The 72,089-nt window shown below is 32.6% G+C and overlaps 1 protein-coding gene and 1 pseudogene across 1 annotated transcript; both read right to left on the bottom strand.

The window, feature by feature from the left end:
- Positions 1-27,963: 27,963 nt before the first annotated feature.
- Positions 27,964-30,579, bottom strand: LOC127738459 (beta-1,3-galactosyltransferase 5-like; annotated as a pseudogene).
- Positions 30,580-44,611: 14,032 nt separating this feature from the next.
- LOC127738453 (E3 ubiquitin-protein ligase RNF13-like) lies at positions 44,612-62,717 on the bottom strand. Its single transcript, XM_052249712.1, has 10 exons — positions 62,591-62,717; positions 60,865-60,972; positions 59,975-60,055; positions 59,471-59,590; positions 57,754-57,847; positions 56,020-56,113; positions 52,407-52,533; positions 49,071-49,176; positions 48,371-48,451; positions 44,612-44,841 (listed from the first exon to the last, which is right to left on the bottom strand). The coding sequence occupies exons 2-10, from the start codon at positions 60,943-60,945 to the stop codon at positions 44,750-44,752; spliced, it is 876 nt and encodes a 291-aa protein (XP_052105672.1). The 5' UTR covers positions 60,946-60,972; positions 62,591-62,717; the 3' UTR covers positions 44,612-44,749.
- Positions 62,718-72,089: the final 9,372 nt, after the last annotated feature.

The raw sequence follows: 72,089 nt of genomic DNA, 5'->3' as shown, positions 1-72,089 counted from the left end.
TTGATATGCTCTGGTAACTCTAATCCTTACTTCGGGAAGATATAGAACTTGAAATATTGTATTCTATTAACATTGTATAGAGCTTTTGTTAGCTCCTGTTGAATTCACTCTGGAAATGAAGTAATTTAGAGTTTTTAACAGGTTAAGTAGACACATACATGTAATTTTAATCTCTTAATGTGAAAATCTAGGTGTCTTTTTTACTTTTTTCCTGTGTCAGTAACATATATCGAACGATTACGTAAACTGTTTATTCTTCAGTTAAATGATGTCATCTTGCAGTGAACTTGTAGTGAGGAAAAGCATTTGGATTTTTTCATACGTTTGACGGATTTCGTGTATTTTGTCTGAATCATGCTTATTCCACATTTGCTAGAGGTAAAGGGGGAGGGTTGAGATCTCACACAACTTGTTTAACCCCGACGCATTTTTGCGCCCGTCCCAAGTCAGGCCTTTTTTAGTCTTGTATTTTTTTTTTTTTATTTTTTTTCATTTATATGTTTCGGTGTTTAGTGTGACGTCTGTTTTCACTGAACTAGTATACATTATTGTTTAGTAGCCAGCTGAAGCCTGCCTATGGGTGCGGAATTTTCTCGCTGTGTTGAAGGCCCATTGGTGGCCTTGGCTTGTTTTTGCTCTTTGGTTGGGTTTTTTGTCTCTTTGAAGCGTTACCCGTTTCCATTCTCAATTTTATATTCTAAAGTAACAAGTCTTAACGAAACAGTTTCCATCGACATGTCACTATCTGTTGAAAAATTAGATGCTGATTATATGATATCACCAGCCTCAGCTTAACCTATCAAAACATCTTGCTTTTATCTTCACAAATAAAAAGATATTTAAATACAAAACATGTCTTCCCTGTAAAAGTAATCTATTAAAAACAAAGAACTTTTATTTTACTAAATGCGAGAGATGATCTGAAATTAAACAGTTCATGTATCCCTGTTTATGATAGTTTTCGATCTATATAACGTTGTCTTCAAAATATTGTATCTGGCAAAAAACATCATTTGTGTGTTTTTTTTTTAGTTTAGGCGACACAGTTTACAGATGTTCAAATCGCTTAAATAGATGGGGAAGTCAAGGTAAAACACACACACTATGAGAGTCGCATAAACTACAAAAGGAACGAGACCGGGTGCTTCGATTGGGCAAGCATCTGTCACCCTGGGTGCTTCCACCCCGCATGTCGCAAGTGAGATGAGACACCGACACATCTTATCGGTCAATCAATGCGTGATGGTGACTGTAAAACGTATGCAGTGTCGATTTCAGTCGTTCTTCCTCATAACTCTGTTGCAGCAGTTTTTGTGCAAGGAGCAGACCCCTGTTTATGAAATCTATGTAGTGTGTGCATGCACAAGCGTAAAAGTGATATGACTCATGAATTACCTTTAGAGACGATAGGAAGGATATGGAGTTTTAAATTTTATTTTAATAGCAGACATGAGCAGGTTTTGTACGGCATCTTGATATACAACTGCTACAAGAGGATGTTCCTATTATAAACTTACACAAATATAGTCAACGGACTAAAAATAACTCAATATCATCACATGTTTGTTGTCAAACTTTTCATATCAATAAATATTGTTTACGTCAGTAAAAGAAATTATTGCACTCACATCTAAAGTATTAAATTTGATAAAAAAAAAAGTATGATACCACAAGGTAATGGAGATTAGTACTACGAAACTATCGGTAAATAAGAAAACACAACTGTTTAACGTATGTCAAGCCTATTTACAAACTGATCAAACCGAAACAGATAAAATCTATGATTGAAAGAAAGTATTTAGCGATAAAGTCTATGATCGAAAGAAAGTATTTAGCGTATCTAGCGAAATATATTTTAGCGTATTCAGCAAAACTGAACGATTTTTTATTATAATTGTTGTCATAACAGAAATATTCCTAAATACACCATGACTCTATTGGAAGTACACATCTAATTCATGGCCTCATTGCTTTCTATGTTAAATTCCCTAATTGAAAGCAGCCAAAGCTCTTTTGTCTTAAGTTCAAATAAAGTGACAATCATTGCATGTCAAAGCAACACCTTATGTTGTTTAGTACTGTAAAAATCAAAATACCTTTAATTGCATATAGGAGTGAACTGGTTCCCGGAATTTCTGATGTACCAAAACAGGTATTTCAGATCTGACGAACAGGCAAAATATACCTTCCTTTAAAAATTTCATGTAATTTTTTTATTAATTAAAATTATAAGTAAAAAATGTTCTACAATGATCACCTTTCATTGAATACCAAAATAACAAAAATTTTTCGACATATTATGAAAGTTACACCCATGCGTAGGAAGTATTTTGTGTTAAATATGTACTACTTTCTGGTATAAAGTAAAATAACAAAAATACCGAACTCTAAGGAAAATTCAAATCGGAAAGTCCCTTATAAAATGGCAAAATCAAAAGCTCAAACACATCAAACGAATGGAAAACAACTGTCATATTCTTGACTTGGTACATGCATTTCCTTATGTAAAAATGGTGGATTAAACCGGGTATTATAGCTAGCTAAACGTCTCACTTGCATGATAGTCGCATATAATTCCATTATATTGACAACAATGTGTGAACAAAACAAACAAACATAATAGGTAAAAATATCAAAATAGGAGTCAACATTGTGTCATGATCTTCGTCACTAAAAAAACAAACAAATATGTCAACAAAGAAAACAAAATGGCGTAAAGACATAGCACATAAGCAAAAATGAAAGACAAGAATACAAAAAATGACCACAGCACAACAACACATTGACGGGATGCATAAGTACCAAGCGACGCAAAAATGATATTACCAAAAATGGACTAAAAGTAAAGGTAAATAATTTAAAAAGACACATAAAAGAACACTTTAAAACGTAATTAAGAAGATAAACAACGTCAGTACCTAGAATCTATACTTCAAGACCATCATGTATTATTTGTGAAGTTGATACAGAATATTTATCAACAACGTCTTGGTATCTTCCGATGAAATTTTTTAGAAAACGGACGAGGTATTCTTTGACATAAACCTGGTTCATCAACTTTCTGCTCAGACACTGGTGACGGTTTAGAAAGTCTGGGTAGCAGCTGAATAAGTTGGGAAATGTATATTTAATATGCAGGTGAAGTTGGTATATTGCTACTAAGGTGGGGGAAATTGACAATTTCAAATTCAAAATAGTCTTAAAGGCTTTTTGACCGGGCCCGAATTAGTTGTGTTACACCTATGTGATGTAATGGACATTTTGCATTTAGCATGCTTTATAATGAAATAAGGCTTTTTGAAATACTCCCTCCTTAATGTATTCAAAGCTTTCATTTTGCATCAATCATAATAATTTTCATGGTGTCATCAAATACACCAAATCGGGCTTACGCTCTATTGTATGTATCTAATATCAAAAGTAAATGTTATGAATCTGAACAAACTCGTTTGCTATGCCTGTGCCGGAAGTGATGTTTTGAATTTCAATGAACGTTATATATAATGCACAATAACATTTACGGTACCAATTTTACATATAAATGGTAAATTATTTAGTCACCGATTTAATTACCATAAATTACTTATTGTGACTTGACTGTAAGTGTTGCTCTCCATCAATTGCAGTTTATTCAAAATTCTGACCAAATTGAAATTTATTTTTTCAAACCAAGCTGTTCAATTGGTCAGATATTTTAACAATCTGCAGTAGAAAAACATAGCCAAGTGGTGAAAATACAAAGTGATAAAATAAAACATACTTACAATCCTATTAGACTTTAATTCCAGTATAGAAATTTTATTGTAATTGCCATGCTAAAGGTGATAGGTAGTCATTTTTGAATTGCTTAAAAATGTTCAAATTTAAGTTTTTTAATTATTTTTAATAAAATGGTGTTTTTCTATGCATACTTCAAAGCTTTCTTTGAAAAATCTCTAAAGATGAAATATACTTGAAGCTTAAATATATTATCTTGATGTTTTAAAGGGAGATAAAATCAACATTTCAAAAGATCAATTATTTCAGATTATCTTCCATGGAAACTTATTAACAACGTATTGTTATTTCACATATATTTTACTGAATATAAGATATTTTAATTCAAATGATGTCTGATTCTTATGAATATAAAAGACTTTTCGAAAGAAAAATTGTATTAAAGCTTAGTTTGGACATTTCTTTGGCTATTCAAAAATTACTACCTATCACCTTTAGTATGACAATTACAATAAAATTTGTATAGAAATTGTGAGATTGATATGTCATATTATCAATGAAGTGGAATTTAAGTCTAATTGGATTGTAAGTATGCTTTATTTTGTGACCTTGCACTTTTACCACTTTGACTGTGTTTTCTACAGCAGTTTGTTAAAATGTCTGACCAGTTAAACAGTTTGGTTTGATAAAATAAATTGCAAATTTGGTCAGAATTTTATATAAACTGCAATAGGCGGGGAGCTATATTTACAGTCAAGTTATAGTAAAAAAAATTCTAAATTCATAAGAATAAGGCATCAGTTTACATTAAATCATGTTATGTTTAATAAATAATATGTGAAATTACACACATTGTTAATACGTTTGCATGGGAGATAATCAAAATCATTGATCTTTTGAAATATTGCTCTTATCTCCCTTTAAAACTTCAAGAGAATTTTTTTAAGCTTAAGGTACATTTAACAAAGTATTTGAGAGAATAATTTAAAGAAAGCTTGATAGCATGCATAGAAAAACACCATTTTGGAAGAAATAATTCAAATACTTAAATTTTGACATTTTTTAACAGTTCAAAAATTACTACTTATCACCTTTCAGATGGCAATTACAATAAAAGAATGTATAGAAATTCTTACAAACATTTTCATAATATCAATAAAGTGGAATTAAAGTCAAATAGGATTGTAAGTATGCTTTATTTTATCACTTTGCACTCTCACGATTTGACTGTGGTTTTCTACAGCAGTTTGTTTAAATTTCTGACCAGTTGAACAGTTTGGTTTGATAAAATAAATTGAAATTTGGTCAGATTTTAAATAAACTGCAATAGGTGGAAAGCAACACTTTAAGCCAAGTCACAGTAAAACGTTTTCTAAATTCTTTCATAGATACAAAGATTCAGGTTTGAAGCTATGCTGTACATTAACAATTGTTATAACAAAACCTGATATCACATCCTTATTTTTACTTCTGTGTTGACTTGAGTTATCATTGATATTTTCATAATAGTAAATTAACTGTTAACAAAACTTTGAATTTTTGAAATACTAAGGCTTTTCTACTTCAGGAATAGATTACCTTAGCTGTATTTGGCAAAACTTTTAGGAATTTTTGTTTCTCAGTGCTCTTCAACTTCGTACTTTATTTGGCCTTTTAAATATTTTTTGATTCGAGCGTCACTAATGAGTCTTTTGTAGAAGAAACGCGCGTCTGGCGTAAGTGTAAAATTTTAGTCCTGGTATCTATGATGAGTTTATTTATAAAAGTACATATATTTAAAATACGATCGTCGTAAACTTAAAGATCCTTTAAATACATTTATTTGAAAAATATATCATTTTATCACCATATCAACATATTTGAATAAGGAATTTATTTGCTTCTAACATTGATTTTGTTTTTGTTAACCTAAATATAACTGAATATTTATTGCTTTACATTTATGAGAGCTTATGGTCGTGTTTATATAATGTACTCATATTTTTGGATCGCACAATGTCATGCTTTTCTGTTTCTTCTTGTGTTGTATTGTTACACCATTGTTCCATGTTAGGAGAGGGTTTAGCGGCTCACAAACATAATTAACATTCGCCACATTATATATTAACTCATTCAAGATACCAAGTCAGGAGTCTGTAATTCAGCGATTGTAGTTGATTGTTTTCTGTTTTATAAGTTTTTTGCGTTTATCGTTTTGTCATAAAACAGCCCGTTGGTATTTTCGTTTGAATTGTTTCACATTTTGTGAAGACGGAACATCTTACAGCTGAATATACGGTACGAGTTTGTTGAAGACCGAACGATGACCTATGACTGCTTAAATTTTAATACAGTAATAGAGTGCATTTAAATAATCTTTTTTGTACATCATTACACACAAATTTAATCATACACATTAATATAATGTATTCTTTGTCAACATTTAAATTTTCTAATTGTATGTTTTAAAAAATAATTTAGACAATCTAACACCTTGTTGAAAACGACGTTTGTTTCATTTTTTCTAGATCAAAACTTTTCTCCAAACTGTTAAAAAGCTTTAACCTAATCTCCGTTAATATAATAGACGAAATTAGTGAACCTTGAAATTCATTGAAAGTTAAATTACATGATGTTATTGCATATAATTGAACAGCTACAACAGATCAATGATAAATGGAAGGGACCATTCTAATATATTGTGAACAATTTCTATAGATGAAATTTCAAATTGAAAAATAGAATGTTTTAAATCATTCCATTTAAATTACTGTCATAGATCAGCAACAGAACAGCTAATCCAGTAACTCGACTCAGAATGTATATTGAGTGTCAATAGAAACTTAGAACATCATATTCCGAAAATGCAAAACACATTTTCATTAATGAAAAATACACGGTGATGTTGGTTTCTAAATGGTATATAGTTCGAAAGTTATACGGATGCCTGTATGACATAATCACAGCTCACCGTTACGAAATATAAATGCATAAAAGATTATGATGATGTAGTTGTTTATATGAAATGCATAGATTTTTTGTTGTTTTATGAAATCCTAAATGAAATTTCAGTAAGAATTGTACATTTCGAAAACGGTTCATATCATACGTTTTGTTAAACAGATTTTCAATTTAGGATTTTATCAATACAAAGTGACACCCTCAACCAAGGAAAATATGTTTATGAAATTACAGATTGTTTTTATTATTTTACAGGACAAAGTGTGCAATGCCTAATTGTATTCCATAAACACTATGCTTTTCATTCACTATGCCACATTAACACATTTGACAATTTTAGGTCACTTTGAATTTTTCAAATTTGTAATATTTTACAAATGAAATCATGTTTGAATGTTTAATGTACAAAAGTGAATATTCTTCAAACTTGTGAATTATTCTAATAGTTTTTTATAAGTATGCAATCTTATACTTGGTGGTTGGTGCACTTAGAAACTGATACTCAACCAGCAACAATACTGACCCAGAGGTATACAAGTTTGTTAGATAACAATTTACTTTCGCCCGACACTTATATTTGAAATAATCGTCATTAAATACAGTGGAGACCAAATAATTGGGAGGCAAATCATATATGAAAAAAAATATTGAGCATAGAAACAAAAAGCATTTAAAATAGTACAGTCCAAACCGTACTATAAGGTTCACTTTGGCGGACGGGGTGCCACCTTAGCTTTAGTTTTAACTGAAAATAGGAAGTCACCTATCCGATGATTCAGTTAAAACATGTACCGGTAACAAAAAAGTATGGCTAAATGGAGGATGCTACCCTTGGTAAATGATAGTCAACCAGCAACGGTTCCAACCCAGGAATAGTTGCTCTTATGATATTCGGTTATTCAAAATTGCTGTTATAAAGTTTTGGAAATTATCTCCCTTATGCCAAGCTCTGATTTCTTGATCTGCTTTGGCTTAACTTTTTGTCATTTTTGGTTTTTACCAGATCTTCAAGTTTTGGATTTTAATAAAATTGAGAATGGAAATGGGGTATATGTCAAAGAAACAAAAACCCGAAGAAAGAGCAGGCAACAGCAGAAGGCCACCAATGGGTCTTCAACGCAGCGAGAAAATCCCGCACCCGGAGGTGGTCCTCAGCTGGCCCCTAAATAAAATTGTTAACTAGTTCAGTGAAAATGGACGTCACACTAAACTCCAAAACATATAAATGAACTAAAACTAAAAAACATACAAGACTAACAAAGGCCAGAGGCTCCTGACTTGGGACAGGCGCAAAAATGCGGCGGGGTTAAACATTTTTTGTGAGATCTCAACCCTTCCCCTATACCTCTAGCCAATGTAGAATAAAGAAACACATAGCAATACGCACAGTAAAACTCAGTTTAAAAGAAGTCCGAGTCCGATGTCAGAATAGGTAACAATAGAAACTAGGCAAAATGACAATGATACATAAATGAACAAAGGACTACTAGCAGTTACTGACATGCTAGCTCCAGACCTCAATTATTTCACTATTTTGACCTCAATTAACACTGTAGAGACATTAATTGACAAAATGCGTATCCTGTGCATTAAAACTGGCACCGTTTTTGTTATTATCTTTAGTTTCATGCGCACATTACTCGAGTCTGGAATAGACTCAGGAACGGCAGGGACCAAAAGATTGAAAAGCCAAACAATTGGTTATAACAATAATAATTATATTAATTGTAGAAGTTTGAAAACATAAAAACCAATAAACCTAAGTATTACGCATAAACCTTCTGAAATTCAAAATCGTTTGACGAGCTGTTACCTAGTCGAAGATTGCTCTGACGTCTGACGGCCTTTGTGTGACTTATATTAACCGAGGGACGTGGGAGCGCAGTACATATTGAGAAATTCGAAATATCCAAACCATACTTGGGATTGCAGGTTTCTATTTCTCACACTATTTATTAGATGATTTGGGAACCGGCAAGAAGTATGTTTATTCTATGAAAGTGTGAAAATCAAAATGATCTGATAAGACTCTTGTAACTTTTTGACAAAAAATAAGATAAACATTACACATTTTCAGGGTTTTGAAACATTGTCTTAAATACACTGAAAAACAAATATTTAATATGTATTTCCCTTTAGGGAATTTACCACATTCATGTTTTCCGTGACAAAAACAGAACATCATCCGGTCTGATGGTATGATTTAGATAATTTTATTGTAATCTCATAACAAAACCATCCTATTAGGACAAATGATAATTTTACACATTGTAATACACAAGAGCTTTTAAATTCTTTCAAAATATGTTTGTTTCTACTATTATGTCTTTGAAACGTAAAACCTAGAATAGTGATGTGTGATTTTAATCTAGCATAACAGGTATTAGATTTGAAATAAAATACTCAAGTCTCGTGTTGTATAGTATAATGACTTAAAAGAATGTCGCCTTGAGTTGGATTTCAACTTCATTGTTTAAATTTCAAACAATAATAAAAATTATCATTGACTAAAGATGAAAAGGTAAATGTTCTAAAACTTCCAAATTAATTATAAAGAATATTTAACGTTTGACTTTTATAAGTTTAGAATAAACAAATGCGTTTAAATAACGAATTTAAGGATTTTCAGGTCCTGCAAACACTTGTATTTTCAACCGGCATGAGAAATTCTAAAGATAAAAAAAACATGTGAGTCATACGAGGTCTATTTCGTGCTAGTGTATTCTTCTGCAGTGTAGGTCAATATATAGTTTAAAGGTATTAAATGCATTAAGTTGTGTGCATACATCCTCTAACGTTGAAGTATGGATTCAAACATATTTGAACATAAAGCCAATGCGAAATCTAAGTGGATTAAATAAACAAATGGAAGTGTTTTTTCATTTTATCCTAATGTTAATATCATAAACGTTTATTTGTTAACTAATCTAAATACGTGGTTTCAGCGAAAATCTTCATATTATATTTCCGACAATGAATGTATGTTAGAAATTGAAGACAACACGTTTAATAATTTCATGCGTCCGAAGCGCTTTTCTGGATTTACATTCATCAGGAACGCTCAAAGCCGAACATTTGAAATCTGTGGGATGTATAAGTACCGAAACAGTTGAAGAGCTATATAACAAAAATACATAAAACAAATAGCCAAATTCATCTAAGGTCAACTATGCCTGAGGGAGTTGAAACCTTAGTTTCTTTATAATTTCAAAATTTATAAACGGACAATTTAAGAAAGGTTTGTTATAAATCATGTCATTACCTAAGTACTGACTACTCAGCTGATGATACCCTCGGGGACTGATAGTCCACCAGCCGAGGTATAGACCCAGTGATATAAGAAATTGAAAACAACACGTTTAATAATTGCATGCGTCCGAAGCGCTTTTCTGGATTTACCTTCACCAGGAACGCTCAAAGCCAAACATTTGAAATCCGAGGGATGTATAAGTACCGAAACAGTTGAAGAGCTATATGACAAAAATACATAAAACAAATAGCCAAATTCATCTAAGGTCAACTTTGCCTGAGGGAGTTGAAACCTTAGTTTCTTTATAATTTCAAAATTTATAAACGGACAATTTTAGAAAGGTTTGTTATAAATCATGTCAGTACCGAAGTACTGACTTCAGAGCTGATGATACCCTCGGGGACTGATAGTCCATTAGCAGAGGTATCGACCCAGTGATACAAGAAATTGAAAACAACACGTTTAATAATTTCATGCGTCCGAAGCGCTTTTCTGGATTTACTTAGAAACTATGAAGTTGATAAAAAAAATACTTGTGATATATGTGTTTACCATTTTATCATGGATCATAGTTACAAATTACTACAGCCAAAAATTTGTTTGTGTTTGTTCAACATCTAATCCAGCAGATTAGAAAACTATAAATGAAAAATATAAGATATTCAAATTGATGACGAAATTGTAATATTACCATCAACTGTTACTGTTCAACGGATTATACACAAGAAAAGGACTAAAACTGAAATATCATCGTCTAATATTACCCAGAAAGATAAACTAATTAGAGATAAAGTTATCGCAGATAATTTCAAAAGCTTTTATGTAAATGCTTCGGAGGATGAACTAAATGATCCCCCTCATTCATCAACATCGATATATACCGTTGCTCAACAATGTAATGAAATGTTATGGGAAAGATATATATCTTTCAGTATTTGTTCATATAGCAACTTCGAACTTTGTGGGACGTCATTTGATTCGTTCGACCTTTGGGTCCATTTCTTATTTTGACAGTAAACCTATTGAATATGTTTTTGTACTTGGACAGACGGATAATGAAACACTCCAACGGGATATTAAATGTGAAAACGAAAGATATAAAGATATTGTTCAAGGTAATTTTATAGATTCATACAGAAACCTAACATACAAACTTGTTTTTAGTTTGTTCTGGGTCAATTATTTCTGCAACAACGCAAAATTTATCGTAAAAATGGATGAAGATATTACAATTAATGTTCCCCGTTTAATTCCTTATTTCTCAAAAAAAATTGGCAACAACTATACATCTGATATTTTGGAATGTAAAATGATAACACGCAATAAGCCTCAACGACGTCGTCGACACAAATTGTATATATCATTTGAAGAATATCCATTTTCGAAGTTCCTTCCATACTGCGCCGGACACAGTTCAATTATGTCAATTGACACTGTAAGGAAAATGTACACCGCTTCAAAGAAAGTCCCGTTTCTATGGTTTGGGGATGTTTATGGCAGTGGATTTTTATCTTTGCTTTCAAAAATGAGAATTTCTATGCCAAAATGTTATACAAGTCCTGTGAATCGCAGTCTTAAAGCTATGCCATGTAGTTTATTCTATCTAAATAATTTAAAGAGCGTAAATAATTCAATAATCATGTGGGAAAAAATAAAAACTAATAACATATCTCTGTCTTGTAAATGTTAAAATAATGGCTGATCTATCTGCTCATTGTATTCTACTCATCAGTTTACTAAAGATGGATAAACCGACGAAGTAGTCAATTAAAGATTTATATGTTAACTGTCTTATCATGAAGTATTTTGTGGGTAGTTGTCTTGCTGAATATCATGTAAAGTCTCCATTTGTTATGTTTTTATATCATATGACAGCATAATAAGACGTCCTTCAATTAATGATCTTAATTGAAAAGAATATTGAAAGGACTTAGCATGCTGAGTGTAAATATTCCTGAGGATAGACAATTAAGAGACTCGAATACCTGCAGAACCGATAAACTTTTGTTATGTGCTGATTTCAAATTTGTATGGGCTTAAATATTCCTATCATCAAAAATATACCAAAAAATATAATGGCAAAAATTAGTGCTACGAATTCGCAGCATAAGAATGAAAGAAAATATTTAAATGAATATGAGACGTAAATGAAGAAACTGATATCGGGGATGGTAAAATATACCATGTGAAATACCAGTTTCGTAAACATTTGATAGTCATTAGTATACACATTACTTTTGATCATTCAAGCGTATTACAAAATCAAACAATCCAGGTTTTTATTCTTTTAAAGTTCCGCAGTTTTTCGATCGCCAAACGCTTGCGTATAATTGCCTTCTTTATTTGACTATACGAAAATCTAATTGACTTCTCTTTTTTTATCAGATTCAAATGCTTTTCTTGGTGCCCCGCCAGTATTAAAGCCTCAGTACGCAAACAGATAAACATTGGCTCACATGGCCTTTTAAAATTATAAAAATAGTTAATGTATAGCTTACATCCTTAACCCTCACATTTTGAAGTTTTAACATTCCTAATGATGATTTATCTAGAAAAACTCTTTTAACGCACAAACTATTTTTAAGGTTATTTTCATTTTTTCCGTAAAAATCTAAAATCGCTTTGTGAAGTAAATTGTCTGTATAAGAACATTTTGCGAGAAACAAAACGACACACTTTCTACTTTACTGCAATAAAGATACCGAGTTAGCATGGCATGTGCGTTAGTTCTGAATTCTCATCAGAAGGACGCTTCACTTAAACCTTCTCAAAATGTGTCTTACCATCTATAATGATCTGACTTACGCATAACTTCTAGAGGGCAGATACTATGTGGGCTTGTAAGAATCAAGGCTTGGTACATTCTTAGGAAGTAAAAAATTCATATTTTCCCATTATTTCGTTGATTTCATAAATTACTATACAAAAATAATGCATTCTAAACCAGATACTGATTTAACCTTTTATCATTATTTTTTGAGTTTTTGATGTCATAGTGTTGTTTTTCTTTGATAACGAAGCGCTCTTTCAGAAAATATGTTTTTGGTAGAATTTATACCTTGATAAGACACTTCTCGTTTCTAAACAAATATGGATGTATCAATATTTGCAAGAATTCGACTTTAAATTGGTTTGCTTGTTTTGTTTATTATACCAATTTTATTTGGTTTAAGACATCGGAACGTGTTTCTATTTGAAATTGAAATGTATTTTTTTATTTAAATAATATTCTAGTAAACTTCAGTATTGTTCAGTTATAAGAGATATTTCGAAATGATATAGCATGAACTAGCAAAATTTGTTTTCAGTTGAATGAAAAGGATCATAACTTAAATTTACTCATATAGTTCATCTAAATATCGCATATTTTTTTACAAATTTGATATTAAATATTAAATTTAACTATAAACTTTTAATATATTTCAACATGTATAGAACCTAAAAGAACTTAAAAAAATCTGCAAAAATTAAAAAATTTATAGAAATATAGATTAAATATTAAAAAATGATTTTCTAATATACGAAAATGATTTTCTAATATAAAAAAATGATTTTCTAATATAAGAAAATGATTTTCTAATATAAGAAAATAACTTTCTAATATTAAAAAATAGCTCTTTTTGTCCACTTTGGCTCGCCATAGATCCCGAAGCTTCGTAATACCGAGTTATAGTAGTGGAATCTGTTTCTCTAATGATTTTTAGACGATATCTAAACAAAGTTAATCCTTCATTTTCAAAGATTTGTAGAAAGTTGTGTTCTTTATATGTGACGTCATCAGGCATGGTCGGCTTTCTTTATGACATCACAATAGGAAATTCATCAGAAACCAAGAAAATTTGACGTCATAATCAAATTTCGACCAATTATTTGCCGAGAACAAAGTTTTCTCTAGAGATGAGAAATATTTTCTCAAACCGACCGAGAAATGTGAAAAAAACATGAAAATTGAAGAAACAAGAAATCTTAATGGGACTATCAAGCAAACTATTGGCAAAAGTTCTATTACTAACAGTAAGTTTTTTATATCGTCTATAAATAAAGGCAATAGTAGTATAACGGTGTTCAAAAGTCAAAAATCGATTGAGAGAAATCAAATCCGGGTTACAAACCACAACCTAGGGAAACACATCAACTATAAGAGGAAAACAAAGGAACAACAGGAACACCGAAGTGCAACAAAAACAAACGCCAACACACATAGAAACGAATTATTTGATAACAACTGCCATATTCCTGACTTGGTACAGGACATTTTAAGAACAAATGGTGGGTTGAACATGGCATGCCAAACCTCCCACTTTATGACAATGTTAAAAAAATATCGCTAAAACACTACGTGACAAAAATACAGCACAAACACACGCAAGAACATTCATAACAGAGAAACTCGCAAACAAAAAATATAATAGTCGACACAACATGCAAACTACAGTACAACAACGAATATATTTCATCGACGAAAAACACCACAGGATATCAAAAATAGTGACGTGCTTACGTAACTAACATGCAATCTCGAACTTTATACAATTATTTTTACAATATCCGTCCAACAACAATTTTCATGATAATGATGGTATGGAAAGGCAATTTTATAATTATTTGGACTACAAACGATAAGACATAACAGATTATCCAACCGAAACCATAACAGAAACATCAAAATAAATCCATTAATGTTGGATGTACAAAACACCGAGACACGCCGCACAGAATGCAAATTCACATTCAGTATAATAGTCATATTCGGGAATATGACAATCATGGTATTGAAAGGCAATTTTATAATTATTTGGACAACAAACGATACAACATAACACATTATTCAACTGAAACCATAACAAAATCATCAAAAATAAATACATGAATGTTGGATGTACAAAATACCGAGACACGTCGTATAGCAATGGAAATTCACTCTCAGTATAACAGTCATATTCGGGAATAGGTCTCGTTCGGTACTTAGCAGACAGACGACATAGATGTTAAACCACAATCTAAGACGTGGTAAAAATGTCATTAGTTAGTTTAGACACAGACACATCGTATAGAAGAACCAATTCGTGATGGTGTCCATAAAATTTACGGAGTGTCATTTTTAATCTTTCCTCTTCATAACTCTGTTGGAGCAGTTTCTGCGTAAGGAGCACACTCCTGTATATGAAGTCAGTATAGTGTGGACATGCACGAGCATGACGTATCAATTGAGATATGTACACACCATACGACGGAGCAGAGGGAATGTTACTGCAGAGAAATGGGAAATTGATAATTGGGAAGTTGAAATCATCCCGTTTGTCAAAGATTTTAGTGTGAAGTCGTCCATCTGTGTCAATATTGAGGAAAAGATCAAGGTATGAAGCAGTCATTCTTGTATCAGTAGTATCCTTAATTTCAAGTTTATTGGGATATATGAGATGCAAGTACTGACTGAAATATTGGTAATTCAGTGATAGGACATCATCAGTATAATCTGAAAGAAAAATTAAAGAACTTTGCAAGGTGCTTTTTCTTTTTGTCTTTTAGAAGGTTTTGAATGAATTCTGCTTCATACGAGTACAAAAACAAGTCGGCCAGAAGGGGTGCACAATTAGTACACATTGGAGTACCGACTGCCTGTTGAAATATCAGTCCTCCAAACTCAACAAATATATTGTCGATTAAAAAGTCCAGCATTTTGATAATATCATCTTCACTGTATTTTCTGATAGAATGAGTGTAGTTTTTCACAAAATAAGAATTATTATAACCCAAAACAAGAAATTTATATCAACGATTAGACAGGAATAATGTTGTCTTTAAAAGAAAATTTATTATTCGTTGTACAACACTATTAGTATCTGTTAAAAGTTATCCAAATTTTACTGATTGGTTGTGTCGCTTTAATTGTGAAGCGTTAAGTAAATCATATTGTAGCAAATCAGCATCCGTAAGAATGACATGTGTTAATAAAATTTTAACTTCAAAAATTAATTCCAAAGATCCCAAATTAGTCGTATTTATTGAGGTAAAGAACCACTAAATCGGCCAGGTCAGACGTACCTGTTTTTGTACTAACTAAACTTCCGGGAACCAGTGCGCTCCTAATGCAATTAAAGGTATGTTGAATTTATTAGCACAAGTCGGGATAAGGTATAGTTTTGACATGAAATGACCGTCGCAATATTTCAACTTAATACAAAATAGCAACGGATGCTTGAAAATGCAGAATTTAACATAGAGAGAAATTGGGCTTTGAAATAATGGTTTTTTCCTCAACCAGATGTGTTCCATCTCTAAGGTTCAAACAATTCATCTTTCTATGGAATTTATATTGAAGGGCAGAGATATTTAGTCTTGGGACAAACATATTTGTTTACCTATATAACAAACAAAAACCTATCGATTTAAATAACATACAGAAACAAATTATTCAATTTTGTTTTCAAAACATTTGTTTATGTCTTCTCTGCGAACGATTCTCATAGCATCACTAGCTGCTGCTAAAATTATGTATCTAAACATTTTGTATTTGAATAAACTTACGTTCAAGGTTATTTATTTAAGCATACATGACCAAAAGTATTCCAAAAACTCTATTATGAATCTCATGCGTTTTGAAACAGTGAACACTTTTTCGCATTACACAGTAGCAAGTGTCACTATCCTGTCAACACCAATGTTGTGAGTTCTAACCCTGCATGTTGCGAGTGCGTTTGACTCCAATCAAAATTGACTAGGATTGCCAGTTTTCCTGCCGAGGTCTGTAGTTCTGTTTCGGCACTCCAGCTTCATCCATCAATGAAAACTTACCTCGAAGATATAGGTTCTATTGCTGAAAGTGGCATTAAACACCAACAATCAATCAATCAATCACAGTAGCAAGTATGAGACCAAAGGGTATTGTAAAACTATGTAACTTTATGTATACCTGCAATCTCTGATATTGTTGATTACTAGTATCCGTGATGTTTTTATTAAGCTTCAAACAGTCGTGAATATTTAAATATCAACAAAAACAATGTTTATTCATTAACTTTCATTGATAAAATGGTTGCTAATCATTGCATTTTCTTCGAAAACACATACCCTTGACTAGTTTTATCTATTGTTTTCTGAATGTAAAATATCTCTATACTAATGGATAATCTTGGGTGTTTTTTGAAGGAGTTTAATGCATATTACAGATTAGTGAGTGGGCCTAAAATCGACAAAGATTTTACGACAAAAGTAGTTATTTGTTGATGTTCTTTGTATACCACTTCAATAAAAATGGAGGAGTCTCTTTACCTTGCGTTTTTACTAAAAAAAAAACGTAGTTTAAGTCGATTTATCCATATAAGCTAAGGACTCAATATAATAAAAAAAAAACACCAACAGCTATAATATTGTAAAATATAGAAGCTCTGAAACTTTATTCTTAATCAAATTGTTTTGCATCACCTTTTATCTGTATTTGTTTAATCTAACCAATGTTTTTTAATTACCTGTTTAAAAATTTTCTGGCTCTTGCGAAGAGAAGTATTTCCAATACACATGCGAAATTCCAAAGACAGGTCTATATTGTATGAAATAAATATACTTTTGTTAATGTGGTAGTCTCCGCTCAAGAATAATTATATATATCATATATAAAGACATCTAAATATATTTAAAAAAATATATTTAAGACTATTTTTCATAACATTGAACATGCATAATGAATCCTCAGGTCCTCAGACACCGTCACAATATATATGATCAATATAAGGAATACATTATTGCTTTTCGGTTCTCAAATTATCAAAGAAATAATGCAACAAACAATGTTCAGATTTTTAACACATTTGCGTGTCACTTTAATGGCGGGTATTTCACTGTTTAAATCATTTTACAAAAAAACTATATCAAGTTAGGCCTTAACAAGTTAATTTTACTTTTAAATATCTAAATGCACTATTTACACTTTCTGTAAGTGAGAACCAAAACATCGTGGTTCTGTTGCCGTTTGTGTTATATTGCAAAATTTAACTACCACGTGTTTGGTATATGCAGCAAATACATTGTATGTTTAATGCTTTAACTGATATATTTTGTCGGTCAATTTCAAATTTTAAGTTGTTAAAAACGAGTTACGAGGTATAACGCAATAAGTGATTGTTAATTGACTCTTATTTAATCTTTAAACCATCTGGCATATATAATTGTCTAACCCTGAAACTGAAAGTTGACTTGAGCATACATATTCTGTTGGTTTTCCTTCGTTCTTCCAGGCTTTCCCACTGACGTTGTTTTACCATGTTTGTTACACAGCTAGGTGTTCGGTCTGTGTAGCTGTTTTGGACAAATCTTGCAGCTCTTTTTTGTATTGGTTTGATGGGTCCCAAACTGTGCAGGCATATTCCACTGTATATCTTACTATGACTGTATATGCTGCTGCTTTTACTGGTTTAGTGAAGTCTTTTAGGTTTCGTCGGATAAATCCCAATGTTTTATTTTCTTGTTTTTATTTTCCTATGGGTCTATACCAGGATAAGTTGTTGCTGATGGTTGCGCCTAGGTATTTGCTGGTATCAACAGTTTTCTCATTTAAATTGTTTTACATTTGTCATTTCGGGGTCTTTTATAGCTGACTATGCGGTATGGGCTTTGCTCATAGTTGAAGGCCGTACGGTGACCTATAGTTGTTAATTTCTGTGTCATTTGGTCTCTTGTGGAGAGTTGTCTCATTGGCAATCATACCACATCTTCTTTTTTATATTGTCTAGTGTATGTAACCCTGATTAATATTCACTCTAGTACATGTAACAACAATCAAAGACAATTCAATGATATTGTAAATGTGAAATATGAAGGACAGATTTTAAATGTCGTCAAGTTGTAGAATAAGTTCATTATGTGTTTTGAATTGTTTTTATGAAATTTGCTTTCTCTTGTTCAGTCAATAGATACCGAGAAAGAATGTCTTGTACAATAAGTTGAAAGCATTGCAAAAGGATATTCAACCGGAGACGGATACCAATAATTTGCGAGATTTACGATCTGGTCTAACTTCTATAAGATAAAAACATTTTAAACCTGCGACTCGTTCTTGTTCAGTGTATTGCTAAGATAAGAATTCGAAATCGAATCTATTGTGATATCATTTTCAATTTGGATAACACGAATTACATCTTTCCAGAATAATTTTACCCAAAACAAACTCCATTCTCGTTTATTGATCAAATATGTGTAGCTGGTTTTTTTTTAATTTTCTTGTAAAATGTACCCGCATCCGGCACTTTCCTGGCCTTTTCCTATTGTTGTATCATCGACGTTTTCCCGAAGCACAAAGACATTTTCAATAAGTTTATTCTCATAATAGATCGAGATATTATTATAATCTTACTTCTGTCAAATTCAAATGTACCTGTGTAGCCAAAATCTGTCAGGAATATATCCATTCCTTTACACTTATGTGTAGCCAAAATCTATCAGGAATATATCCATTCCTTTACACTTCGTACAAGTATTACGTTGCATACGTATACGATGTTGATCTTTTAAATAAGAATATCCGTCAGTTTACTAGCTGATAAGTTCATATAACGATGACATATATTGTCAATTAAATATTATTTTATCAATGCATATTTCATGTATTGCCGTCTGAATTTTCAATATTTGAATACTGAAGTATATTTAAAGACATTATTGCAGTAATATAACTTTCTCAAATTTGATGACGTAAGTGATTGGAATCCTTCAAAAAACTGCAACATCGACATATTTTCAAACGTGTTTTCTTAATCTTATATTTTACAGAATAGTCTGATGTGCAACTATTCTGATTGTGTCCTACATGTATTCTCTATTATCATAATTTGACTAAGTATTGATTTGCAAGGCGTGTGATTAGTGTATAGCTTGAGATGATTCCCGTAATGCACGCCCGGTATCGCTCCGTTTGGAGTTCTTGATTGGTAAATTCTTAGTTGATAATGAGATATGAATATCAGTAAACTACTCTTGTTGTAATTTAGTACTTGGTTACACAGCTGTAGATGCCATAAGAAAAATTCACAGCAAGCGAAAGTAAAGAACAGTATATTCTCTATAAACTTAGTCAACAATATCACATCAAGATAAACTGATAGACATTTACTTGAGACAATTAATTTTTTTTTAACATTAACAAATTCTTTATTGCACTAGTGTCTAGTTGTTAACAACTGCCAAATATGACCTACATGTATATAATAAAATTATTCTATATAGGTTTATGCTTGTGTTTTATTCGTCAAATGCACCAGGGGATTGACTTGACGAAATTGTGTATTCTCCTTATTGGAATTATTTACATTGCTATGCTCCCACTGTAGCGGAGGGGGCATAAAGTTTTACCCTTGTCTGTCCGTCCGTCTGCACGTCCCATCTGTCCCGTCTGTTTTGTTTCTGTTCTCTAACTATAGTTTGCCTCAACCAAATGTTATAAAACTTATACACAATGCTTATAACACAAAACACATATCAAGTTCGAAAATGGGTGGCGTCATTTCTACCGTTCATGAGTTATGCCCTTTATAAACATAAAAATTGCTGCTTTTTTTGTTTCTGTTCTCTTAGTTTATTTTGCCTTTACCAAATGTAAAAATTCTTTATATACAATGCTTTTTACCACAAAACACAGATCAAGTTCGAAATTGAGTAGCGTCACTTTTGCAAGTCATGAGTTATGACCCTTTATAAACATAAAAATTGCTGAATTTTTCCTTTCCATTCTCTAACTTTATAAAAATAAGGAGATGTGGTATGAATGCCATTGAGACAAATATCCACCAAAGTTCAAATGAATTGGATGTAAGCAATTATAGGCAACCGTATGGCCTTCAACAACGAGAAAAATCCATACCATATGGTCGGCTATAAAAGGCCCCGACATGAAAAATATGAAATAATTCAATTGAGAAAACTAACGGCCTAATTTATAACAAAACAATTTACGAAAAACAAATATGACAGACATGAGCCAACGACAACCACTGAACTACAGGCTCCTGACTTGGGACAGGCACATAAAGAATACGGCGGGTTTAAACATGTTTGTGAGCGCTCCCCTCCCCTCCCCTAACCTGAGACAGTGGTGGAACAGTACAACATAAGAACAAACTATAAAAATCAGTTGAAAAAGGCTTAACTCATCAGATGGATACAAATAGAAATACATCTAACAGAAACACAGAGTGGACGTGGACGGGTACTTATACATCCCAAAAATAAAAAGACACGAAGTACAGATCTGAGAGTACTCGCAGTTACTGACAGCTAGTTCAAAGCCAAAAACAACAACTAATAAAAAAAAATAATGTATCTAAGACTAAATTTTAGTTTGTCTCAACTAAATGTTATAAAACTTATACACAATGCTTATTACCACAAAACACAGATCAAGTTCGAAATTGGGAGGCGTCACTTTTACCGTTCTTGAGTTATGCCCTTTATTAATGAAACAATTGATAAATCTGTCGTTTCCGTTCTCTAACTTTAGTTTGCCTCAACCAAATGTTATGAAACTTATGCTTATAATCACAAAACGGTCTTAACTACGTGAATCCTGCATCTGTATGTGGAAGTTGACTCATGCATATTTACAAACGGGGGCATCTGTGGCCCATAGGCACATTCCCCATTTATTTTTCATATATCTATTTTCTCCGTTTACAGTTTGTTATTTACAGATATTTATTTATAAACCCTACATGTCTTTTTTCCGTAGTTTGAAGACTGTCAATGTCAACAAAACTCAAGCGTTTAACTTAAAAGTATAACGCAAATATATATCTCATATAAAAGATATATAAAAGTGTAAGTTCAAACTTTAGCTTCAAAAATGACATGAGCGATTGTGTCTTGTTCCCTATTTGACTGAATTTTTGACTGAGTGTAAATTCTAATGACGAGTGATGCATGCACTGCAGGAGATCCTTACCCTATCAACGCAACCGGTCTCGTTCCTTTTTTAGTTCAGAAGATTCCAAGCATTTTCGTTTGTGACCTTGTTTTGTCTTCTTAATATATTGATCAGATTTCAACCTCAGTAGAATATTGTTACCTTAATTTACGTAGATATACATTGGTTAAATCTGTGAATAAATGCACTTCTGATAATCTACCTATTGTGAATATTTTATTCACTATTTCTTTGGCATTTTAATCCTTTCCGGACCCATTGTATTGAAATATCAATCAACATGTGGTTGGCGATGATCTCAGAAGATGATTGGATTATTAAAGGGTCATAACCTTTATCAGACCACTGGATGAATCGAAATGTGCTAACAGGTGTTAATGAAAGTGACAACTTTGTGGAATGTGGAAGGCACTCGAATGGGGTTTTCGTCTATCAAAAATGAAAAAAAATATTTGATAATCATTAGAGAAACAAATGTTGACATAGTTACTCGTGGATTATCGGATTTATTTAATCTCGATATTTAAATTATCAATTTTTAAAGTCCGCTCCAAGGCTCGGACTTTAAAATTCGATAATTTAACTATTTTGATTGGATAAATCCGATAATCCGCTGGTACCAATGTAAGAATCTATAAATACATTCGTCATTTTAACTAACATAACTTACGAAACTTTCATTTATAAAATTTTATTAAGTCACTACTCTGATCATTACCTCTGATCCGGCCAATAAAGGATTGCGGAATATCTGGATTTTAGATCGAAAGTCATGGTGAACACTAACCTAAGACAAACTGTCGTCTGGAAGACGTTGTTTTATTTACACACCAAAACATGCCGAAACATTCAGTGTGGCAAATATTTTATGCTGGAGACGGACAAAACGCCTTGTGTAAGCAGATAATTTAATTTTTCAAGGTTAGAGAAACGAGTTTTAAATTATCACATGGCTATCTCATGTCGACCTCGTAACTATTTAAACATTTAGACCAATAAATCAATTATCATAGTAAAAAAAAACATTTAAGGTTAAATGGGTGCAACTCGATTTACAGTTTACTTTCGCTTCTCGTACAGGTTCTTGTAAGGTAATTTTTTACCTGACCAGCCATAAGACTTGTCGAAGGCACCATGCCTGTAATTGTTCACGTCCTAGGTTATTTGGTCATTTGGTCTATGGATTTTTGTCTTTTTACCAATCATATTCAATTCCTAATTTATTTTTTGTTTTTTGTTTCAGCATCTCTAATGCAATTGCAAAACCTTTTAAATTACTATTGATGTATTGCGTCTTAATATGAATACTGACACTTTATAGTGAATGAAAAGGGCGATCAAATCCTCAGTTTTCAGAAATAGAAAATTTAGGAGAAGACCCCTCGAAACAGCTAAAATTAATATGACATAGTAGCTTATAAATGGAAACGCAAATTTGGAAGGTCTAAATACAAAATGTCAACTTATTGTGAAAAGAAATAAAACGCCAAAAAAAAACCCAACAGTAGTAAATTAATAAATATATCATCACGTGATTATTTTTGTATTGGCCTTGTTATTGTTTTGAGGCTTGCTGTATTGGTCTGCGCCGGACGTAATAATATTATAATAAAAAGGGGGATTTCTTTTGAAGTTTGAACGCCATGATTTTAATATATTGTAGTTAACAAAATATTTTCATCGTTAAAAAAATGATAATATACAACTTATTTTTGGCAATGCAGAAGAAATAGTATTCCTGTACTGGTCATTGTGTGTCTTTGTGAACCTCCACTGGTGTAAAGGAACTAAGATTAGTGTACAACCGCAAAGATTCATTGCAACAGGTAAAGTACTATGAGCTCGCTTTCAGTATCTGTGAACATTTTAGCAAACGGTTTGGGATATTGGTTATTACAAATAAATTGACATGAAATATCATTTCTACTGCTTTTTTCGATATAGTGACTGGTTAAAAGTTACAGAAAACAGTAATGTACCGATGTTAACAATTCGCATTTTCATTTTAACATGCCAATAACATAAAAATAGTGAATTGAATGAACTGCAAATAGAAAGAGAAGATGTGTGCATACTGTGTAAGCAGCTACTGCTATACATCCACAACCCGTCATGCGAATCCAAATTCAAATGTTACGATAGGAAATAGGACACACAAGTTGTAAGATTTCCATACAACTACTCTGATATTTTCAGACGTAAAACAAATCAAATCACTAAGATTTTTTTTATCTAGGAATAGATGGTATTTTCCCGAGTTGCCACTACTATTTGAAATATTCTGGTTTCAATGCTTTTGAAAGGATTTGGTTCACTAACTCATAATTTTGGTCCAAAAATCTGAAAAATGTTCACTATGATGATGTAGTGAACATTTGATTAATAAAGGCAACAGTAGTATACCGTTGTTCAATATTCATAATTCGATTAAGCAAAAGCACATCCGGGTAACAAACTAAGACCGTGGGAAACACATCAATTATAAGAGGAAAGCAACGGAACAACAGAAACACTGAACCACAACAAAGGCAAACGCCAACATACATACTGCTAACAACTGCCATATTCCTGACTTGGAACAGGGCATTTTAAGAACAAATGGTGGGTTCAACCTGGTGTTATGGCTAGCCAAACCTTCTGCTTATATGGCAATGTTAACAATACAGCTAAAATGACAACACTACGTGACAGGAATACAGTACAAACGGACGCAAAAACACTCAGAAATGAGAAATACATCAATAAATAATATAATATTACATTACAACATGTAAACTGCAGAATAACAACGGACACATATGTAAACAGGTTCAATTGTTTTAGTTAAAACATATTTCCACCAATTGCGTCATCAGTGACGTATTTGTGACGTCATAATGGAGGGAAATATCTATTCCTGTTTCAGGCTAATATATTTATGAATATGAAGCAGATATACATTGTTCATATTATACTTTCAAATGAGAGACGAAAGATACCAGAGGGACAGTCAAACTCATAGATCGAAAACAAACTGACAACGCCATGGCCAAAAATAAAAAGACAAACAGACAAATAATAGTACAGATGACACAACATAGAAAACTAAAAACTAAGCAACACGAACCCCACCAAAAATATTATACATTTTTCATATTATACTTTTAAATATTATACATTTTTCATATTATACTTTTAAATATTATACATTTTTCATATTATACTTTTAAATATTATACATTTTTCATATTATACTTTTAAATATCATACATTTAGCAAAACATACCCATTAGATTTACTTAAATAATTGAAGTTAAAAAAAAACACCTTTACAGGGCCGTTTATTGTGGTTCCTGGCTCTACTCCATTCTGAATGTCAAAAGTGCGCCAGTCTTATAGATTTATATATACTTATCCCTTTTTGAAAGTACTATAAGTGGTTCCAAATAATTAATCATATTTTCATTTAGCCTTCAAACTGTTTTGATACGACAGTTCCTAATGAGTCGTTCGTAGACGAACCATTCAAACAAACATACAAATAAATCGAACAATGACGCCAACAAAAAATGTGTAGCTAAAAAAAATGTCAACGATGCCAACATAACAGTTTTTGTAGTTATTAAAATTGAGAATGGAATTAGTATATTGATACAGACGCCGATTAAAAAAGTTCTTATTTGATAGTACAAACCATATTTAGTATTCACTAAAGATGCATAACTTCTACACATAATCTATAACGAAGACAATGTTGTACTATATGTGTAGAAGACACTGAATATTTATCTATTAGGTGTTGAAACTTTCCGATGAATTTAAAAAATAAAAAAAGACGAGATGTTCTTTAGCAAAATCCGGGCTCATAAACTTGTTGCTCAAACCACTGATGGCGTTTTACAAAATCTGAGTAGCAGCTGCAAGCAAGCTCTTGAATATCGTATGTGTTAAGAAATGTATACTCCATACGCAGGTGAAGTTGGTATATTGCTGCTAAGGTGAGGAAAATTTTTAATTTCATAGTTTAAATCGTCTCGTTTGTCTTAGATTCTGGTTCTGAGATGACCGCTGTTGTCAAATTCGAGGTAAATATGTAGTAATGAATCAGAGGAAGCTTTATGTGTGGTTTCTTTAATCTCTAGTTCAGGATGATATATTAATGGGACTCCATCATAAACATTTGGATTGTTAAAGGAAAAAATATCAATAATGATACCTGTAAGTGAAATTAAATGATCTAGTTTCTTTGGTTTTCTTTTCTTTACAAGTGTCTGAGGGAACTCCGACTCATGATCATATGCAAATAAGAAAAGGTCGGGAAATGCAATGTAGGGTGCACAATTGATTCTCATAGAATGCCGACGACCTACTGGATATAGAATCAAAGTAATGAAGAAAGATGACTCAGTAGACACCAGCATTTTTTATTGTTTATTTTCTTAGATTCAAAACGTACACATCTAAAGCAACAAGTTAAAATGAATTCAAAAGTACAGAAACTTCTTGGGGAAATATAACTGTGTTACCCTGTGTTTCTGCCATGATGCTACGTGTTCATTACACATATTTACATATTGAGTAAGAAAAAAATAGTTAATTTCTTCTATACAAAATAAAAGTTTGTTTGTATTAACCACAAAACTATAACAATGGAAGTGAAAGTGCATAAATCAGTTTAGTTTTTCACAGCATATGTGATCCCTCTGGTATTTTTGGGTGGTACGTGTTGTTCTGTTTGTTGACACCAATCTTGAGTTGTTTTTTTGTGAATGAGGTACACTGATAGACTCAAGGTCAGTCGTCGTTTACGACGTCATCGAACAATTGTCTATAACTGTGACGTAATAACATAAACATTGTGACAGGCAATTTACGGGAAAGTGCACGAATTCGAAAGTCGACTATTGTTCTGAAGGTATCTTCTGCCTCTTCCATGAAACATAGTTCAGATAGAAAGTATGTTGTTTTTTGTTTGTTTTGTTAATACTAATGATAATAGACAACAGTTGAGACATGCTACTTTTCACACGATTACTTAACCATATTGTTCAGACATCTATCTATTTTTGTAGACCGTCCACAGACAGTAAGATGTCTTTTACGTTGTTTAAACGTGGTCATTCTGACTTAAGCTAATAAAAATAAGGAGATGTGGTGTGATTACCAACTAAACATCTATCTAACAGAGAACGACGATGTAAACTGCTATAGGTCACCGTACACTTTCAACGAGGAAATCCCCATACCGTATGGTAAGCTATAAAAGAAATTCAGCAAAAATTGTGGAACATTCGAAAAGAGAAAACACATTGCCTGAATAATGCTTAAAACAAGAACCTGTGATGCAGACAGACACTTACGACAATAGTTTAAATACTTAATATAGACTATTGACTTGGGACAAACACGGAATTAAACACGTTTGCGAGTGTTCAACCTTACTCTTACCTTGGATAGAAGTGTTACAGCACGCCATAGGAACATACTATAAACTAATTCAGAAAGGAGTGTACTAATCGGATCGGTACGACGAAAACTAAATAACAAAGAATCAAATAACATAAATTTAAGATTATTAGCAGTTACTGAAAGCTATTTCAAATTCCAGTCTTAACGATTTAATGTAATATTTTTCTACAAGCATTTGTGTAGATTATGAATTGCTGATTGTTTGCTCTTCACTTTGTATTTGATCTAGCCTTCCAACTGTTTTGATTCTGCCGTAACTGATGACCCAATTATAAGCCTGGTATCTTCGATCCTGCCGTAACTGATGACCCAATTATAAGCCTGGTATCTTTGATTAGTGTTTCACTGACTAATATATCAATCAGTAGATATCCAACGTACTTAGTGAAAATACGCCATTAATGGTCTGAGAAAAACATGACACTGAGCAATGCCAACGTATAAGTATCGACAGGATGTTGGATCATAATATTTAGTAATTGTATGGCCAAACATAGTTAGTCATGGTTTAATTCATTTAAAGCTTAATAATGTATTTACCAATATATATGCATAGATAATGATCTCACTGGAAATGGCGACAGCATTAGTTCAATGTCTGCATTAAAGCATATTGTTGTAACTGAATAGCATTCAAGTATAACAAGCAGCAATTTTATTAGGCCTATGATATTGAGAGAATGAAAAACATTGAATCCTTTCAGTCGTGGATGAGTTTTATTGATAAATTAATACATTGATATAATTGTGTCCCTTTCTTATAGAAATAAAGATAAACATGTCAAGATTCATATATTTAGAAACAGAATGGCACTTCTATCTTTAGTTTTAATGGAGTTTAATATGGGCCATAACCTTACCAAAAACGATAAGTTGCTCACATCAACACTATTGTTTGCAATCTTGTGATCAACAATTTTTTTGGTTAGGATATGGCTTATATGCAAAAAAAAGAATGTTTCCGAAATAGGATGATGTTGAATTTTTTCCTTCAGTGTATGGTTTTTCAACCAGCATCAAGAGCACAAATTTCGTTATTGATTTTTAACAGACTAATACTATATGACTACGTTAAAAATGTTTATATAATAATTACATTACATGTACGTTTCATTATAATACGTTATTTTGATTGGCTAACAGCAATCTCTCGTCATTCTGAAACTAATCTTCATTTCAAAATAAAATGTAATATTCATGATGACACGAGCTTTCACAATAAAGTGCACAGGTAAATAAAAAAAAACGTGTTTCCAAGATCCTGGCAAACAAATGTAATTATAAGTATTGAATGCTTCTTTTAGTAATTTTATAGTAGGGGTGTAGAATGAAATAAATTTTCAAAAAGAAGCATTCAATTCTTAAATGACAGTGACCTTATTGCTTCACATTTATTTAACCATTGACTTTTTAAAAATATAAAATGTCGAAAGAATTGACAAATAAAACATGTATCAAATTACAACTACTTTCCATTGTGCAGTTAAATAGATAATAGGCATGTATTTAAGATAATTTAACCTTCCTTTATTCTTTCGGTCTGTAAGAGTTTTTCTTCGGCTCGGTCTATTTTTTATCCTATCCTTGGTATATTTATTGTGCCTTTTATTTATTATATTAATTAAAATCTCTAACAAAAGGTTATCACTTAAGTAGAAATGAAGTGTACTATACTTTTATCTAATTTGTGGAAATGCATCTGACCGATTAATTAATTCTAAAAAAAAATACTGGTAAACTATGGTGGCATTTCAATGAATAAATGCAAATAGATTTATTTGAATTTATGATATGTTGATATTTCCGACTTTAAGACTGGTATCTATGGAGAGTTTAATGTTGAAGGGTCCTTGGGTTTTACCTTTTTTATTAAGTGTCCTATTATCAAAACGCCAGACTTTATTCAGACTGACAAAATGATAGTTAGAGATAATTAAACTTGAGTACTGTCTGACTCACATTGGAAAGGTATGTTTGGGTAAAATATAATTAAATCTAAAATTATAAATAGGGATGTAAATGAATAATTCCTCCTTCTTTTTTCTTTTTCTTTTTTTTTTTTCACTCCTTTACTATTTTTTATCGATTATTGTTTAAAACGTTTGATCTGTTCTATAGAAAATATCTAATATTTCCAACTATAATGTATATTTATAAGTATGATATTTCATATCTTACATGTATGTCCTATGTGTGTATGTCCTGTGTATATATGTCCTGTGTGTGTATGCCCTGTGTATGCTTCAATTGTTGGAAATAAAAAAAAAACAGATTATTAGTTAGAAACATTTTTTGGCTAGAACCATAATAATATTTCATAACTATCGTGGAAGTAGTTCAATAGAATTCAGTGATAAAATAGAAATAAAACAGTTTATATTTAATATATATATATATTTATCTAAATTGTTTTGTTGGTTACAATTTCTTTTCGTCTTTTCAAAAACTAATGATTTAACCGGTGATATTAACACTTACTTACATTTACACAATGCGTTTTTTGCATGTTTTTCTATAATTTTCCACATAACATATGAATGAGTTGCATTCTTCGAATTCTTTATATAAAACAAATGGCAAGGCTTATCATTCAAATTTGCTCGCAAAGCTTTTATATAACATTTCGGTTGAACTATTCTTGTACGTGAAATCCAGGGTAAAAATCTACCACCATAGACATCTTCTAGCCAAAAGAAATGCATAACTGTTGTCGCTTCATACATTTCACTTATAACGTCAGCGGACATAATTGAGGAAGGTCCGGCACAATAAGGAGGAAACGTTGCAAATCGGTATTCAGACGGAGACATATACCATTTATTACGAGTCCTACGAAATGGTCTAGCTTTTATAAGGGTAAAACATTCTAAAACCTTGGTTTTGTTTTGTTTATTGCTAAGATAAGGAATAAGAAACGGAATGTTGATAGTGATATCATCGTCAATTTTGATGACATAAGTCACATTGTTGCAGAATCTATTTACCCAGAACAAGCTGAATATTCGTTAATATGTTAAATTTCTGTAGCTGTCTATAAAATTTCCTTGTATACTGTCTCTGTATTTGACACCTTCCTGTTCAATTTCCTTTTGTTGAGTATCATTCATGGTTTGGCCAAGCACAAAGACATAATCAATATGTTTATTGTCAAACTCTGAAATAGATCTAAATGTTTTTCTTATAACCTGACGTTCGTCAAATTTGTATGTAGCTGAATAAACAAGAACTAGTAAGAATACACGTTTTTCTGTACACTTCGTTCCGGTATTAAGTAACGAACTATATCGATGTTTGTGAATGAGAGGGTTCATCAGATTATCAGGCCTATGATATTGAGAGAATGAAAAACATTAAATCCTTTCAGTTGTAGATGAGTTTTATTGATAAATTAATACATTGATATAATTGTGTCCCTTTCTTATAGAAATAAAGATAAACATGTCAAGATTCATATATTTAGAAACAGAATTGCACTTCTATCTTTAGTTTTAATGGAGTTTAATATGGGCCATAACCTTACCAAAAACGATAAGTTGCTCACATCAACACTATTGTTTGCAATCTTGTGATCAACAATTTTTTTGGTTAGGATATGGCTTTTAAGCAAAAAAAAGAATGTTTCCGAAATAGGATGATGTTGAATTTTTTCCTTCATACATTTCTCTTATAACGTCAGCGGACATAATTGAGGAAGGTCCGGCACAATAAGGAGGAAACGTTGCAAATAGGTATTCAGACGGAGACATATACCATTTATTACGAGTCCTACGAAATGGTCTAGCTTTTATAAGGGTAAAACATTCTAAAACCTTGGTTTTGTTTTGTTTATTGCTAAGATAAGGAATAAGAAACGGAATGTTGATAGTGATATCATCGTCAATTTTGATGACATAAGTCACATTGTTGCAGAATCTATTTACCCAGAACAACCTGAATACTCGTTTATATGTTAAATTTCTGTAGCTGTCTATAAAATTTCCTTGTATACTGTCTCTGTATTTGACACCTTCTTGTTCAATTTCATCAGGGTTTCAGGGTTCATCAGATTATTTGTTGATAAGTTCATATAAAAAAGTTCAAAATCCGTTGAGATATTTCGTCCGTTGTATTTTATGATTCCCTTGCCTCTGTTTAATAATTTCAGCTGTATTTTCAATTTTTTAACAAATTAGTTTTGGATATTTCGTATAATATTCGAAGTTGGTGTGATATATTTTTGCAATCCTCTCTGTTGTCGTGAATAACTGTTAATCAAAATCATTAGACATATTACAAACGAAATTTTCCACAGTACTTTTTTCCTAGATTTCATAACTCAAAGTGTGCTTTACGGATTTACAAATGTAGTCAAATGGGTGGATTCGTACGTCCCAGATGAAATGAATGACGTGCGTCATAAATAGAATTTAAATATATTTTAGCAATACCTAGTTGTTGTCCTATATTCGAAGCCTTTAAAAAGTTTGAAGATCACTCAACCGGCACCTTGATGCAACAAAAGGTTTTATTAATTGCAAATTAGAATAAACACTTGTACTTGAGGAAAAGATTATTTTTGAATGAAATAAGTGGTTATGCTCCTTTAGTTATCAGTATCATAGTAATCTAAATATGTACAAAAACACGGAAAAAAACTTGGTTACTTCAAGTTTGATTTTTATCAAAGTTTGGACATTTTATCTTATGTTTCAATTGTGTTTTTCCTTAATTATACTTGTACGTTTAATAGCAAAAATGTTTAATTGTGTTTCAAAATGACTTTAAATCAATTTGGTAACTTATATTGATTTAATCATCTAAATCGCTAAAAGAATTATTTCTCTAGTTTCCTAGCTTCACTATTCACCTCGTACCTTGGTTTGCAGTCCTTATTTTGATGAGTTTTTTTGCATTATCTACTATTACAATATTTCATTTGAATGCAGTCACTGTTAAACACAGACGACCTGACTGAAGTTTTCTCTCAATTGGATGATACAATTTTTTAGCAAGCCCTGTCAATATCAATGTTTAATTTCAGATATAAACGGGTTGTTTTTCAAATTAGGGAATGTGTACATTGAATTTCCATGAAAAGTAGATCTAATATAATGTTGAAGCAATTTCGAAGGAAGCTTTATCAATATGATTATGAGTTTACCTCAAGATTTTTACATTTAAAAAGTAAGATTGTATCAAAGTTGTACAAATTTAGGTGTTGAATATTTGATAAACAGGGAAAATGTTATCTAACAATAATCCTAAACAACGACATGCTTTCAGTGGTCAGTTGCATAAATATTCAATCCACTTGGCATTATATGAAATAATAATGCCCAAGTGTTTATGTTTAGACATATTTTCCAAGGAAATGTTATTCATGTGACATCAGAATTGTTTTTTTAGTAAAATATAAAGATATGGTCTTGGCAACATTAAATGTTACATCCCAGTCTGAAGACCTGTTGTGCAAAGATTCCAGATCGTGAATTATCATTCATACAATGGAAAGTTGCCTTATTTTATCAACATTGATTTTGTTTTAAATAATAATAAAAAAACAAACAAAAAAAAATGATAAAGCATAAATAACTAATACATTAAAAAAAACAATTTACCGAAATATATTTATATAGATATGTGTGTGTGTTTTGTTCTAATTTCTTTTTTTCATTGTATACTCAGCATTGATAGAACTTTTAATTTAGGGGCTGTTTTCGTGTAAAAAATCATAAGGGTTATGAACAAAGAAACTGGTGATCACCACATATACATTTGTTGGCCCACTGTACCTTCACTGGGAAGGATCCTTATTGTCATACCACACTTTTCTATCGCATTTCAAGGCTCTCCTATCCGAAACAATTCAAACTATAGACATTCGCATAGGCAGTGATGACGCATCAAGTTTAACTAAAGCCATTGACGATGTTTTCCCTGGGAAAAGGCGTCTTCTTTGCAGCAAACACATCAAGGACAATGGGTCTGACCATTTAAAAAAAAAGACAAAGAGAGATCAACCTTGTATCTACCTGTTTGTAATTTGTCAAGCTCATGTAGTGTCATAACTTTGTGTATTTTAATATAGATATTATAAGATGTATGGACTGTAAAAAGTTTTATATTTTTGCATCGGAAATACTAAACATGGTCAAACATGCAACCTTCAGAAATCCGCCATCTATATAATGAAAAATATATTCTAAAATATAAATATAATAAATGACATAGCCGCCATTTTGAAAAATCCCGACTTAGGGGCGAAATTTGCTATTGATTTAAACTGTTAAAAACATCTTGAGCGATAGGGATGTATCATGCATCACAATGCACAATGTAGTTAATCTATCACTTTTTTTGTTTAAGGAATTGGCAAAATTGATGACTAAGTAGACCTGGGTTGCAAATTTTACAATAGAGTCAACGGGCGGACGATGAGAAAATGGACGATATTTGCAATTGATCACGGGCATAATTTAAACTAAATTTAAACTGTCCGGATCAATTTGTTTTAGGAAGAATTGTGTTCGAAGACGAAGAAAAGAGATGTATAGGTAGAAAATGGGTCGGATGAACGGGAAAAAATCAAGTTTATTGAAAGGCCTATGCAATTTCTATGAGACAACTTGACTAAAGATGGTGGACTAACAAGTCAGCAATATCACGTCATGTCTTACTTAGTTGGATATGATGTACAAAATGAGGACCTAAAGTTTTTCACAAATTCCTCTCAATGGTATCTGTATTTACATACTCGCTTGCTTATCATGTTTTGTATACTGTTGTTTTTCTTTTGGTCTTTTATGGTTTTTGCATTTGTGTTTTTTACTCTCCCAGCCCTTTACCATACATACTAAAAATGGAATTTCTAAGATATATTCTTTTGATAGTTTTAATATATATGCCTAGCAAACTGTAACCCAAATTCTTAAGACTGTGTAAGAACATGAAAGTCTCACTGTCATTAAAGCAGTCCCCGGTAGTCTTTTGCAATATATTTTGAATACCAAACTGGCACTTTGAGCCCTCCGTAAACATAGATCACAAGAAGTGTACTCAAATTTCTCTTATTAACTATTTATATGAATAATAATATGAAGATTGAAAGTTCAGGAAGGTCACACTTACAATCGGTACGATTAGGGGGAAAAATAACTGTTTTCCGATATTTTTGTAGTGTATAGAAAACATAGAACAGTTTTTAAGCTGACATTACATTTTTTTTTTTATTTAGAAACCAGGTAAGGCTTCTAAACCATAAAAATTGTAAATCGAGGAATATTATGATTACTATGTTTTTCTGGTACCGACAGCATAAGCTCTGTCAACTGAGTTTCTGGTACCGACAGCATAAGCTCTGTCAATTGAGTTTCTGGTACCGACAGCATGAGCTCTGTCAATTAAGTTTCTGGTACCGACAGCATGAGCTCTGTCAATTTAGTGTCTGGTACCGACAGCATAGGCTCTGTCAATTGAGTTTCTGGTACCGACAGCATAACCTCTGTCAACTGAGTTTCTGGTACCGACATCATAAGCTCTGTCTATTGAGTGTCTGGTACCCACAGCGTTAGCTCCGTCTATTGAGTTTCTGGTACTGACAGCATATGAGCTCTGTCAATTGAGTTTCTGGTACCGACAGCATGAGCTCTGTCAATTGAGTGTCTGGTACCGACAGCGTAAGCTCTGTCTATTGAGTTTCTTATTTATCTTTTCAAATTAATAAAATCACCACTAATGTTAACCTAAAACAATCATGTACTTCAATTTCCTGGCAAGACTTTGCGTGGACAATTTTTACAAAAATAAGACTGATAATGGAAAGATAAATCCCGCTTAATAAATTTGTTTTTTTAGTCCAGTTAGTTGATATATCTAAAGTCATTCTTGTCATTTATATTTGTCTTAAATAAGTTTATGTGTCACCTAAATTAGTAAGTAAATTTTATTTAAAGTCGGCACATATGTTAAATCAACAAAGAACTCATGGGATTATACATAAAATCTTATAAAGCATTGCAGAGTAAATTTACGCTATAATTTTGCTTGATAGGTGGATAAAAGGTCCGCTGATGTAGAACCTCAAGTAAAAGTTACCCCAGGTAATCGGGGGAATTAGACATCAATTAATTCGCACAAAAATATAGTTCCCTATTTGGATCGATCTTAATACCAAATTATAATGTGATTAAATACCAAAGATGTTCACCAACTTGCCAGGTGATTTAATTATTTTCATACATAAGGCACCGATCATTTATCTTATATGTGCGTGTTGACTGGGGGTGGATAGTCAAATTAAATCTGATTTTTGGGAAAATAAAATGATTAAAATGACCTGACCGTTAAGGTAATGCAGTGGTGACCTGAGGCAACCTTATCATGTACAGTAATAGAGTGGTGACAGTGGCGGATCCAGAACTTTTTATAAGGTGGGGGCCCACTGTCGCCATAAGAGGCCTGCTACAGTCATGCCTCAGTGATATCCTATATATCCAACCATTTTTTTCCCACGAAAAGGGAGGGTGGCGGGCCCCAAAGCCAACCCCCACCTGGATCCGCCTATGGGTGACCTGGGGTAACCTGAAAATATTTGTGTTTTGTAAAGCTGACCTAGGGTACCCTGACTATGTACAGTAAAAGAGTGGTGACCTGAGGTAACCTGACCATGTACAGTAATGCAATCTGGGGTACCATGACTATGTACAGTAAAACAGTGGTGACCTGAGGTAACCTGACCATGTACAGTAATGCAATGGTGACCTGAGGTAACCTGACCATGCACCGTAATACAATGTTAACCTGAGGTAACCTGAAAATATTTGTGTTCAGTAAAGCTGACCTGGGGTAACATGACTATGTACAGTATTGTAGTGGTTACCTGAGGTAACCTGACCATGTACAGTAATACAGTGGTGACCTAGAGTTTTGTAAAGCTGACCTGGGGTTACATGACCATGTACAGTAATACAGAGGTGACCTGAGGTAACCTGACCATTTTCAGTCATAATGAGATGACCTGAGGTAACCTAAAAATATCTATGTTTTGTAAAGCTGACTGGGGGTAACATGACCATGTACAGTAATACAGAGGTGACCTGAGATTACCTGACCATGTTCAGTGATACAGAGGTGACCTGAGGTAACCTGACCATGTACAGTAATATAGAGGTGACCTGAGGATATCTGGAAATATCTATACTTTGTAAAGTTGATCTGGGGTAACCTGACCATGAATGGTATTGCTGTGATGACCTGGGGTAACCTGACCATGTATGGTATTGCAGTGATGACCTGAGGTAACCTGTATATATATGTGTATTGCTAAGGTGACGTTTGGTAATCTGAATACACATATATATATTCAGGTTAACCCAGGTCACTACTGCAATACCATACATGGTCAGGTTACCCTAGGTCAGCTTTACAAAGCATAGTAATTTCCAGCTAACCTCAAGTCACATCTGTATTACTCTACATGGTTAGGTTACCTCAGGTCAACTCTGTATGACTAAACATAGTCAGGTTACCCAGGTCACCTCCGTATTAGTGTACATGGTCATGTTATCCCAGGTCAGCTTTACAAAACACTCAAATTTTCAGGTTATCTCAGGTACCACTGTATTACTGTATATGAACATGTTACCTCAGGTCGCCACTATAATACTGTGCATGGTCATGTTAGCCTAGATCAGCTTTACAAAACACAAATATTTTCAGGTTACCCCAGGTCACCTCTGTATGACTGAACTTGGTCAGGTTACCTCAGGTCACCACTGCAATACTTACATGGTCATGTTACCCGAGGTCAGCTTTACAAAACACTGATATTTTCAGGTTACCTCAGGTCACCACTGTATTACTGTACATGGCCAGGTTACCTCAGGTAACCACTGCATTACCTAAACGGTCAGGTCATTTTAACAATTTTATTTTTCCTGGAATTCAGATTTAATTTGACCATCCAACCCCAGTCAACACGTACACATATGATAAATGATCGGTGCCTTAGGTATGAAAATAATTAAATCAGCTGGCAAGTTGGTTAACATCTTTTGTATTTAGTCACATTAAAATTTGGTATTAAGATCGATCCAAATAGGGAACTTCATTTTCGTGCGAATTAATCGATGCCAAATTCCCCCGGTTACCTGGGGTAACTATTACTTGAGGTCCTACATTAGCGGACCTTTTTTCCACCAGCAAATCGCAGCTGATTGACAAGGAAGTGTTGATGGTTATTTTTATAACTATTATTTACGGCAAGATGTCCTAAATGTTATTTGATATCCTGCATGATTCATGCTTTTCCATAATATACTGTCAATTTGCTGAAAGACCGCTTTCGAAATTAATTAATACTAGCATTTCGCATAAACCATGTAAATTAGCTACATCAAATTAGGCTAATGCTTTCGTGGGATTATTTGATACATAAAAAAATCTTTGGTTAAAATTACAGCTACTGTAGGAAGTATTTTAAAGGCTGATTAAAAATGAAAGGGTTATATCATTGAGTTAACATCTTATAAGGGGAAGTGTTTTAGTTGATTTTAGTCTATGATGCATGATTTTTTATTATTAATTGTTTTTGGCTTTTAACTAGCTGTCAGTAATTGTGAGTACTCTCAAATCGTACTTTCTTGTTCATTTGACCTGTTGATACTATTTGTAATGCTTTTTTGTTATTTAATGTTTACTTATTCAGGGTTATATCTGGTCTTTATACCAGCTTTGATAAGTGTTTGGTATTACTATATATTTTCACTTCTTCGAACTATGAACATCAAAATTATTTATTTTGTAAAAATATTTCCTTTCACCTTTTAAACTGTATACCTAACAACAAAATTATTTTCATTTACCTGTGTAGTATATTATTCTTAATGGCGGATTTTTGTTTAAGGTTTTTGTTGTTTTTCTGAAATTGAAACATTTCACAGCGGTATTATACTGTTACTTTAATTATTCATCCCTTATTTTATTGATTTTGTATTTACATTGTATCATAGATCAAATTTATTCGTTCAGTGTATGTTTACTGGTGTTAATATGTCTTTTCATCGAGTTAAGCCATTTCAATTAATATTTTATAGTGTGTCTTTCTATGTTGTGATGTTACACTATTATTTCAGGTAGGGTGAAGGTTGGTGCCTATTAAAACGTTTAAACCCGCTGCATTTGTTTGCACCTGTCCTTAGTCAGGAACCTGATGTTTAGTGGTTGTCGTTTGTTGATGTGGTTCATAAGTGTTTCTCGTTACTCGTTTTTTATATAGATTAGACAGTTGGTTTTCCTGTTTAAATAGTTTTACACTAATCTTTTTTGGGGCCCTATATCTAGTCTCACTATAGATTAAACCGTTGGCTTTCCCGTAACTTTTGGGGCCATTTATAGCTTGCTGTGCAGTGTGAGCCAAGTCTCCGTGTTGAAGACCGTACTTTGACCTATAATGGTTTACTTTTATAAATTGTGACTTGGATGGAGAGTTGTCTCATTGGCACTCATACCTCATCTTCTTATATCTATAGTCAAATGCGTTTTGTTAAAATATACTTTTTCACTTTTTTGGTCTTTTGGAAAATGTTGTTTGTGCTGTATTTATATATATACAAGTCTAAATTGAAAACAACGTTCAAACCTATGATTGCGTTGGATAAAAACCGCAATTTTTATACGTGTGCATGCAAAACAAATTTCTTGTTAGAGGGGTCTAAATACAGCACAAACAACATTTTCCAAAAGACCAAAAATGAAAAAGTATATTTTAACAAAACGCATTTGACTAACAGGTCGAACAACAAATGTTCTTAAACACTGCTGACTGCCATTGGCGATTGCCAAATAAATGGATCACCGATGTAATAAATGGATCTTAATTATAAATTTAATACTAAACAGAAAACAATAAACTTGCGGAAAAGATGGTATACCGCAAACAAAAGGTGCAAATGTTTTTGTACACCATATCCGGATTTCGACAATTAATGTCTCTTCAGTGATGTTAGGAATCGAAACGGTATTTGTAAAGCCATACAATTTACCTCAATTTAGGAAAGACTCTTGAATTTTGAGGAGTCAAAATAGGATGAACGGATCATATAAACCCGAAGGCAAATATAATACAAGCCCAAACGAAAAAATATAATCAAGTCTCTAAATTGAAAACAACGTTCAAACCCATGATTGCGTTGGATAAAAACCGAAATTTTTATACGTGTGCATGCAAAACAAATTTCTTGTTAGAGGGGTCTAAATACAGCACAAACAACATTTTCCAAAAGACCAAAAAAGTGGAAAAGTATATTTTAACAAAACGCATTTGACTAACAGGTCGAACAACAAATGTTCTTAAACCCTGCTGACTGCCATTGGAGATTGCCAAATAAACGGATCACCGATGTAATAAATGGATCTTAATTATAAATTTAATACTGAACAGAAAACAATAAACTTGCGGAAAAGATGGTATACCGCAAACAAAACGTGCAAAGGTTTTTGTACACCATATCCGGATTTCGACAATTAATGTCTCTTCAGTGATGTTAGGAATCGAAACGGTATTTGGAAAGCCATACAATTTACCTCAATTTAGGATAGAATCTTGAATTTTGAGGAGTCAAAATAGGATGAACGGATCATATAAATCCGAAGGCAAATATAATACAAGCCCAAACGAAAAAATATAAACAAGTCTAAATTGAAAACAACGTTCAAACCTATGATTGCGTTGGATAAAAACCGAAATTTTTATACGTGTGCATGCAAAACAAATTTCTTGTTAGAGGGGTTTAAATACAGCACAAACAACTTTTTCCAAAAGACCAAAAAAGTGAAAAAGGATATTTTAACAAAACGCATTTGACTAACAGGTCGAACAACAAATGTTCTTAAACCCTGCTGACTGCCATTGGAGATTGCCAAATAAACGGATCACCGATGTAATAAATGGATCTTAATTATAAATTTAATACTGAACAGAAAACAATAAACTTGCGGAAAAGATGGTATACCGCAAACAAAACGTGCAAAGGTTTTTGTACACCATATCCGGATTTCGACAATTAATGTCTCTTCAGTGATGTTAGGAATCGAAACGGTATTTGGAAAGCCATACAATTTACCTCAATTTAGGATAGAATCTTGAATTTTGAGGAGTCAAAATAGGATGAACGGATCATATAAATCCGAAGGCAAATATAATACAAGCCCAAACGAAAAAATATAAACAAGTCTAAATTGAAAACAACGTTCAAACCTATGATTGCGTTGGATAAAAACCGAAATTTTTATACGTGTGCATGCAAAACAAATTTCTTGTTAGAGGGGTTTAAATACAGCACAAACAACTTTTTCCAAAAGACCAAAAAAGTGAAAAAGGATATTTTAACAAAACGCATTTGACTAACAGGTCGAACAACAAATGTTCTTAAACCCTGCTGACTGCCATTGGAGATTGCCAAATAAACGGATCACCGATGTAATAAATGGATCTTAATTATAAATTTAATACTGAACAGAAAACAATAAACTTGCGGAAAAGATGGTATACCGCAAACAAAAGGTGCAAAGGTTTTTGTATACCATATCCGGATTTCGACAATTAATGTCTCTTCAGTGATGTTAGGAATCGAAACGGTATTTGGAAAGCCATACAAATTACCTCAATTTAGGATAGACTCCTTTTTTTTGAGGAGTCAAAATAGGATGAACGGATCATATAAACCCGAAGGCAAATATAATACAAGCCCAAACGAAAAAATATAAACAAGTCTAAATTGAAAACAACGTTCAAACCTATGATTGCGTTGGATAAAAACCGCTATTTTTATATGTGTGCATGCAAAACAAATTTCTTGTTAGAGGGGTATAAATACAGCACAAACAACATTTTCCAAAAGACAAAAAAAGTGAAAAAGTATATTTTAACAAAACGCATTTGACTAACAGGTCGAACAACAAATATATATATATGTGTAAACGCCTAAAAAGTGTACAAAACAACACCAATATTAAAACAGGAAACATTAATTGTAATTATCTATCAATATTTCGGATAACAGATATCTTTCATCAGTATGATTATGATGTAAAATGAATCATATCATTCTATTCTGATTTAAAACTATAACAATCTTTGAATTTATACAATTAAAACCGAACAATGCTTGTACAATTCTAAAATTTCAAAAATGACGTAGGTTAGGTATTTTCAAAAGAGGACTGCATAGATATGCTTCTAACAAAAATAGTAGTGTGCGATGTGAACAGGTACATTTCTAAGATTTCACAGGTGACGAAAGTTAAGTATTACGACAAAGACTGCGTAGAAATACATTTCCAATGAATAGCACTGACCGATTTGAGCTGGTATAATACTCAAATTTCAAATTTGACAACAGTAAAGTAATTACAGCAGAGACTGCGTATTTACACATCCAAAATAAATAGCAGTTTGATAATGATTAAAAAAAAAATTTTGACAAAGGTTAAGTAATTGAACGTGGCTGCGTACTTATACATCTCAAATGAATAGCACCCTGCGATTTAAACCGGTATAGTTCTAGAATTTTAGAGTTGACAAAGGTAAAGGAATAGCAACAGAGACTGCGTAGTAATATGTAATATAACCAAAATGAAAAGCACTGCGCGAATTAGAACTACACCTTTTCAGTGATATCATTTGAAACCAAATTTTTAATTTTTTTATCCAAAATCTTTTCCGAGCGAGTCTATCCTCCCTAGACCAAGTAGTGTTGTGGTCTATGATTGTAATGGTCAGTCGATTGAGACCTGCCTGAGTGTGGCCAGGGGATCTCAAATGTCGACTGAGAGGAAGGTCTGGCTTGCATTCATAGTCGCTACGATGGCCGTTCATACGTGTGTGAAATGGCTGTTCTTACTCGTCAACATACTGTTTACCACATTTACACTGTAGAAGATACACATCATTTGTAGTCTTGCAATTAACATTGCAAAATATGGTGTATTCCGTACCAGTGGCGTGACTGTTAAAAGTCTGGGTATTCAGTATTTGCTTGCAAGTCGGACATCGTTTGTTTCCGCATCCCTTGCAAGAGCCCGCAGATGAAGACCCTAATTTAGAGGATAAACCAGCTCTCACCAGCAATTCTTTAAGGCTTTTGGGCTTACGGAAAGCCAGTACAGGTGGATCATGAAAGATCTAGAATAGTTTAGGATGTTTTTCGATTTCTTTCCAATTTTCGCGGATAAGGTGTGACAACTTGTCAAATTTGGGATGGTAAGTCAGTACAAACGGTATCATAAGCGCTATATATGTTACCATGATTATATTAAAAAGTGTCCAACATGCTCAACAGGCCTAGACTATCATTCATACTTTTGAAAAAATCCTGGCCTGCCTCTATTGATTGGATACTTGAATTGCATCGAAAAGCTAGCCTTTAACACAATAACAGTAGTGTAACATTACAACATAGAAAGACACACTATAAAATATCAATCAAACATACTTTACTGAAACATTATAGCAGTTTTTGATTTATATAAAAAAAAGCAAATTAAGGTATATTTCAACGATCTACGATCAAATTTGTCTGAGTGAGTTAGACACTTAGTTTCTTAAAACATTTTCATTCATAAACGGACAATATAAAAAAGTACATGTATGTTATATATCATGTCATTACCGAAACACTGACTACTGACCTGATGATGAGAGACTAAATGTCCACCAGCAGCGATACAAACCAAGTGCTTTAACTTATATAACGCAACAAAAACTTTTACTGACTCTTTCACAAATAATAGCAGTTATATTTCGCCACTTTTTAAAAACCAATACCTGCTATGACCATACATATCAATTAACATAACGAAGAAAGGTTTTTTGAAATGGGGTTTGAGAATCGTTGAGGTGCATTGAAAAATAATGGCCGAGTCAGTTTTTTTTTCTTCAAAAAAGTTTCTTTTTCCAATAGGTTTCACAGTGCTTCCTTCAGTACATTATGGATTAAAAGGGGTTTCCGTTGAATATGAAAAATATGCTACTAGGCTTACCTTTCTTCTACAGTTCTAAATGAAAACTTTACATACCTTTTTCTAATAGTGACTGTCCACTACCGCAAGTTTATGATTTATTCTATACATTGGCTTAAAAAAAATCTTTTGCTCAGGTAGCTTTGTTTTTTTTTTTTTTTTTTTTTTTTTTTCTTTCTAAACTCGTGTATTATGTTGTTTAGAACATTAAAAAAGAAGTAAAAAGCATTAATTTTCAGACTTGGCTAATTAATGATTCAAATTAGATGTGTTTACCGATTAATTCAACATATCTATATTGTATCGCTAATAAAGCTCATTTTTCTAAAGTTTATTTTCTAGGATGTGATGGCTCTCAATCATCTTTTTCTTTGTTTGTTTACTTTCGAAAACGGCTTTCAAATTTTCAAGTGTAATCCCTTTTCATGTTCCAATTGCTTCATTACATAACATTTTTAGTGCATACAATGTTTTAATAACCAAGAACTAAATTAGAAAAAAAAACAAGTTCATACTTCAACAGTACTTACATATATTTGAGAAATAGAAAATTCAAAACAGTGAATGAGATTTCAAACTTTTTCCACGAAGTCTTCTCCAAAGATTAATTGCATTTGCTCGTTCAAATGATTGAGCAAAACTTTATTACTGATTTATTTCTGTCTAATTAATTTCCAATGACTATTAACAGTGTTATCCAATTTAAATTCGCCTTCAACAGTGCTGATGAACTGTAAATCTAAATAGTATCCACGTATAATATCCAGTGGTTTGGTTCTGGTATAATATAAATTAGATATTGATACTTGAGATGTTTCCAGTTGATGCACAATTTGTAAAATTCTAACTCTATCCTCCCAATATAAACAGATATTTCTCTGTCAGTTTTAGAATCTTTAATTGTTACGTTAAGTTTGTTGCTACATGCATTTAAGGTTTTATGTTAGTTTTTTGTTGTTGCAATATTTGGCTTCAAGCACACCTGCTGACACATATAGTGTACCTAGAAAGGTTCTGATTTAGAACTGTAAAAAATACTCAACAAAATGCATGATTATGTTAGTTGTCAAACTATCATGTTATTAACTAACAAGTTAAACAGAAATTGTTCTGGTAGACGTTTTACTGCTCTCAAATGAAACGATGGAAATCCTTCTTGCATATTTGAACGTTATGCAACATGAAATAATTAGAAAAGAGAATGGAAAGGGATTCTGTCAAAGAGACAACAACCCGATCAAAGATCAAAAAGGCCTAAGGCCACCAATTGGTCTCCAACGCAGCCAGATAATCGCCAAATTACCAAAATACCAGCACATTTAATTTGGAAATATAAAAAAAAACGAATGTTTAAGGTTTATTTTAAGACCTGATTTGGTATGTTTATTTCATTATTCTAAGTGTTTAAATTAAAGTTAATGAAGTTGTATATACATCCCTCGTATCAACCACATCAGCTTCCACTGCTATGTTGATACGGAACTGGTTCAAAGGGGGATTGAAATAATCATTTGTTTACATACTGGACATTTACATTCTCCTTCATTCAACCATGGTTTTATGCAATCAACGTGGAACCCTGAAATAAAACCTAATATATTACATGTTTATCAAATATGTAAATAAGCAAAACTTTACGAGAAAAATATATCTTAAGCTTTCCAATTCTTAACTTTCCATTTCTATATTGCTACATTCGAAAAGCGCCTGCATGTTTTAAAAGTATATATCTCCAAGTTGAATATTGCAGAGCTTGCGTTTACTATGATGTTTTTATTCGATAATTGCTACTTACAATGAAGTATTCAACCAACGGGACATAGTGGTGAAGTTGAAAAAAGTAAAATCACAAAAATACTGAACTCCGAGGAAAATTCAAACGGAAAGTCCCTAATCAAATGGCAAAATCAAATGATAAAACACATCAAACTAATGGACAACAACTGTCATATTCCTGACTTGGTACAAGCATTTTCAAATGTAGAAAATGGTGAATTGAACCTGGTTTTATAGCGCTCAACCTCTCACTTGTACGACAGTCGCATCAAATTCCATTATATTGACAACGATGCGTGAACAAAATGTCATAAATAGGGGTACAACAACAACACGAACCCCACCAAAAACTGGGGGTGATTTCAGGTTCTCCGGAATGGTAAGCAGATCCTGCTCCACATGTGGCACCCGTCGTGTTGCTCATGTTATTACAAAGCCGGTAAATAGTCTAATTCGGTAGGTCACATTCGTGAAAAGGGAACGAGATTGTAGTTACGACATAAGGAAAATATAAGAGGGACGAAAGATACCAGAAGGACTGTCAAACTCATAGATCGAAAAAAAAAACTGACAACACCATGGCTAAAAATAAAAAGACAAACAGACAAATAATAGTACAGATGACAGAACATAGAAAACTAAAGACTAAGCAACACGAACCCCACCAAAACTGGGGGTGATTTCAGGTGCTCCGGAAGGGTAAGCAGATCCTGCTCCACATGTGGCACCCGTCGTGTTTCTTATGTTATTACAAATCCGGTAAATAGTCTAATTCGGTAGGTCACATTCGTGAAAAGGGAAGGGTATTGTAGTTACGACATAAGGAACATATCCGATATCATCTGTGAAACTGTTATTCCATAACGGTCAACCAACTCGTGATGGCGTCCGTAAAATTTACGAAGGGATGATTTCAACTTCACCATTTGGAACTCTTGGTTTAATAGCTTCCTTGTGAACAGCAATCCTCTATCAAGGAAATCATGATAGGAAATACAAGCCCGGGAATATCGTATCAATTGGGAGATATATACTCCGTATGCAGGCGCTGCTGGAATGTTGCTACATAGAAATGGAAAGTTCACAATTGGGAAGCTGAAATCATCTCTTTTGTCGTAATTTTTTGTTTTCAACCGACCCTCATTGTCAATTTCTAGATGTAAGTCAAGATATGAGGTATCATCTGTATAACGGATATTCCATAACGGTCAACCAACTCGTGATGGCGTTCGTAATCCCTTCGAAAGTTTCACGGACGTCGTCATGAGTGGTTGATAGTTATGGAATACATGTGTCGAGGATATATTTCAATTGTCGTAACCACAATCCCGTCCTCTTGTTATCGGTTGTGACATTTTTACTAACCACGAGCAACACAATGGGTGTCACATGCGGAGCAGGATCTGCCTACCCTTCCGTTGCACCTAGGATCACACCAGGTTTTCTATGTAGTGTTTTGTAGATTGTTTTTCTTTCATCGTTTTTCATTTTTTTTTTTTGCCGTGGTGTTGTCGGTTTCTCTTCCACTTTTGAATTTTTATTTTCCCTTTGGTATAATCCGCCTCCTTTTTTTTTATTTAAACATACAAACACTGTAGGAGCATATAGCAGCCGTCTTATTGGTTGCCTTACAGAGTGCCTCTTGCTCGGTGGAATACCCTTGTTAAATGTTTAATATCCAGTGTTACAAATCATATAGATATATAATGAAAACTTAATTACCGACCTTTTTAGGAAAAAATAGAATATAAAAAAGAATTTTCATAAGATCAATTTTGGAATATATTGATTTTATTTACAAGCACTTTAGAAATACAACATGTTGATAATTCAACTAGCTAAGTCTTTCGGTTGATAACACATTTTAAAGAAAAATAAATGCGATCCATGGAAATGCTTTGATTTCCGTTTTGCTATTGTAAATCCATTCTTTCGTAGTAACACACCATCTTCCCTTACCACTGCCATTTAGGCATTAGGGGATAGTTTGACATTTGATCCGAATCTTTATCATGAAATGTTTTATGTGTAAGTGATTTTTATATCTGCTGGACAACCACTTCCTGTTTAACGATACTTTGAATTTATAAAACACCAACTAAGCATGGAATATTTTGTCGATGCCTAATAACTAGCGGGTTGAACTTTGAACGACATCGCTTGAAACTCCTTAGACTCTGCCATAGATATCGTATGTCCACTATAGTACATTATGAACGGTTTTTCATGTTCCTGTCTTTACAACAGGTCACTGATTATGTCTTTGAAAACGTATTTCAGCTTATGCTTGTACAGCAGAAATGCTGAATGATTTCGACTGTCGAGATGGCTTCTCGCTTCGCTCGTTGATAACCGATTTTTTCTTCAAATATTTGTCTGTATTTATGCTTTGACAAACGATATTTTAATTGACATCAGTGCAATAGTTCACTTTTACACTACGTTTCGCTAGCGATATAATGGCCATCTTGGATTTCAGGATGGCAATAGATAAGACGCTTGTTAGAAAACCACCTAAGAACATGTCTTCGATGTAACAATGTGATCTGTTGAGTGGCTGCCGAGAAAAGAACTTATGATCTGATATCTGTTTGCATAACACGTGTTTCCGGTTAAACCTTTATTAAATATATTCGAGTTCAAACGTTTGTCATTGGGGAATTAGTAATTGACAATTACAAGGCCACCAAAATTATCGTGTCACGTTTGGTTTCTTTTGGTTCCTCAGTATCTCATGGAATAAAAATGTTTCGTATATTAGTAACTACGTCCGATTTTAAATTGGAGTTAAAATATAAAATTTAATATGTAACTATAAAGTCTTCAATGCATATAAATAACTTATAATCTTGGAATCTTTCAATTTTTCCTTAATGATTATTTGTTAAACTATATTCTATTGTGGTGAACATACATGTATTGAGTATCAGAATTTTACAATGAAATTAAAAGCTTGGCAAGAGTCAACAAAATAAGAATCCACATGAAATAACGATTCAATCGGGTCATTGTAACTGACCCAATTATTGACAAAGGCAGGAATATTCATTTCGGAAAAAAAACGCAATTAGTCGAGGGTTAACTGACAAAGAAAATGTAAGAAGAACAAAATTCGAAATGCCAAACATTGTTAGTAACTTTTTCGGCTACATTAAAGAAAAGGGGGAAACAATGTAACTCGTAATGAATGGTTATTGGAATAAACTTCCGAAAGTTTACTGTGCATTGGCCAAACCTTACATTTTGTATATACAAATGTTGTGTAACAAACAACAAATAGAACTAATCTGTTTTTGTTTTGTTTTACATTTATGTTTTTGTCAAATACATACCGTGTTCACAAGGCAAGATCCATAACTTTTCTTTTTTTACAAACTCCTCTAGACATACTGGACATGTGTCGTATTTAAAACCTACAGTAAATGTAGACATATACTATTCATTATAACATAGATGTAAATATTGTTGTAGAAATATATCACGTGTTGCTTTAATTTTTGTAATAGATTTTGATTCTTATCGACTTTGAAATTAAAGGATACGAGGAAGATTTACATGAGGCAAGTTTCTGTGAAACCGACTTTGAAAGTAAATGATATTAGGAAGATTTACATGAGTTAAATTTCCGTGAAACACGAGGACCGTACAGGTAACCTTAGTATCCAAACGAACACACTTTTGTTGCTTTTCACTGGACAGGGCTTGTTCTTCCACTTATTGATTTGATACTCAGAAACCTAGTTTATCTCTTAACATATAGGTATCAAACATGAAAAAGCTGAAATATAGAATTCAGTCTAGAATTACACATAAAACGATATATAACCGAATTTTTAACGCAAAAAATATACAGACTCATAATTTAGTACGACCGACGCGTGTACATGTACATGGTGTAATTAGTTTAATATCTAGTCTTACATGTCACAATTTTCTTAGTTGTTAAAAGATCTGTGTATTTTCTATTCATATGATAGAACAATTGCTATCAATACGAAAAGAAGTTGGTCATTTGAAGTATATAATTTTTACCTTTTTTAAATTGTGATTCGTGTACTTCTGATGTATTCCAAAACGATGGCATTGAAGTTCTCCTTTTCTTTCCAATACAGCTGTTTATTTCAATCTTTTCTCGGCACTAATAAAATATGGAAACGTATTGAAACAACGAATAAATTCCACAGTCTCGTGACGTGTGTCCTTGAATGGACTTCATTTATGTTTAGAATTAATATAGATGTAACTAGCATTAAACATGTCTGTAGAATTATTGATCAATTGATCAATAAAACGACAAACAGGATGAATAAGCAAACATATGTAAACTTTGAAAAAAACACATAATTTTTGGTCCGTGAATTCGAAAATCAAAAAGTATTTACATCTATCAAATAACATCCGTCAGATTTATCTACGACACTACACTTTTTTCAAGTCTGTCATACCGTATTTATGCAACATAAATTTGAGAATGGAAATAGGGAATGTGTCAAAGAGACAACAACCCAACCAAAGAGCAGAAAACAGCCGAAGGCCACCAATGGGTCTTCAACACAGCGAGAAAATCCCGCACCCGGAGTCGGGCTTCAACTGGCCCCTAAACAAAAATGTGTACTAGTTCAATGAAAATGGACGTCACAGTAAACATGCTAAACTCCAAAACATATAAATGAACTAAAATTAAAAAAAAACATACAAGACTTACAAAGGCCAGAGGCTCCTGACTTGGGACAGGTGCAAAAATGCGGCGGGGTTAAACATGTTTTGTGAGATCTCAACCTTCCCGCTATACCTCTAGCCAATATAGAACAAACAAACACACAGCAATACGCACAGTATAACTCAGTTTAAAAGAAGTCCGAGTCCGAAAATGACAATGATACATAAATTAACAAAGGACTACTAGCAGTTACTGACATGGCAGCTCCAGACCTCAATTAAACTGATTGAAAGATTATGTCTTCATCATATGAAAATCAAGCACTATCCCTCCCGTTAGGGGTTTAGTATCATACCATCATAAAATATATGAGACGAACATAACCAATATCATGCCAACAACTGGTTTTAGAATACATACGTTTATTTCCGATGCAAAGACCCTATAAGTGAATCAATATTAATACCAAAATATGCCATCTTTAATGACCTGACAACAGTATCGTAACTATATCCCTTCTGAATAAGTCTGTTTAAAGGTTTGGTTAGCTTTTGAGGTGAATGTCGACATTGTTGTGCTTTGTATAGAATATTACCATAAAAGATTAAATGTGAAATACCTGAACGTATAAGATGTCTGCATGTTGATTTATATTTACGAATGATGTCCTTGCACCGATGATAAAATTTAGTAAATGTTTTGACTAGTTTGTGATATCGAAAACCCTGGTGTAATAATTTTTCAGTAATACAGAGGTTTCCTTCGTTAAAATCAAATACGTTGTTACATACACGAGCGTATCTAACAAGTTGAGATATATAAACTCCATAAGATGGTGAAAAGGGAACGTCACCATCAAAAAATGTATATTTACTTTGGGCTTTCAAGCATTTGTTACAAAACATCTTAATAAGTATTATGATTTTGGAGATCCTGCCATTTTTATTTAGATATGAGGCATAGCCTTTTTATTAAAATACAAGATGTCGTTAATATAGAAAGATGTAAATGTAGGAAAATAAAAGGCAACAGAAGTTTATAGCTGTTTAAATCTCGTAAATCCTGTAAGTATATTCAAATCATGAATACGATGATATCGTCTTCGGTATATCTGTTGTTAGAATTAGCGTTGTAATATACAGGCAAGATTTTAATCACTTAAAAAAAGAACCATGTTATGTCGAACATTCAGATGAGCCACCTACTTATGTATTGTTCTTTTTTATGTTTTGGTGTGCAATATTAGGAAGCGACATTTTCATTGTCCTTCTTTTTATGTTTATACTACAGCATATTGATAGCTTAATATCATGCGTAAGGTGCATGTATGCACTGTCATTACTCTGTACCCCCGATCTCCGGGGTGAATAAACAAGACAGTAGTTTACCGATGATAAAATGTCGTCAATCGATTAGGAAGAGACAAGATAAGAAACATAAGACTGTAAAGACCGATGATAAAATGTCGTCAATCGATTAGGAAGAGACAAGATAAGAAACATAAGACTGTAAAGACCGATGATAAAATGTCGTCAATCGATTAGGAAGAGACAAGATAAGAAACATAAGACTGTAAAGATGACCTTTTTATTGAGCTTTTTTAAAAAAATATAACATAATTTTTTTAAAAGATTGAACAAATAACTTTTTATAGTTTCAGGGTTCTAATGTTCTTTCATAGTTTTCAAATTACCTCGGATTTCCGCGGTAAATTCGTCGAAAAGATGTATAATGAATATATCATGGCAGAATGTTTTATTATACATCGACCATTTCTTAGTTTAGTGATATGAACGTTCTAGATAAGACTATATATTTACCCAATTGTCATATGTAAAAAAAAAAGACAAATATCATTTTCAGCATGGGTTTCCAATATAACAATGGTCAGGGGTGATCGGGACCAGAAGAGTGAGAAGCCAAATACAAAAAAAGACCATTGGGAATACCATTAGAACCATAGGAAAACTTTAAGTAAGACAGTTATATTACTTCTGTATTCAAAATTTCACTAAACAGAACAAACTTAATGTACTGTGAACCATGCCATTTTAAAGAATCAGAATATATATTACAATCATACTTTACTCCACTTTTATAATTCAATGTTCAGCAATATCTGTTTCAAAAAGACCTACAATTGAAGGTTAGTTATACAAAATTTTAATTCTGGTATCTATGATGAGTTTGTATACTTAGAATTTAATTTGTATCACTGAAATCAGATATGGTTTGTTTGGCAATCCCTGTGAAGCATCGATCTGATCTTTAAAGGGTTCATTTTCCGCACAACTTAATTAACTGTATTATTTTTTGCCCACATATCTTGGTTTCCCTCTGTCATGTGATTGTTCAATCATATATCTATAATTGTTTCATGTTGTATTGTTGTAGTATTTCTCTCAAAATGTCTATTGCTAACTTTTATCTCTTTTGTTGTTGATTCATCACGTTAAGTTATAATGAAAAAAACTTTCATATTAATATTTGTATTTAAAACAATGCAATAGCAAATCTTTCAAATGATCATTGTCGGGTTTTTTTGTTTTTGTTCTTTTTATTCTTGGGGAATTCTTTTCATTTATTTTTTCAGTGAAATAGTTATCTAAAATAATCAAATTGAAATTTCTTTTATAAGAACAAGACTTGAGGCAGTTACAAAAATATAATTTTGAAATGCAAATAAGATACAGTTAAGTTGTGCTTACGTTGTTAGTACAGTTCCAGAAACATATAGCAGCAAACAACAGAAACAAAAGTGCCCCAGCAACAATATATCCCGTCCAGGTAAACGGACTTGATTCTTCTTCTTCTCTTGTAATTTGTATGTATGCACTGAAAAAAACATAGCCATGCACCTGATTTTATTGTAATAAGTTCAAGAACAGCACAAACATAAAACAAATGAGTGAATAATGAAAACCTCCAAACTTTTACGAAGACATGTCTTTGACATGTTAGCATTAATTATGTAGGCTGTGTTTAATCGAAGAAGGTCAAATCTAATTAAATTAAAGGAGGTTACCCTAGGTCAAGGGACATAACTTTTACAAATCATCGACACGTTTATGTCAACCTTCCTCTTATACATATATATATTCTTAGTTCCTGTATCACATGAATGCTTTCATAGAACACATTGCTGATATATAGAGTTATCTACCTTTAAAGGACGTCCTACCAAACAAATAGACCAGGTGATCGGAAAAAAATGGAAATGTATTGATACATATTTCCAATAGCTCTGTTACAGAACAATAAATTGATGAATGTTTCTACAGAGAAATGAAAAACCATAGTATTCATCGATGCAATATTGGTTGGTATTTCAGGCATTTTTCTAACCCTTTCACGTTAAAAAATATATGTTTCAATATTCTAAGGGTGACTGTGGAATAAAAATATGGTCACTACATGTCTTTTTCCGCTCGGCAAGGAAAACTTTTGCCAAAGTGGGACGTCCCTTTGGCTGTGCAGGATGTACAAGTACGCAGTCACGTCCGGTCAGAATAGGGACTTTAAATCCGATGCCTCGTGTAGAAAGAGTGCCACGCTCTGTGCACGTTCAAACTCCTTATAACAACTCTTTGATGGTTCCGTAGGTGGCCTGTTACAAAGTTAAATGTCTGTCCATAACCAATACACCTTCGTTTTCCAGTGGCAGTCTAAATATCCCCGTCCTTCATCCTAGACGGCCAATATTACAGGAACTACCTATTGTATATATTGTTAATTTGTATCGTCCTGAACATACATGAAATATTTGCCACTGGACGTTAAGCAACCAACAATCAATCAATTCACGTTAAAAGATATATGTTTTTGATATTCTTTACAGTCTTACCCACGAGGTCGGAGTCGGTGCATACCTAATTCGTAATATTAAACTATCCCCAAGGTTGGCAAAAAAGCGGTCAATACTAGTATTGACCATGCCGGCGGTTAATACCGGGAAATACTGGCAAATACTGGCAAATACTGGTCGATTGAAATTTTGAGTGGACATTACTTTAAAAACCACTCTCTGTTGGTTAATTACTTTTAGTAATGAAATAATGAAAGTGTTAAAGTCATTTTTAATGTTTTCATTTCTATTTTTATTGTAAATTCTTAATAAACAGTGATTTACAATGATTTATTGGAACATGAGATAAAAATGTTTTGTCCCTGGCAAGGAAACTCATCTGGTGGCTTTTGCACTGACTATAGCATTGCAATCATTACATTTTGCACTGGTTTTGTTGTTGTCTTATATTGTATAGAAGTTCCAAATAGGGTCTTCAGGTTTCAGTTTGGTGCTTAAGGTCAAGATGTTTGTACTATGTGTATGTAAATCATGAAAATATTGATTATATAAAGGTAAAATTTATACTACATTATATATTTTTTGGTTTAAAACATAAACAGTAATACAGTTCGAATGTAGGACAGAAAGTCACAGGACAAAAAGTCACAGGACAAAAAGTCTCAATTCAGTTTTGAGATTATTTTTCTTTGAACAAGATAAAGCTAATTTAAAAAGAAATATTTTGGTGTTTTTCTTAAACTATTATTTATAAAGCAACTTTGCAATTAAAATTTATGCAATAAATATTAATAATGGTCAAATAATTGCTATGAAAACAAAATGTCAAAGAGGCTTGATCCTTAAATGACTTCATGGTGTCAAGAAATATATCCTTTGCACGATAAAATTTAATAAATTTTCATTTATCAAGGATTATGAACAATTTCCTAAACTTAAAAATGAATATATGTAATAAAAAGAAAATATTTCAAGATCTTTCTCTTATATATTCAAACAATTGTCAACAAACTATTTGTGACTTTTTGTCCTGTGACTTTTTGTCCTATCAAATTTGTGACTTTATGTCCTGTGACTTTCTGTCCAACCATAAGAGTAAAGGTCCTTCATACCTTTTATTTCATGCATCAAGATGATTTTTGTCTCACATTTAATAGACAGGAAATATTTTATTGTTTAAGTGAGTCTTCAAATATCACTTTTATTACTTTCAACCATGTTTTGTCATCATTTATTGGGGGCAGTTGTTTTTATAGTAATTAAATTTTCACACCTAGCAATGCCAGGTGATAGGTAATAAGACACCTGTAACTTCATTTACCTGTAGTTTTATGTACCTGTAAAATTATGCATTTTCAATAAAAATTTCTTGATTGAAAAATGTTGTAATAATTAATTTGTCAATTCTTTATATATAGATATCTAAAATATGCAATATCATAACTTTTAAGGACTAAGTTAGTAGGTATAAGTGTTAAAAATGAATAAAACATATCAAATTCATTCATTTATATCAGCTGAAACATGCCAAAAGATAAAAGTTTAAATATATCTTACTTTTTATATTTTTTTTACTTTAATAAATAGTAAAAACTACCATGAAAATTTCAATCGACCAGTATTTGCCAGTATTGACCACTTGAGGAGTATTGTCCGGGGCGGTAAATACCGGTAAATACCACCGGTAAATACCAGGGGCGGTATTTACCGCCCAACCTTGTCAATATGGTTAAATAATGAATTGAACAGAATGGACGAAAATCGGTTTATTTTCAATTTAAAAAAGAAAGGTTATCTATTTCTTTTTTATGTAAAAATTAAGAGGTACATGTATGGTGTGAATTCCAAAGAGACAACTCAACCAAAATTAAAGGAAAACTATAAATACAACTAAGGTTCACCGTCTTTAATAATTAGCAAAGCCTCTACTGTATAGTAAGCAATAAAAAGCTCCAGGTGACTAAATGTGAAACAAAAACTGATAGAAAAACGACTTGGTATACCCGTGGGTTACATGTTCCTGTATTGGGACAGGCACAGAAAGAATTGGCGAGTTTTAAAAAAAAGATAACATGCTTATAATTTGAAGCGCAAGACACGCCTTTTTGTATCAATAAGACTCATCAGTAGCGCTCGAATCAAAACAAAAATTAAAAAAACCAAACGAACCAAAAACGTTTTGTCAAATCTGACGAAGGACATCTATGCCTGGGGTATGAATCCTTTCCGTTTCGAATAATTTTGATATTTTATGAACAGTTAATTAACAACAAATGAAACAATTAATCGTGTCTATGAGGACCAAACACCCCCCTAACAGAGGACAGTGTTGTAACGGTACAACAATAGAACTAACTATGAAAATTAGCTGTAACGGAACTTGACACATCCGACCGATACCAAGCACAAAGATAAATGACAAAAGGTTCAAAGTACATCTAAGAGTACTCGCATTTACTGAAAGCTAGCTAGCCCAAAGCCAAATTTCAGCTAATTTATATACGATGTATACTTACTTTCTCATCTGATCGATATCGAAGTTTAGTAAATACAAAGCAACGGTATCCTCCACAAAAACGGATGGAATTTTTATGTCTTTGGTACTGGCTGCTGTAATTTAATATCAGGTTCACTTAATCACAATACTCATGCATATAATTTAATTTGTACGAAACTAAATAAAAATTATAAATAACAATAATAGTGATTATAAAATACATATTCAGGTTGTTACATATGCTCTTTTAACATACCATATAAGTCAAGGTATGAATAGACATAATTGGAATCAATACGGAGTGAGACCAGGTGCAGGATAATCATCTCTTTCTGTATATGTATCAACCGTCACATCATTATTAAGGCATACAAATAACAAGTCTCAAAGCCAGGATATCATCGGCAATAATGTCAAATAGATGACAGGGAACATGTGGAACCACGACAGGTTTAAAAGACTTGTATCTCTTATCAAATAAGATATTTAGAAACTGTAATGATCAATCAACATGTTTTTGGTGATCGTAGATATTTTTGAAGTGATTACTTAAGTCGTTTGTCCATATATAAATGACTGACATTATTTATAGCATCAGTAGATTGAGAAATTATGAAGAAAGTAAGGTTCATTAAATGTTGACCTTATATGGTTCAGTCTATCTTATCAATGTCCCCTTCGGTCATACGATCAAGTATTTATACATCATTGGCTTTCAAATGTTTGGTTATGAGGGTTTCTGATAGAGGTTAAATCCAGAGAAATTCAAGTGATTTATGGAATTTTATCGTTCTTCCGTTCGCCTATATCACCCTGCTCAGTCGCTCCGTAATGTTCGCGGTCGTATCACGGCTTTGGGACGTGAGCAGACATTATCAACGAAGTCACGATATCCTAGGAGACGTTATTAAGCTTATTTTCGTCAAAAGGAGGGGGAAACAGTAATAGAACGATAAACAGATTATCGGGTGTTATATGTATAGATATGATTACATTACAGCCGCTCGACATAATGTGAAGTTTTTTCGATCGATCGCTCCACTTACTTGCCAAAAAGGTTCACATCGTGGCCAGCTGCTGATAATTTGTCGATGGGTAGAAAACCCGATCATCTATACTTATCTGTAAAAATCTTCATTAGTAATATAATCATACAGCTGCAAGTGCACTCGTCATTGTGAAAACTTGCTTAGACGTTAAAAAACGTGTTCTCAAATGTTTTTTTGTTTGTTTGCAACAAATGCTCGTAATTATCTGACAATAATACAGTATGACATTCTACTTTTAGTATACTGTAAATCATTTTATGTTCCACCCTTTCAGGGTACGTGTTTTAAAGATGCCAGTCTAGAAATTCGAAGGATCGGGATTATTCCCAGTATTAATTGCCTTAGATTTTAAATGTTGCCACACCTTGACGTTATTCAACTAAATTTGGGCTATTGCTCTTTGTAATGTATTTTCTCGTGAATATCAAACACTTTCTCCGTTTTTGCAATGATGCATATCGTAACCTTTTTAAGAACTAAATATTGCTACCGGTTTCATGGCTGGTCGTCATCGCTGTTGAAAGAATTTTCATTTATATGAGGGTTTGCATTAACAGTCTGTAGTTTTAATTGTTATCATATATTTACAATTCAGAATGTTATGGGTTTTGCATTGCTTTATCGATTGCTGACAATTAATTGTCTTTGTAAAATATTCTGCTATGGCATTCTCTAAAATCTATATGAAAAACAAATCATTTTACCTGTGGTTTCTGATATATTCATAAGGTTTTCAACTCCATTCTTCCTGTTACCAATTATAACAGCACTGTAGTTCATGCGTTGTGCAGAAATTACCTTTTAAATGAAAAGGTTAAGATTTTTAAGAAAAAAGTAAGAATGGTTTTTTTATTTATTTATTGTCTTATAGTTTACCTAAGGCATAGCTAATGATATTTGGCAACGTTAAGAGATTCCGTTCTAATATTTCCTTTTCCAATTGTCGGTCATGCAATGATATCTAGACGTTACCAATACATGAGAATAGTTATCACTTATGCTTCAGCTAGTTGGTTTATAAATATAAAAGTAAGAAGATGTGGTATGATTATCAATGAGACAACTCTCCACAAGAGAACAAATGACATAGAAATTAACAACTAAAGGTCATCGTACGGCCTTCAACAATGATCAAAACCCATACCGCATAGTCAGTTTTAAAATGCCCCGAAATGACAAATGTAAAACAATTCAAACGAGAAAATTGACGGCCTGATTTAAGTACAAAATATTGAACGAAAAAAAAATATGATATACAACAGCAAACGACAACCACTGCATTATAGGCTTCTGACTTGGGACAGGCACATACAGAATGTGGCGGGGTTAAAGCTTGTTCTTTTGTTGTGCTATTAGACCAGTGTTCCAGATTATGGGAGGGTGAGAGCGCTCACAAACATGTTTTACCCGCCTCATTATTTATGTACCTGTCCCAAGTCAGGGGCCTGTAATTCAGTTTGGATCATGTCTGTCATGTTTGTTTATCGTAAATTGTATTGTTATAAATAGGGTCGTTATTTTTTCTTGTTTGAAAGGTTTCACATTTGATCATGTCAAGACCTTTTATAGGTGACTATACGATATGGGTTTTGCTCATTGTTGAACCCCGTATGGTTACTTATTTTTGCTTAAATTTACGCCATTTGAACTGTGATGGATAGTTGTCTTATTGGCAATTATATCACATATCCTATTTTTTTAAATCAGTGTTGTGGTTTTCTGTCGTCTGCCATACCATACCACGAACACTGTAATTTCCTGTAAATTTGAAGTCCATAAAATGTAAGTACCAGTCGAAACACTAGTTTGTCTACGGTTTTTCTACCCCAGGCATAAATCACCTTTGACTGATTTGACACGTTTTTTTGAAATGTTGCTCTTCATTTTAGTAATTGATTTGGCCTTTCAAGTATTTCGATTGGAACGTCAACAAAATCTTCGTTGTATATTGTACTGGTATAGTCATTCAAATTGCTGATTTCTCTGCTCGACAATAAAACTGCTTATTTTGTGTCCTTTAAGTTGTTTGGGATGTATAGATACACTTGTAGCTTTAAAGAGACAAAGAACAGCAAAGCAAACGTCTGATTAGCTCAATTCTGGGTAAACAATTTGAAACCAGAGATGAACTTTATATATCCAATTGGTAACTTCTCTGTCAGAAGGGGAGATTTGTTTACTTGTTTGGACTTTTACATTCTGTACTGTCATCTGATTTAAATTTGGGTGGGGCGCTCAAAGTTTCAATCGTGCATGCTTGATATGTTTTGCTTTGTTTTGGGGAAACTTATTGTGTTTTCCCGTCATTGTTGTTGGTTTCTATCCCAGTGATTTCGGACTATTTTGATGATGCTTTGTCTATCTTAGACTTTAGTGTTTTTGTTATTTAGCAATATTTTTACATATTATCATTATTATTACCATATTCACAATACCACAGCCGTGTTGTCTCATCAATGCTATGCTATTCTGTAAGTGAGACTGTGGTCCATAGTCCAGGCATGAAGTATTGTAAATTTGTCCGAAATAAACAAGTTTTCCCTGAAAGTGAATAATATCAGGTTAAAAAAAATTTTCAATAGTTTATTAAACGTCTTTTTAGAACCGATGCACAATTGTTTGTATAACAATTTCCTAATTTTTGTGAATGGTTAAGGAGTTCTTGTGCTAGCAATAAACCTTGTAGTTCATGTTTATTCGTTCCATCTCAATCGGTGCAACTTGTGAATACAGGGAGTGATAAAACATCCTTACATTTACTCCTGGTTTTGAACTTCATTTCTGTGAATCAATTTTTGTTTGGTTTGTAATACTTGGTTATTAAAGCAACACGACGGATGCCATATGAGGAGCAGGATCCCCTTACCTTTTTGGAGCACCGGAAATCACGCCTATCTTTTAACACCAGTCTAATAGTTACTGTACCTTAATGCCATTCTCTGAAAAACTTGGTCCAACTCCTGTTATCTCGTCTTTGAATGTATGGATGGTTTTTCCATATTCAATCTGAAATATTTTGGTTAAAATAAATAAATCGTTTATCGAATTAAAATAAAACGAGTAACTTTCTTCATAAAAAATTCTGAGAACTATATCAAATGGCTGTATCAAGTACAGCTACTGCCTTGATACTTTTGATTTTAATTTGTCTAAATTTTTATAGAAATGAAAAAGGTTGACTGTTACAATTGGTATCTATGTCACAAAATAATAAGTACATGCACAGAAAAAAAACCACTAAAAGCAAAGGAACAGTGCTTTTGTTGTTGTTTTTTATCTCAAAGTCACAGTGAGGCCTTCAACACGGATCAATAAAAATCCTCACCTCATTTAAAGTTTCAGACGGCCCCTAGCACCGGTTTGAGCGGAATTCTTTGCAAAATAACTCGAGTAGACTTTGTAAAATGTAACACCACCAAATCGGTCCCGGTCAAAAGAACATACTGGAAAGTTATATGTATATATCATGGAACTGAATAATGGACAAAAGAGAATTCCTGTCAATGCACAACTCTCGTCTTTTGTAAATTCTTTTAATTTTACTTGGATTGAAGGACTTCATAGGTCAATTAATTTATGTCTTTCAGTACAACCTATATATGGTGATATGCAATCCTTCTTTTATTGAAGATTGCACTTTTTTAGCTTTGATTTTCTATCTTATCATTCGATAACTTTTTTGTTTATCAATTTTGTTGCGTTAGCCATTATTGCCATTTGTACTTCTAATTTTCATTTTTTTTTAGTCCCAATTACTTCAATGATAATTTCTTATTGTTTGATATTGGTTTGCTAAGGCAAAAGTGAGTACTTACTACATTAACCTTTGAATACGCTAAACGGATCAACCAAGGCCAACATATCATGAACACACTATTTATTGTAAACTTCCTCATCTTATATGCATTTTCGCTATGGCAAATCTGTAAAAAAAACTGTATTAGATTAGAGTTACACCAGAAAATGGAAAGAGACGAAACTAGAGGCTCCATTGTACCTGAATCGCCCACTGGTATGGAGTTTGGCCTTATAGCAAAAATATGTTGTTTACCTAAATCGAACTACCAAAACATAATGCATACCTTCTAAAAACAGTTCTCCATGCTTGGTTTGTTTCTCTAACGATTTCATCTGTTCTCAAATAGAAATCAAAGCTTTGACCGATCCTAGTGGTCTTTTAAACATGAATGTATTTATGATATGCCTTCACAGGAACATCCCTGTCAAGTTAATTCTTAATAGATTTATTGTTTCTTTAAATTAAAATTTGAAATACATTCATTAGATCGGGCCAATTTTGGTACTTAAAAGCCATATTGGACTTTTCATCTAGACCAAAGAAGCAAAACTTGGTAAGTAACTTCTAAAGAGTATTAACGCAAGATCATTTTCACTTAATCTTTATCGACATGAAAACAATGTTTAACCCCGCCTGTCCTATGTCAGGAACCTCAAGGCTGTGTTAATCTTAATTTATTTTTAAATTAATTTTGCTCATTTGTATGTTTCGGAGTTCAGTGTGGTATCATTTCGCTTAGCTAGTCTACATGATTGTTAGGGGCCAGCTGAAGCCCGCCACCGTGTGCAGCATTTTCTCGCTGTGTTAAAGACCCATTGGTGGCCTTGGACTGTTCTTTGTCGGGTTGTTGTCTCTTTGACTCCGTTTTCCCGTTTCCATTCTCTATTCTTATATGTATTTTTCATACGGTTTCGAGGTAAACATTGACCTTCGGTGTAGGCCTATTGGACTACATTAAAGTATTAACAGATATTTAAAATTGCTCTAATTTGTTCAGTTTTGAATTTTTATCCACATAATGTACTTGTGTTTGTTTAAAACCTCTACAGAAACATATCTGACAAGTCTGGTTTCAATTATTTTGGTGATGTTATAGAAAAAGAACAGTTTGAAAATCAGACAACTGGACCCCTTCATGGCCCCTATGACCCATGTTAACCATTTCACCAAGACCTTAAAAAGTTTGTAAGTATCATTTCATGAATTCATTCATAAAGATATATGCAAAAAAAAATACATTAGAAATTTAAAAAGGTCACGGTGGTCATACTTATTGACGAATCAACACCAAGGAAAGAACACATTGAAAGGACTATGTGGGAATGTATTCACCATCTTTCTATGCAATTGTTCTAAAGAAAAAGTTCAAATTGCAAAAAGCTAACAGATCACGTTTTCAACAACAATATACAATTAATAAGATGTGGTATGATCGCCAATGAGACAGCTATCCATATTACAATGAAGAGACTTAAGGACAAAAATGTGAACAAAAAAACAAAATTTCAAGTCACCAAGTGGCCTTCAACAGAGATCAAAATGTATAGCATTTGGATGTTATGGAAATTGGTATCTTTTTGGTATGATTATGGAAATACATGTAGTTTAAATTGTAGAAAAGAGTAATTTTACATACGCGTTGACTTTTGTTTATCTAAACTCGTGATAATCTGTTTGTTTGTCCTAATTAGAAGGATGTAAGTGAAGACGATTTTGGACAAATCAAATATAGTTTAGCTTACCTTTGAGCATCATGTATATTCCAACCCAAGTGTTGATCTAACTATAATTATTGACACACCCAATTATATAGAAATTTTTACAACAAATGTGAACTTTAAAAATAGCATGCTTCATTTCATGTTTATTAAATATACTTATCGTAACTTCCTTAACAAGTCATCTGAAACCATATAAATTGACTAGTTCTTTTTGCATTTATATTAATTTTTATATAATTATGTATCGATTAATATAGATATATATAACATGTATGATTCAGACATATACTTTACGAGATATGTACATAAAAATAATAACTGCATCATTTAATATACGCTTTAGCTCTTCTTATACAATTTATCCTGAATGTTGAAGTATAAAGTCTTCAGCCTTCAACATACGGAAAAGGCATCTATTTTATTTATAACCTGAGAGCAAAATATTGTTTCTACCAGATTTGTATGATATAACGGAAGAAATTATGTGTTGAAAATCGCGCATAAGTAAGTACATTTTATTTAGAGTCGGCACCATAAGGTTAGAAATAAACATGAGCTTAAGACAACTCTTACTACTAACTGTACTACGAGTTTTAATTTGTACGAAATCTATCCTGTCGCAATTCCCGCAAAAAATTAAAGCATCGCAACAGATTTCTGTATTTACCATATACAAATTATCAAAATAAGAAAAAATTCATCTAAGACAAGCACGCATAAGCATACACATCGGAATAACATACCATTGGTATTGGAATGAGAAATCCAAATTAGACGATAATATATGTAAAAGAGGAAAAATAAGTAATATGACAAGCGTATGGAACAACACGCACATAAAAATACAAATGTTGACTGAATGAAAGTTGTTCCTTTTGCTTTTGTCAAGTTGTTGTAAGAATTTTGTGCCATGGATTAAAACGCAATGTCCCTTCTTTCCCTTGATATCTTCATATGCCTGAGGTGACAACAGGTGCTGAAATACATTAGCTTTTTAGAAGTGTGCCATAAATTGTCATGCATTTTCACCTTATTGTATTATTTTGTTTGTGTATGTGTAGTTCAGGGTTGTTTTATGTCCATGTTTTTTTATCATTATGTTCTCAGCATAACCATATATTGATTTTGAAGCACTGTATGTTACTTCGTATGTAATTGCATATCATTGGTATCTTAATATATTTCCCAGTAATTTATTGTTTCTATAATATTATATTGAATACTTGTACAGTGACCATAACTATCTTCCAGTTTAGTGACGAGTTGATATCAAATCGGAAAAACACCATACTGATTTGCCATCTTTCAGTTGCAAAATAGTCTCTTGAACTCCCAATACTTAATTTTGAGAAGTCTTCACATCAGCTATAAACCTTCCATCATATAATAATTTCTTTATGATCATTTAATTGTTTATATATAAAAATAAGGAGATGTGGTATGATTGCCAATGAAACAACTATCCACCAAAGTTCAAATGAAGTGAATGTAAGCAATTATAGGCAACCATACGGCCTTCGACAATTTGAAAAAAAACTAACGGCCAAATTAACAACAAAACAATTTACGAAAAACAAATATGACAGACATGAACCTAACACAACGACTGAACTGCAGGCTCCTGACTTGGGACAGACCCATATAGAATGTGGATAGGCTAAACATGTTTGAAGGCACCAACCCTACTCTAACCTGGGACATAACATAATAACAAACTATACAAATCAGTTTAAAAGGGCTTAACTCATCAGATCGATACAAAGCAGCAAAACACCTAACAACAACACTGACCGGACGTTTTAAATAACCATATATTGATTTTGAAGCACTGTATGTTACTTCGTATGTAATTGCATATCATTGGTATCTTAATATATTTCCCAGTAATTTATTGTTTCTATAATATTATATTGAATACTTGTACAGTGACCATAACTATCTTCCAGTTTAGTGACGAGTTGATATCAAATCGGAAAAACACCATACTGATTTGCCATCTTTCAGTTGCAAAATAGTCTCTTGAACTCCCAATACTTAATTTTGAGAAGTCTTCACATCAGCTATAAACCTTCCATCATATAATAATTTCTTTATGATCATTTAATTGTTTATATATAAAAATAAGGAGATGTGGTATGATTGCCAATGAAACAACTATCCACCAAAGTTCAAATGAAGTGAATGTAAGCAATTATAGGCAACCATACGGCCTTCAACAATTTGAAAAAAAACTAACGGCCAAATTAACAACAAAACAATTTACGAAAAACAAATATGACAGACATGAACCTAACACAACGACTGAACTGCAGGCTCCTGACTTGGGACAGACACATATAGAATGTGGATAGGCTAAACATGTTTGAAGGCACCAACCCTACTCTAACCTGGGACATAACATAATAACAAACTATACAAATCAGTTTAAAAGGGCTTAACTCATCAGATCGATACAAAGCAGCAAAACATCTAACAATAACACTGACCGGACGTGGCAGCGTATTTATACATCTTTCACAACAACAAAAAAGACACAAACTACAGATCTGAGAGTACTCGCAGTTACTGACAGCTAGTTCAAAGCCAATAACAAATAATGAAAAATCTTGTTTCGAAGACCTAAATATCAATCAGTACGCATCCAACATCCAATATTATAGTCTTTTTTTCAAGAATCGAAGGAGATGAGGGTGTTCGTCAATGAGGCATCAACTCCATGACAAAATAATCAAAAGACATCAAGTGAGTGGTCAATATACGGTCGTTAACAATAGACAGATATATTTACAATGGATCAAGCTTCAAATTGGTTTCCATCATCTTTGAAAAGCTAAACAGGTCACTTTTTATTCTGTTGCATCGAATTGTGCCTGTCTAAAGCTAGGTTCCAGCTGTTAAGTATTTATCTTTGATTTACTTTCGTATTTTGTTTTTATCTTTCACATAATATTTGAAGTAACCATTAGAAACATTTGACCAATAGGTGATATTTTAAAAAAAATGTTTGCTGTATTATGAATTTTACAACTAATTATTACTGCCCTGAGTAATTGGTGGAAAGTAACAAGGGATGTCTGGAGGAGCTTGAATTCCGAAAGGATATTGTAACAAGCAAGCCAGAAATTGAAGTAAAAGATTTAATTCTGTTATGAACAAGTAACAAGGTTTGCTTCATTTTTAGACCCATATGGTTGCAAATAACAAACTAATATGTAAGACTTATATACATTTTTCAACGTAACATATCACTTAAAACCAGAGTTATCATGTTGTCATATAGGAATTGTGTAGCCTTTTTTCAATAACAATATTTGCTTATCCACAAAGTTATTTGATTAAAGAAAACTGACTTTAGGGGAAAAGCGATATTTTGAGATCCAAATTTCTTTCTGGTTATACAGATGCACCTTCATTTGAAATTGGCTATAAGAAACAAATTTCAAAGCTTAATAGTTGCAAAAGAATGCTTGGTAATATTTGATTAATTTCTAATGATATCAATGCGCATTTGAAAGCTTAAAATTTTATTGTCATGTTGCTTATGATTTAGAATATATTGATTATACAAACACTATCATACAGCGGAGATGAATGAAAAGTAAAAATGTTTTGATGAACAGCAGGAAATGAAGGTGTTTAATCAGGCATAGTAATAACAATTCATTTGCACAATGGACAACTCTGTTTTCTCACTTTCAACCATGGTTTTATACAGTCAACATGGAACTCTGAAATTTAAACGAAATATTACTACATTTATACTTTTATTATCCAAACAATTTTGTATAACTAAAATAGTATAATTTAATGTTTATGTTATAGTGATGTCATAATGAAAATACAAGTTAATACGATATTTCAGAGCTTGATTTTTAGATTGATTTCCTTGATATATGGTTGTCGCTTTAAAAAAAAATTGAATAAAGGGATTCAAATTGTAAAGTTTGACATTTTTTATTGGAATAACAATGACTTGGAATTACCTTACCGGTATGCAATATCTATGTCACAGATTAACGCTAAAATTGATTAAATTGTTTTCACATTTTCCCCGAATGTGACCTACCGAATTGGACTTATCTCCGGGTTTTACTTACATGAACAACAAGACGGATGCCACATGCCTATTCTTCTGAAGCACCTGAGATCACGCCCTGTTTTCGGTGGGGTTTGTGTTGCTCAGTCTTTAGTTATGTTTTGTATAATGTTGATCGTCTTTTGATTGTTTTTCAATTTTTGCCATGGCATTGTCAGATTGTTTTCGACTTACGAGTTTGAATATCCTTTTAGTATCTTTCGCTCTGTTTTGACTTTTCACCATATGCAACTTATCCGAAAGTATTAAATTGCTACGAACAACACGGCGTGTGTATTAAGTGGAACATATCTGTTTTCCCATCTGAAGAACTTGATCAACCCGGGTACTGCTCAGTCTTTGGCTTTCTGGTTAGTGTTTTGTAGACTTATTTTTATCTTTTCGTAGCTTTTTTCTTTCCTTTTTCTTTTTTTTGCCATGTTTGGGCTTTTTTCTTCAACACTTAATTTTCATCGCCTTTTAGTATTTTTGCCTCTGTTTAATGTGATGATATAAGATAAATGCAGAAGCAAGAAAATATTAAATCATATCTAAAAGATGAAGAGACAGACGTATGCTTTGTATGCAGATATTTCTTTTTTTTTTTTTGGTTTTGTATTGTTGTGGTTACGCTGTATGAAATCCACTCAAAATGACTGTTGGTTCTGCATCATTTTTTAAAAGCCAAAATTAATTTGTTTCCTATATATTCTTTTGATTTTAATCAATTTCATGAAAACAGAATTTGATTGTTTCAAGTTTTGATATTAATAATAGGTACACGAACGATATGACACCCGCCATTGAACGCTATAGGAAACAGATTAGATTTTCCTCTGATGAATAATGTCATCTAATGCGAAGTATTTGAACAATGATTATGTGTATAAAAAACTCATCAAAGATATCAGGCTTGTAATTTTGTACGTCAGACGCACGTTTCGTTTACAAAAGACTCATCAGTGACGCTCGAATCAATACGTTAAAAGGCAAAATAAAGTACGAATTTGAAAAGCATTCAGGACCCAAAATTCCGAAAGGTTTTGGTAAGGTAATCAATAGACCACTTTTCAGTTATGTCCTTCACCGGAAAAATTCGTCTATTATGCGCTTTTATGACGTCATTTACCAGATAGAGGTGATCGCCTGTATCCTTACACTATTAACGTTCATCAAGCGTCTTAGTGATCGTCATTGTGCAGGATAAACTAGAAAAAATGTTTGTTCCGTAGGAACTTAATCACAATTCCCTAATGACAGCAGTGCTGATTGTCGATTACAATAATTTAATTTGCCGAATAATTTTTGCAATATAGCATCATACTTTTTGCAACCTGTTGCTCAACATAGAAGGAAGTGACGATGCCCCTAAACGCATGAATGATGTTTACTAAAACTAAAATTTTTGACGGAAATGCAACGAACTCGAAAGTTGTCTATTCCTGCGCTAGAAAATCCTTAGTTTTTTAAAAAAAAAATAAAGTTTGGTAAATAGTATATGATTTTACCACAAATGTGACTTTTTCTTCACATTGTAAAATGGGTTTACTTTTAACAATAATTTCCACACAACAGATTGTAAATGCTGAATACGATAACGCCAGCTGTTATTTATAAAAAAACGTTTTTAAAAACAACAACCACTGACGAAACAAGGTATGTTTTATGTACATTTGACAAATTCTTGTTTTTTTTCATTCTTCTATTAATAAATACTCCTATAATACGGATAAATACAACTAAAAATATTCTTTCTTTAAAACTCATACCATGTTCACAAGGTAAAATCCATAACTTGTCTTTCTCAACAAACTCATCTAGACATACAGGGCACGTGTCGTAACGATGACCTGTAAGAAAGAAAAAGAATTATTTTCAGTCAATAACTGGCAGTTTGTAACTGTTGTGATAACCGTGGACGAGTTATCAAACTTTTATTATTGAAAGTTTTTAAAACACAAAAGTAGAACTAGATTCAAAATTATGCCGCATAAAAAAATAAGTTATGTGGGTGATTAAAGGTTTTCGCACCATCTTTACCTAAAACAGTATCAAAGATTATTGAATGGAAGAAGAGAGACGCGGGAAAACGTTAATGGGACAACAGTCCAATGAAAAATCGAGATATCAAAAGGCAGCACACAGAGTTAAACAATAGACAGATGGTTAAATAAAACGTCAAGCTCTAAATGAACCCGAAGTTATAAAGGTAATGAATGAACTAAATAGGAACTATCAAAGATATACCGTCATCACCAAATTCCCAAAACAAAACAAAAAACAATATAGCAAGACATCAGACAACCACTGGCGGAGATCGTAACTTCGAACAGGCACATGAAACTGGAAATTCTCCTCTTATACATTTCTATCATTGGCCAAAAAAAACGTGCTTCATATATGAATAATAACATGGAATAGATGTTTCACATTCTTGAATTATATATATTATTTCTCAATTAAATGGAACATTCATGACTGCACGTGCTATCAATGACGAAAACAAAAGAATAACTTGATTTAAATCGTATTTTCATGGTTATATTAAACTACATAAAATCATCATAACAGAGTTTTTTTCATTATTTTGTAGGGTTGTAAAATCATTCGTTTTGTGCACATTTTGAGTATGAAGTGCTTTTGCGTTTTATTCAAAATATGCTTTGGTCAACGCTTTTACACTCCAATAAAATAGCTTAATGAATCATTTAGTTATAAGCGGCTTTGTTTTAATACTCTTCAACTTCATATTTGATTTGGCTTTCTAACTGTTATGATTATGTCGTCACTGAGGAGTCTAATGTAGACGAAATGCGTATCTGGGAAACCAAATTGTAAGGCTGGTATATTTGATGAGTTTTTTAATAACAGATATATGGAATGAACGTCGATGAGAGAGAAATCAACGACAAAAAGAACAAAAATAATTGATATATGCTTTTAGATTTTGCAAATATTGTGTAATATTATTTTTTGCTATTGTTTTCTTCTTCTCTTTTTTTTTTTTTTTTTTTTTTTGCAAATTTGGTATTTCATCAAAGAACTAGATTGACAATCCAAACAAATCCAAGTTTTATTTGATAGAAAACGCCACAGATATTTATAAATCCAATTGGTTCTGAAACTGTCGATCACTGCATACTATTTACAAAAATGTGCAATTGTATTTTTAGTGGCAAAGCAACTTATATATCAAATAAGATATCTATTAAATTCTTTAAAATTGTCACAACAGCTTATAATTATCCATTTAGACTCTTGTTTGAATCGCCTAGGTAGAACTACAACTATCTATCTGGAAGGTAATGGACAAATGAAAAGCTCTAACAAAACTTTAATATCGATGGTTAGGACGTTACTTAAAGATTTTAGTGACGAGAGAGTTAATGCATAAAACTGCTCAAGGCATGAAACAATAGGATTGTTACCCTCTTCTATTTTTTGGACGACATCCAAGGTTATCAATCGATTTGACTCTTGGATTTGAAAATAAAGTAAACGAGTCATGTGATGTTTTCATGTGTGAAAAAGAATGGAAATCAAATCTGCAGAAGTTATAAGTTGCCCTCTGAAAATGTCAGTAAGTCAGCAACTAAATGAAAACATAATTATGAGATTAAGATTCGAAGTAGCTGTCTAGAAGAAGGTGACCGAGTGTTAGTTAGATACCTACTCAGAAGACCAGGACAATTGTACTTAATTGGAAAGAAAACATGTGTGTAGTTTTAATGCGTCTTATAACATAAACGGTACCAATTTTACTGCACTAGGTGCGCATTTCTACAACTAAAGTCTCTTCGGTGATGCTCGAGCCCAAAACCTAAAACAACAGCCCATTTCATTAAAACAATGTCCATATTTTATGCCAGTACTGAGGTAATGGCTACTCGACTGATGATACTCTCGGGACTAACAGCCCACTAGCAGAGTCATCGACCCACTGGAAGTAATAAAAAGTGCATAACAATGTGCCTTGGATGGATACCTCATATCCTTTCTTTTCTATTATATTAGGTAAATGTGACAATAATTGTAATATAGCAGTCAAACTGTGTAAACATACATCACAGACATACAAGACAACAAACGGTACCAATTTTACTGCTCCAAATGTGCATTTCGACAATGTATGTCTCTTCAGTGATGCTCGAGCACAAAATACTTGAAAATCCAAAACTGAAAACAAACATTAAAGACCTTATCAAACCAAAAAATAAAAACTAAAGTTAATCCAAATTCGGATAAGGAATCAGAGCTATGCAAGAAAACGATGTATTCCTTATTAAAGAATATTTGCCAAAATTTATAACAGCACATTTCATTTAGAAAATATCCGTATATCGAATGAAATGACCAAATTTCTGTTTATTCAGTTATTGGGGGAAACAAAACCGAAAGAAACAGGATATTACATCTAAACATTCTGATGCAGTATGACAGATTTCTACAAAAACGTGTCATTTGTACTCAAGGAAGCCATAGAAGAAAAATCATGTATAGAAAAACGTGAAAATCTAAAATTGACCACATAAATATGTCGTTGAAATAGATGGTGACTACGGAGATGATTTACCTTTCATGGTCCGATCAAGTACTCATAATCTATATTCAAATTTGAAATCAAAAGGATTTAAAGCATTGACATTATATAAATAACACATAGCTAAGAGGGTGATAGAGCAGATTGTTACCCCGAGAAAACATTGTCAAAGAGAGGGGCGAAAGATACCAGAGGGACAGTCAAACTCATAGATCGAAAATAAACTGACAACGCCATGGCTAAAAAATAAAAAGACAAACAGACAAATAATAGTACACAATCTGCTCTATCACCCTCTCAGATATGTGTTATTTAATTTATTATACTGAATGTTCTGTCTATTAAATTTCAAATTCAAAGTAACAAACTATTTCGTCTTGTACATAACAATCAATCCGTATTTATTAAAGCGCACACTTGAGCAAGCGTCTCCGTGAAGGGTAATAAGAGTAAATTGCCATGGGATAGAGTAAATTGTCTCCCTCGTATTAACCAATCAAAATCTGGCGTTTTGACATAAAATATAATAAAAACAAATATCATTTCAAATAGAATGTGGTCATCATGATAAGGTTTTTATGTGATGTAAAATTTTTGAAATTGGTCGTTTCAAAAATGAAATTAATAATGTTGTGGGTTTTTTTTTTATTTTCAAGTAAAATTCCTCTTAGCAGCACCTGTGCTGGTTCCCCATTATTGTATGATACGGATGCCCACGTTATTACTGGTGACATGAACATGGTCAATTACACTTCTGTGCGAAATGTGTTATCCAAAGGCCCAAAATATCGTGATCCTAAATCCATTACATTGTAATTAGAAACAATTAAACGATTAGAAACTTTAAAATATTGCTGGGTTCATGGATTCAGGCTTGACATGCCATGAAACTAGGTTCAACCTAC

This window comes from Mytilus californianus, unplaced genomic scaffold (assembly GCF_021869535.1).
Source record: "Mytilus californianus isolate M0D057914Y unplaced genomic scaffold, xbMytCali1.0.p SCAF_4, whole genome shotgun sequence".
Taxonomy (NCBI): Eukaryota; Metazoa; Mollusca; class Bivalvia; order Mytilida; family Mytilidae; genus Mytilus; species Mytilus californianus.
This window is presented reverse-complemented; position numbering and strand designations above follow the sequence as displayed.

Coding starts and splice junctions, on each gene's coding strand:
- LOC127738453 (XM_052249712.1), bottom strand. CDS start 60,945: ATGAGGAAGTTTACAATAAATAGTGTGTTCATGATATGTTGGCCTTGG. Junction 57,848..59,470: donor GCTGTGGTATTGTGAATATG/GTAATAATAATG, acceptor TTCATTTAAAAG/GTAATTTCTGCACAACGCAT. Junction 56,114..57,753: donor GAATATATCAGAAACCACAG/GTAAAATGATTT, acceptor ATTAAATTACAG/CAGCCAGTACCAAAGACATA.